Source organism: Lipophrys pholis, assembly GCF_963383615.2.
Source record: "Lipophrys pholis genome assembly, chromosome: 16".
NCBI classification, from domain to species: domain Eukaryota; kingdom Metazoa; phylum Chordata; class Actinopteri; order Blenniiformes; family Blenniidae; genus Lipophrys; species Lipophrys pholis.
In genome coordinates, this window is record NC_137634.1 from 13599562 (window position 1) to 13671382 (window position 71821).

At 41.6% G+C, this 71821-nt stretch overlaps 3 protein-coding genes across 6 annotated transcripts; 1 reads left to right on the forward strand and 2 right to left on the reverse strand.

The window, feature by feature from the left end:
• Nucleotides 1-1338: 1338 nt before the first annotated feature.
• On the reverse strand, nt 1339-8531 carry dnajc18 (DnaJ (Hsp40) homolog, subfamily C, member 18). The gene is made up of 8 exons (XM_080483672.1): nt 8027-8531; nt 6628-6796; nt 6208-6353; nt 4062-4271; nt 3835-3947; nt 3416-3525; nt 3004-3176; nt 1339-2707 (listed from the first exon to the last, which is right to left on the reverse strand). The coding sequence occupies exons 1-8, from the start codon at nt 8151-8153 to the stop codon at nt 2583-2585; spliced, it is 1173 nt and encodes a 390-aa protein (XP_080339798.1). The 5' UTR covers nt 8154-8531; the 3' UTR covers nt 1339-2582.
• A 3739-nt stretch (nt 8532-12270) lies between these two features.
• On the reverse strand, nt 12271-38979 carry ppp3ca (protein phosphatase 3, catalytic subunit, alpha isozyme). The gene is made up of 14 exons (XM_080483211.1): nt 38590-38979; nt 32603-32803; nt 27043-27167; nt 26836-26947; nt 26295-26440; nt 26072-26211; nt 18623-18700; nt 18411-18505; nt 16381-16506; nt 16207-16284; nt 15108-15192; nt 14863-14960; nt 14103-14153; nt 12271-13000 (listed from the first exon to the last, which is right to left on the reverse strand). Exons 1-14 carry the CDS (start codon nt 38642-38644, stop codon nt 12822-12824), a joined length of 1569 nt encoding a protein of 522 aa, XP_080339337.1. The 5' UTR covers nt 38645-38979; the 3' UTR covers nt 12271-12821.
• A 9481-nt stretch (nt 38980-48460) lies between these two features.
• On the forward strand, nt 48461-67378 carry cxxc5a (CXXC finger protein 5a). Of its 4 annotated transcripts, XM_080483885.1 has the most exons (4): nt 48461-48742; nt 56782-56884; nt 56980-57789; nt 67119-67378. In XM_080483885.1, the coding sequence occupies exons 3-4, from the start codon at nt 56998-57000 to the stop codon at nt 67158-67160; spliced, it is 834 nt and encodes a 277-aa protein (XP_080340011.1). In that variant the 5' UTR covers nt 48461-48742; nt 56782-56884; nt 56980-56997; the 3' UTR covers nt 67161-67378. The 4 variants fall into 4 exon arrangements, with proteins under 4 accessions (XP_080340011.1, XP_080340010.1, XP_080340008.1 ...); XM_080483884.1 differs by having other exon boundaries at nt 48463-48742; nt 56782-57789; XM_080483882.1 differs by having other exon boundaries at nt 48579-48742; nt 56782-57789; nt 67116-67378.
• Nucleotides 67379-71821: the final 4443 nt, after the last annotated feature.

Consider the following 71821-nt stretch of genomic DNA (forward strand, 5'->3'; position numbering starts at 1 on the left):
CAGAAACAAGAGGTGAAAATTATATTTTTCACTTTATTAATTTACAACACTTTTCTTGAAAGTTTTCTGGGAATTTTTGGAAATGTACACACAAGAGTTGTTAATGTAAATCATCTGCCAGCGCTCATACACAGCAGTGACACAGAAGAATCATTTCCTGCATTAAAAATGACTGCTTATGTAACGCATTATGAATTCGAGGTAAAGCTTTTCGGGAAGGACTTCTCTTTTCAAAACGGCAGTAAGGTGACGAGGCGTTTAGTCATTAACTTGATGTGAATTAAATTTGTCACTTTCAACAGCTTCAGTGTAATTAACGGTTACCATCAGCTACTCAGATCTTTTCACTGTAACTGAGGTTCAAACAAGTAACCAACCAGTTTGAAGGACGCAAGGAGGAGAAACTACAGATATTTGTGTTCAAATTGAGAGTCCAAGGGAAGTACCATACAGAGCGTGTAAAAACACGCCTTTACCGTTTGTGAAATGTGTCATATTCTGCTTTGAGAGACACAAAGTCCTGAGAACTGCCTGCTTCAGCAGAAAGACGCAGTTTTCTGACCCTCCTATCAGTCGGTAGATCTCAGTCTCACATACTGCAGAGTGGGAGTGTGACCCGGACCTTTCCCGTGAGCGCACCAAGCATTCAGTCGATCCAACAGAAAACACCACAGCTGAACGAACCACACAGACGAAGTACGTATTCTTGTTACGCCTTTAATTCTTTTGGATTATTTGGCTGAAAGCTTAATTTTGCAGGGTTACTCATGTGTGCTTCCACGCCGACTTGATACCAAAACCTGACTTCTGTGTGTCACAGTAGAGGATTTACACGTTTGTGACTTAACCAGTGTGGACCTGAATATTTTTCATCGATTAACATTTACAGTGTCAGTAGCCATGAAAATGCGAGGAAAAAAAAAGAACTAATAAAAATACTCACTAGGGCGCATGCAACAGTGACGACATGGAACACGGGAGTAAAAAGGAACTTAAAAGTGCTTGAGATGAACCTGAATATTTCACAAATAAAAGAGAACCGCTAAGGCAGTTTGGCAGTCTTAGTGCACGGCAACAGGTACTCATGTCAGTATGGGTTTGTCTTGACTTAACTTTTCTCCACGGAGCCACGACCGTGGCACCAAGCTGTGGGAGAACCACGTTTACACCCGGATGGTTACAGGCAAGTTCCCATTTTCAAAACATGTGCCTCTTTTTTTTTTTTTTTTTTTTACAAAAGACCGATAGAAATTAGGAGTCCCAAGATTTAGAAAGCAGGAGAGATCAGAAGTGGAAATCAACTTTGTTGGGGGAGGGGGGGGGGGGGGGGGGGAAGTAAGGTTGTGCATTAATATTCAATGAGTTAAATTATTAAATACAATATTGCATGCCACCACAACCAAAAACATACCCGCTCACTGCTGAGCTTCCCGTATTTGAGGGAACATTGTGGAAGGGGGTTTTAGATTGAATTGACCTTGTTTGTAATAAACAAAATTCTAGTAATAAAATAAAAAAAGTGACAACAACACTACAATATAGGGTTTAGGGTGTAGGAACTACTGACCTATGTCGGAGAGGTTGCATACCGACTCAAAATCAACTCAATGACAACTTGAAACTCCACCGAAACATGTGGGAAGTCCTCTAACAGTTGAACATGTTACTACATGGGTGGAGGTTTCATTCTAAGGTAACGAGAACCGTCCTTTCAGCTGACATTTGAGTTGTCTGATGACAAAAAAAAACAAAAAAACCAACAACTAAATAAAACATTTAGTTTGTGCCAATGAGTTCTTCTTTAAACTGTCACACCGTTCTGCAACTGAAACACTTGTCCCTGAATGGCAGAAGCTAAACGACTGAAGCGAGCAGCAGTGCAGCGAGCTGGAGGCTCGCCTGTGGGAGACAACTTGCTTAATTCTGGCAAATACAACCACTTATTTTGAGAGCAAAAATCAGACAATGGCGGTCACGTTGCAAGCTTACTCAAGTTTCCCTTCCGTAACCGGAGTGTCAGAGGGCAGATCGCCCGATTTGTCTATTTGAATCAATTCACAGTATTATTCTCTCAGATTTGTCCAACGACTACAGTATTAATCAGGTCACTGTACTTCATTACTTCCTAAAGAAAATTAATGATTATCAACTACTAAATAAATACACTTGAAATGTCAGCGGGGACTCTAGACAAAGATAGGTGAACTACAAACAGATAGAACATGTATGTGTGAACATACAACAGCCTTTGTAACCCCAAAGGGAGAACCTATATGTCGCGCCATTTCTATAAGAAAGTTTAAAGGCTCGGAGACATCATACGCACTGCCACAGTGAGTTTGCACCTTTGAGAAGCTGCCACCCCCAGCCAGCGTCGGCAGCCCACGTGCAACTCCCGCGTCTACCATCAAAGAGGAGAGAAGGCACATTGTTTCCAGTGGAACGATCTCCCACCGACTGCACTGTACCCCAAACACATTTCTTTACAAAGTGGCCGGATTGGATAAATTACACACTTCACTAAAATGCAGCACTGGAAAAGTCTGTAAAGAAACCCCTCTTCCTCCTCTTCACAACCGTCCTCACTTGACTCTCTGGCGCCCGACCAGTCGGTGCAGTTTCTCGCAGTTGTCCAGCCTCATCGACTCGGCCTTCTGCTTCAGCCGCTCGTCTCGGTACAGCTGGCCGAGGTTCGCCAAATCCGACTCTGCAAATGACGAAAGAACAGAAAAGAACGTTATAAAATAAAAGTTTTAACAATACAATCAAGAGAAAAAATTCTAAATGTAAAGTGGCTTACAACATCTTGTATTTACTGGGTAAAGATAACCTGCTGGGAATCACTCTGCCAGAGGGTGAATCAAGTTAATTCCTAAAAATGTTTCAAATTCTCTAACAGTGATCAAGTGAATGCAACGTGAAAGCTTTCACATAAATCCAATTTCAATCAAATTCACTATACTGAAACACTCGTCATCCATTTGAAACAAGCCGTCCTCTTACTTTGCTGCTTCTCCTTCCAGCAGCTGCCCTGCAGGTGTTCTATGTAGTCACTTTCGATGGTTTTCTCCAGCTCGTCCAGAGCAGCTCCGTGGTACTCCTTCTCAAAACCTTTATCTACATAGTACGGGACGCCCATGTGCTGCGTTTCCCTGGACACCACCAGCCCCATGGCCCTGAAACCGATGGAGAAAACTCCAATGCGATCAGAAGCATTGTGCATTGTGTGTGTGTGTGTGTGTGTGTGTGTGTGTGTGTGTGTGTGTGTGTGTGTGTGTGTGTGTGTGTGTGTGTGTGTGTGTGTGTGTGTGTGTGTGTGTGTGTGTGTGTGTGTGTGTGTGTGTGTGTAACATGATGGCGCTCTGGGATCTGTTCAAATGTCACGGAGGTGAAGTTGATGGTTTCGAGGACTCACGGCTTATAGAAGAGACTGTAGGGCGGGTTAGTGGCCATCATCTGAGTAAACACTGATATGAGGATTAGCACCAGCACTGGGAGAAGCTGCAGAAGCGCTGTGAAGGTGTTCTGTGGGAAGATGAAATCAGCACAGATTACAAAGAGCGCGGCACTGTGTGCAGGCTGCAGTCATCACGCAGCATCGTAACTGTAGCGTCTTTGATGTTAACCACCATCTTCAAAAGGAAGGGACAAGCAGTACATGAGCAGAAGCATCCAGCTGAGAGCTGCTGCGTCTATATTAAAACCACATGTCCACTCTTCAGTGTGGCTCTTCGCTTCATGTTAATGATGCAAGTGAAGATTTAGCTCGACAAGAAGAGGAACACCTATTTCTGGGATTGTTAACAGGGATTTTTCCTCCAGTGAGTCACTGACCTGACTCTGGTTTTCCTCCACCACCTCTTCACGCCTTTCATATGCACGTCGGCGGCGAGGCTGATAGAACTGAGAGTAGGAGGCTCCTTGGTTGGTGTACACGTGAATATTTCCTGTAGAGAATCACAATATCGCATCAGTCCAAACGAAGAGCGGACACTAAATCGACCACCACCACTCCTCTATCTAACACTAAATGGTAAGCGTGCAGCGGCGCTTCGTCCTACCTGTGGGAAACCTTCCTCCGAAGAAAATGTTAAAGAGTTCCTCGGGGGAAATGTCAGCCTCAAAGTCTCTATGGAAACTTCGGTAGTGTCCATGGTGGCGACTGTGGGCGGAGTGCTGTGGTGCATTAAGAGTCGCAGACTGATCTCCATATTGGTCGTACTGGTGTCTCTTCTCTGGGTTGCTCAGCACCGCGTATGCATTGCCTATTGCTGTTGGGAGAGAGGGAAGGGAATTCAGCCTCAAGAATATTTCTTTTGCAAATATCGCAAAGTGATTGAATCAGGCCAACTGGGCCACATCATATGTGTTGGAAGAGGTTTCACCTCTTATCTAACTGGCTTCGTCAGTACACGCTGTTCACTACAGCGGGCCGGCTCAGGTACTTCCCTTCTTTCTCTGTGGGGGTGTCAGCCAAGGTTTCACATGCTAATATCCGATCTGAGCTCCACACCATTTAGTTTACAAGAAAGAGAATATGCGTGGACATATTTTGGAAAATACCGATTTTAAAGAGGATCAGTTCTAGTTTTAGGTTCTCGTGGATTTCTTTCTCTGCATTCATTCCATCATATCCACAGTTAGCTTTAACGTCACGCACTGGGAGGACTCGGCTCACTCGGTTCAGTGGTCAAGGGTCCCACAGTGGTGATCTGTCAGCTGTGGGATACCAAGATGTGTACCAGTGTATTAATAAAACAATACAATAACATTGAAAAGGGATTTTTTTTTTGTTGTTGCCATTAATGTCTACACTCACAATTTATAATCCACAAAGCTTTTAGGTAATTACTAAACTTTGATGCTGATAGATATGGATACCAGTTAGTAAAACTATCTGATCTTTCTTATTTCCATGACTTACAAAATAAGATTATAAGGAAAAAGAAGAATAACACCGGAATTATTAGAGTTGACAACTAGAACGTTGTCTTATATGGTTACTTTAATACAACCAGAGGGCCAAAGTGCCATATACAAAATAAATAACAATATTAATTCAAATATGCAGCGCATATAAAGAATGAACATCTTAAACAGCGGTAAAACATGAGAAGAGGTGGTTTAAACATTAGTTGAGAAGATATTCACTTATATATTGCGTTGTTTTTTCTTTTACTTTACGCCACGCAGTACGAAGAGCTATGTGTCCTGTTCCTCTCAGTTTAGAACTGGACTGGACCGTCTCTTATGCGCTCGCCTTGAATCAACTGTAATAAATTTAATCTTTGACGAGTTTCCCATCCGAACATGTGGCATCATATTTGGTTTATCTGTTCAATGGAGACGGATAATTTTTGTAGTCTGTTGACTTCAGCTTAGTTAGAAACCAAAAGAAGACAGCAGTTGTGTCTCCAACGTTCAGATTACAGATTAGCTCAGAATACAACTGTAAGAATGGTCTTATTTGATTTCTACTTATTCTGTGTGGAGCATTGCTTCAAGGAATTTCCCTCTGGAATAAATAATGGATTTCTATTGTATTCTACTCTATAGCTGACCACAATACATTCAGTTCTGTAAACACAAGCTCTGATTTAGCCTGACAATCTACAGTGGATCATTGACTTCTTTGATCCGCAGATAAACACTTGAAACTGGGATGATTCCCTTGTAAAATGAGCAGCGTGAGAATCAGCATTATATTTTGTGTGTGTTCATACGTTTGCCTATAAGCAGGTGCTGAGTGTATTTAATCAGCCTTCTCTCAGTTACTGCAGCTGCTTGTATCTGCTGACTGTGTTGGTAAATGAGCCGGGTTACGTCGCTTGACTTTCCGCTGTTTTCATGCACCTCTCCTATTCGCCTCACAGGGTACGTTCGTCTGGAGTCGCTCGCTCGCTGCGCCCCTCCTGAGGGAGCTCAGTCTGCTAACCCCCGCCATAAATTAATACAAACAGCCCAACAGAATTTGCAAACTTGATTAAAACCGCATCAACTAGCTGACCAAGCTCAAAGCTGCAGAAGTTTGTTTACACGAGATAAAACCAGCAGGAGGTTGCTGTTCTTGAAGTGACTTTGACCTCTGGCTTTGCTGAGGGCAAAACGTTGCTTGCTTGTCATAATGTAAGAGTAAGAGATGTCAAATATACAAGATGTTATTGTTACAAATGTAACATCCCCCTCCCCCGCCTACAAATATCCTACCTTTGAAAGCATCTGTGGCTCCTGGAGCAAAGTTTTTATCAGGGTGAAACTTCAGGGCCAACTTCCTATACGCCTTCTTCAAATCTTCATCAGAGGCATTTTTCTGAACACCAAGGATTTCATAGAAGTCCTTGCAATTCTTTATCCTGCAAGAACAAAGAATGTTTTACCTACAAGCACACATTTCGGAGAGGTTTTTTCCAGTTCTCGTTTCTTTCAAAGCAAAAGGACACCACTGGTAAGGGAACTTGCTGTGGACAAATTCACTTTGAGCATCTCAGATATGACCGTGTATCAAATAACAAATTAACTTTCCACTGTAAAACTGCGGCAACTGTATGATAAAGAAAACTGAGAGTCGATGTTTTACTGCAACGTAGTGTCACAATGTGGTTTGGGATGACAGAATTGCTGTTGCACCTGAGGACACCCTGCCGCTGGTCCTCAGTGTAGCTCTTCTTCTCATCGCCACTTGCATTGCTTGTTTCTTGGTGTCTAATGTCCTCATCCCTCCATCCTGCTGGTGGTTGGACGTGGTTCGTTTCCGGAGCAGCGTTCCCTCCATTTCGTAGGATAGCATCTATCAGAACTACAAACAACAGCGTCCACTCAGCTGACAATAGCAGGTCCAAACAGACAAATCCATAGAATAAAATGTGACCAAAATATTGATAGTTTGTTTTTTGAATGTTTTTCATTAAGCAGCTTATGCTGAAACTATGACTGTTTTACATTACCTATACAGTATGTATGAGCAGTGACTTCAGGTGCTAAAGTCTGGTTTAAATCCTTTCGTCTCATCCTTCAAACCCACAACAAACATGTTTATGTTGAGATCGGGACTCTGTGGGAGCAACGTCATCTTCACGCTGGATGGAGTTCTTAATAAACACTGGCTGTATGTACGTGGACGTTTCCCCTGCATTTGAGATATTTTCGTTGTGTGTGTGTGTGTGTGTGTGTGTGTGTGCGTGCGTGCGTGTGACATTTTCCTCCCATAGTCGAAAAACATGCATTTGCAGTTAATAACGATGCTAAAACTACCGACGTGTGAATGTGGTTGTCTTTCCTTCCGTGTTTGCCTTGTTTTGGACGGGTGATATTTCCAGAAAGATAGATAGATGGACAGAACAACTGTAAGGACTGTTTATAGGTATATGATTAGTTTGTGGCAGGTTTGTAGATAAGTAACTTGGACAATCATTGTCCGAGTCATACATGAGCCCCGCTCTGTGTTCTGAAAAGTGCCATTTTTCTGGCTGTATGTTTGTGTTAATAAATATGGAGCCAATCGGGCACCTGCCTGCCTGCCTGTTAATACACGATTGATAAGAACTATTGCATTACACCTGCCTCAAACCTTTACACAGTACTGTATTTACTAATCTTTGCTACAGTGCAGAACATAATACAGACTAATATGCATTAAGATGGTCCGTGGTGCGTTCAGGTGCCTCATGCATGCCATACACAAGGAGGTAATAGAGCTAATAACCCTGGCGGGGGGAAAAAAAACCCACACAACGTACAAAAGAAGGAAAGAATGCAAGAGAAACAGTCAGATTTTTGCACAGCGCTGCCTGGCAGTCTGTGGCTCCGACAATGAACTGCAAGTGGAAATGGAGCCCCACATTTTAACAGTCAGACCAGACATGGGTAAAACGGCTAAATGGCTAATCCAGTATGCGAATATCAGAGCGATTCTCTGCATCTGCCCTGCGGTCTGCAAACACGTTTCCATAAGTTGGCACAAGTTGGCCAGTCGACCAGAGTTAGCTCGTCGTACTGTCACTGCAGAATGTGCGTCAGCTAATTTTACCTCTGGCCCGGGTGCTGGGGTAAATATTCTGCGCCTCATACAGCAGCTGCAGCGCCCGATCTTTCCGTCCTGACCGTAAACACAGCTTGGCCTTCTCTATCAGCCGGTCTGCCTCGTCTTTGTCCATTTCGGCGGTGTGGTGTCGGGGGCTCTGGAGGTCTGTCCCTGTGCACTGTGCGTCAAAATCATGTGTCAAAAAAAAAAAAAAAAAAAAAAGCGAGCTAACGTCAGGTAGCCACCGAGATTAGCGTCGGTTAGCGACAGCTGCGTGCGTAACGTTAGCTGGGCGCGAGCCCGCAGTTCACTCAGAGTCCGCGGCGCTGTCCGGTCAGCGGGCGATGGCGGCGGCTGTCACGCTGCAGACAGGCCCGGAACATTATTTAACGCTAAACAGTCTTTGCTGTCAGATAATTTGATTCAGAGTTTAAAGGGGCAACCGTGTTGAATTAAAGTGGTCTTTCTTTCATCCCTGCAATGGACAGGAGCTTGAGGCGAGTCCACTGACGTCACATCCGGTTTTATCATCGATTAAATCTGGTCGAGCAACAACAACGAAAACAAATCTGGAATAAAAGAGAAACGTCAGTTTATTTGGCTGTATATTTGTCAAATTAGGTATTTACCCTTTCAGCATGTGCATCTATTTGTGATGCAGTTAAAGCCTGTTTGGGGGGGGAAAAAAACTAAGTGCATAGACTGGTTTCCTTTACCACTGAAAGTTGGGTGACCAACGAAGTTTGCTGAGAAGGTTATGTTTTCCTATGCGTGTATTTATTTATTGGTATGTATGTATGTATGTATGTATGTATGTATGTATGTTACCAACGTTTCGCACAAAAATACTCACCCGAATTGCATGAAATTTTCAGGGATGATTTGTCATCATCCAAGGACCAATGGATTAGATTTTGGGATGTTAACGGCTAACCCTTTCTGAATAAATCCCCAAAAAACTGCGAAAAAATGTCCCATTCATCTCCTTTTATCGCACTAAATTTCCTTTGAAATTTTCTAGCAATAATAGCACTAATACTAATCTACTAAGACTAACACTAATACTAACTAATACTAATCTGCCAGAAAGCCTTGCAGCCTCTCCATGACCTGGTAGCTGAGTCGTTTGTCTGCGTGTATTTATTTAATTCTTGATTTGTATGTATGTCTTTTACCAACTTTTCACAAAAACTACTCTCCTAAATTGCATGAAATTTTCACGGATGATCTTTCGTCATCCAAGGACCAAATGATTAGATTTTGGGACGTCAACGGCCAACTGTTTCTGAAGAAATCCCAAAGACCTACGAAATTTTTTTAGATACAAAACGGATGAGAGAGGTACCTCATGGAGGTCAAAGGAGATTAGCATCTGTTGCCATGGAGATGCTCCCTGCTCAGTGTTTCACAGCGGGATGTAGCCACCTAACCTGACCAACCCAGTTACCATCGATATTAGCTAACGGCTATCATGCTCGGTAATTCATTGTGGCGAAGGTATTCGCTCTACCAAGTGCCCGTTCTTGTTCTTATATGTTTGATCAACTCGCTTGACTCACTTATATTCATGAACTAGTCCTATTAGATGATTATTTGACAAAGGTGGCATGATGGTTAGTGCTCTTGCCCTCACAGTGAGAAGGATTCAAAACCGGGCCAAACCTTTCGGTGTGTAGTTTGCATGTTCTCCGCGTGCGTGCATGGGTTTCCTCCGGGGTGCTTCGGTGTCCTCCCTCAGTCCAAATACATGCATGTGAAGTTTATTAGTGATGGTATGTGTGTTTTACCTGTGTTGGACAGATGATCTGTCCAGGATAAAATGTTCAAGCTGAGTTCATCATCCACACCTTTCTCTCCACAACTATTAATCCTGATGCTGAGAAACTCAAATATTTATTGAAACTGTTTACTTTTCTTTGCTTCAGCCTCAAGGGTTTCAGTCGGATGCAGCCAAGCAATGAGTTGTTTTAAAATCAACCAAGTTTCACAATGTATATGCTGGACATTTATTTGTTGTCCAGAAGTATCCCGTGCCCATGTGAAAGGGGAACAATTATTTTGTAACTGTGACTAACCACTCAGTTAGGAACTGTGCCTCACACATTTGTTCATGCATATTTTATTCAAGAGTAAAAAAATGTGATTTGTCCCATAGGGCATGCTTACAATGTGTGTATTATTCAGGAAGTCAAATGCCAAAAACATATTTCCATCGATAATAAAAAAAAGAAAATTGTTGCAAGATAGAATCCATTATAGTTGTTGAAATATGCATGTAGACCATACAAGAACCAGAAACAAAGGAAGGAAAATAACCGTAAGCTAAACTGTAACAATAATAATATCAGCAGTAAATATAACCAGAGTACAATGTTTCCTGTTAAATGCGTGACACATGATTTTCTTTGTGTCCAATTTCATTTACATCTGAAAACCATGCTATCATGCTTTGGCAGCCTGAAAGTTGCTTTTCACTGAGATTATATTCATTCACACTATTGAACATTTTTCTGTACATCAGTACAACAGAAAAAGAATTTAACACAAGGCTTCACACCTCAACGGGAGTCTCTGCATACAATAAATAAATATAAAATTAAAAGCAGTGGTAATAAATAACAGAATGAAAAAAAAAAAAGAACCGAAACAATCAAAGGAAGCCTATTTATAAAATTTAAAAAACAAGACAAATCAAACTACAAATTGAATTCAAAAATAAATTAATTCAAGTTTACTATTTTGAAACACAACTATCACAATTATAATCTCACATAACAATTAGGAACTTGACTGCATGCATTGATGCGTTCCATACCATAGATGCTGTGTTAAAAATCACTTTTTGTCCATTCTTAATTCACATACCTTTATCATTTATTAGAAAGATGGAGTATAAAGTAGAAAAAATATTCATGTATGAAAGAAAATTCTAGAAATTTATAGTATGTGTCACTTGTGGTTGGGCTTCACTGATAGCCACCATCCCAAATTATACGTTTTTGAAATAAAATAACGAATATGAATATTTTTTTTTTCCATTTATTTAGATTTTAAAAAGAGTCCTGAAATGCGACATGACAGTATACTATCCTGGTGAAGTGGGTGTTGTAACATTTTAACACAAAATTAGGACAAAGGAATTGATTTCATTTAGTTCACAGTGTGGGTGCACCTGTAGCGAAGGTTTTTCTCAGCTCGTCTCTGCACTCAAGTTCTTCTGGAAAATTGGATTTATGCTTTTTTAGAAGAAGGAATGATTGATTCACACTGCATTTTCGAAATACCTAAGGTATATCTGAGACAGATTAAAAAAAATAAATATTAAAATTTTATTCTGATAGGAAGCATGATTACTAGTTAGACGTTATTTCGAATACAATTCCAAGATGAATATCTGTTAAATTCTCTTTCAAATATATGAATTCACAAATATGTCAAATGTAACTCTCCTTTGGTTGTGGTTCATTGTTCATGTGGCATTTAACCTTTCATTATCTTAGCAGCATATATTATAAGAACTCAAAGGATGTTAATGGACACATCATGACTGGTTGTCATCAGCTATTCCAAGAATTTAAACCCACTTCCTCTCTTTTTTCTTTTGGGGTCCAGAAATGGTTGTTCATGCCGCTCTGTTGCCAGGCGGAGAGACGGAGGCGAGTTGAGAAAAGCCAGACGCCGAGCCTCACTCAGCAGAATCTGCTCAGGTGTGTATACCTTCAGGAAACGGCCATGTTTGCACGTGTGAGGTAAAACATGATCAAACACGCATATTTTCTTCCTACTGTGAAATGCTTCATGAAGAGAAAGTACATTTCTTTAAAGATGATCCGGTTACAAATGCAAAACCCGTTGAGATTTACTTGCGTCTTTGTCTGGGCTGGAGTGACGTTTTTCATTGTTAAATCTGGGTAGTTAAAATGTGTTGCTGAGGTATCTACAGTAAGCAGTGGAACCAGACTTTCCCTTTCTTCTCTCATCCCGTCCTCCTTTCAAGTCATGCTCGGGGATGACTGATAATGAGGGAGATGAGAAAAGAAGCGGTGGGAACCTGTGAGGTGGAGTTTGATGTCAGACGGCGGTGGTTTGGCCAGAGTTGTGAGCACCCTGTCCTCTCTCCCTTGCAGGATGACAGCATCTTACTACAAGGTAAATCAATAAATTTAAGTCCACTGGTAAGATTGCACTGCAAGTTTAAAGAGGTATGCATTTGTCTTCTTTTTTTTTTTTTTTTTGCTTTCTTCCTTTTTGCATTTCATTCCCACAAAGTGGAGTGACCTAATACTAGCAAAACATGTGGGTAAACAAGATTATTGTCCTTGTGAAGTGAACTGGTGAGTGATTCATCATAAACACTTTATAAAACAGTAAAATTATTTTTGTGGCATGGATACTGCAGTTATGTCTTCTGTCAGGCCCTGTAATAAAGGGGCAGACTGGCGTCGGCACCCAAAAACAACACAACTCCCAACAACCCAATTGATAATTGAATTGAGAGAGGGAAACAACAGGCAGACACAACCCTCAACCACACTCCTTCCAGTCAAGCTGCAGCCTGCTGGCCTCTCCTTATCCATGCCTTTTTTTTCCTGTAAACCCCTGCTCCCCCCCTCCCTCAACTGTGCGATGACATACTGTCATGAATTAAATGACCTTTTTCGCCCGTTTAAGATTTGCGGCAGATTTCATGTTCTATCTGTGGGCCAGTTTTATTTCTATGTTCAGAGGCCTGAATTCAGATTTAGCAAAGTCTTGCTGCACAGCGCAATGGCGGCATGATTTCTGAGGCTCAGACAACACATCACTGGATGTTGCTGCTGTCTTCTGTGCCGTTCGCCTCGGACATATTCATCTTTCCCATGGAGTGACCCACATGGTTCACCCCGTCCTTACGAGGGGGCATGCGCTCATTGATGCGATCCAGGCCCTTGGCCTCCGCAAAGCTGCTGATCTTGTGCTGTGGGGAGAAACCGCGGATAGCTGGAAAGAGAAAACACACGAAGAGATCAGCATCCTAATGTGATGGCGTGGACACAGAGCATTCCCTAATATCATCTCGTGCTGTGTTTAGCCTCAAGATATCGAATGCCACAGGCCAAATAATCATTCAAATAAAGATAAATAAGGAGGAAAGTTCACAAAATAGAAGTAAAATCTTACCAACTGGAACTCACCCTCTATGTGAAAAAGAAATGCGAACCCATTTCTTAACAATCTAGTTAACACGTTGTTACCTTGCCTCCTTTTTTGAACAAGATGTATGAATCAGTGGGAAATGTGCTTTCTGTTGTTTCAAACTGCAGCTTCATTGTTAGTGAGTAAAAATCAAGTCTGGATCCCTGGCTAAGGATGCATATTTCATGTCAATGTCCCAGGCTGTTCCTTGTTCATGAGCATGCAACACTTTTAGAAACCAGATGGAGGCCTTTTACAAGCCAAACTAAAAACAATGCGCTTCAGCCATGCATCTCTTTGCAGCACGTCTTTGCGGTGTATTAATTTATTATGAGCTGCACTTGATACTTTAAAAAGCTACTTATATTTCCTCTAACCTTTTCCGTCTTACTCAGTTTCCCTGAGCACAAATGCATACAACAGTCCATGTACGTGTGAAAAATCGGTATTTTGGTGGACTGTGAGACTCTTCTGTCAGTGTACATGGTGTTTTCTCAGCGTCCCTTACCTTCAGTGCATGTGTCAACACATGCGCACTATCCCTCGCCAGCTCCCCACCCTGCGAGTACTGCCAGTTGTGATATGTATTTTACTGTTCGCTACTCAAGACGCGTGCAAGAAAAATGAAAACGAAACTGAAAATGTCACCGTGTATGAGGTGACCTACATTACAAATAAAAGACGCGTCTAATGTCATCTTTATGAAATTTTAAATAAATTCACAGTTAAAGTTTTAAGATCCTGATCGCCACCAAAGTGAAGTGCCACTTTCTGCACCCAGCCAAGAGATGTGAGTGCGGTGAAGGATCCGTTTGTGAGCATGAACATGTCGGAGGTAGGTGATCTGCGGAGCAGGCGAACCTGCCAATGTACTGAGTGGAGGTGGGATGGGGGAGCACCGCTTTACCTTCTCCGTCCTCATCATGCGTCTCGACGGCTTCAATGGCTTCGATGGTGGCTGAAGGGGGGGAGGAGGGGAGCAGGTTACTCCTGATAAAGCCATGCAAATGTAAAATGCAGCCCCGGCGAGAAGGTGGCCCGTGTTAGGCCAAACAAGATTTACATGTCCGGTGGCGATGGCAGCTGAACTCAGAGGAGTGCCATGCGGTAATAATGAGAGAGTTAGTGTCAGATTGGGAGTGAGAAAATTCATATGGAAAAACAAACAAACATGTATGTATGCTGACATGAGGAACAGATTTCAGGTAAGATAACAGAGGTGACTTTTTCCAATTCTTCTTCTATCTTCGTCTATCACCAATAAATAAGTGCAAAGCAACCTAATTTCTAGCATTATCTGATCCCTATAGACAGTTTTTTTTTTAATTGCACAATGCCAACAAGTCTTAATAGCTACTGTGATGCAGAAACATCATGTGACTGCAGAAACCTGCTGCTGTAAACAGAAACCCTGAAAAGGATTTTGGTGTGTAACATCAGGGTTCTCCTGATATGATCCTGCTATGATCCTGATATGATGAGCACATTACCAGAAAGCTAAAACACTGCTCAGTGGCTAATCTTCTGTTGGAGTCGAGAAGCGAAACAGAGATACACAGAGCGAGAGAGAGAGAGAGAGAGAGAGAGAGAGAGAGAGAGGAGAGCAATGTTGGGACTGGGACTATGTATGAAGGAGGAGAGGCTTAGGCTGAGCCTCGTCTACTCACCGCTCTGCAGAGTCTGCCTGCCTCCGGAGAGAACCCCGCTTGGCAGCATACCAGTGGGCGTCAGGCCTTTAAGCGTCAACACATTTTCACTCTCCTCTCTGTCGGAAAAAATGAAGACACCCAAACAGGTCAGGAAATCTTTTGCCGAACCTTGATCAAACTTAACGTATAATCTCTGAGAGCAGCCGATATGCAGCAAGTGCATGCATATATGAACGCACACGCACGCACACAGCAACTCTAACCTGAGAACAGAGAACATCTTGGCCATTTTCCCAATGGCTCGGATCTTGTTTTTGATCACCTCCTTACGCGCTGCAGCTGCATTTGCTGCAAACAAATATGAGCCGTGTCATTGTCAGCTTCTCACATTGAACAGATGCAGTCATAACCCACTGAGTCACAGAACATATAGCAAATATGACAGTATTTATAGAGTACGTGCATATTAGTAATGCATAAGTAAGGTATTGTTTTATGATAGATTGGTATTAGAATAAAAAAATACTATTATTAAGTGTCCATACTATAGATCAAAATGTTTTGTTTTTCAGCTATTTTACTGGATTTCTTACCAGGTAGCACAGCTGGAAAAGGTGTTATGTTGATGTTGCACAGTTTTTCTTCAAATTCTTCAATTTGTTCAAGTTTTTGACAAACTTTTTCCAATTGTGCAAATGCAGTACAATTTGTAGCTGTCCAAAAAATTTGTAGTTAAAGTTTATTATCCTACCATTTCACTGGTCCAACTGACAACCCTGCTGTGGAGAGTTTTATGTCTGGTGTATTTAAAACAGATTTTTATAGAACTCTAATATGAAATACATGCTGTCTTACTCTACTTTATACTTGGAAAATGAAATATTAATAGAAATGTTGGACTCGGTTGCTGTCCTACTTACTATACTACTATACAGTTCTGGTTAACTTGAAGCCAGTGTTGAAACAATGAAAAGACGTGGAAATGATAATCATCAGAGGCAGTGTAGTTGTAAGAAATCCTGTCAGTGAGAGATTTTGTTAACTTTATGTTATGAGCCCGAGAAAAAGGTGCTGCCTCTGAATAAGTAACAGGTGAGATTTCAGCCAAGCCGCGAGCTCCCGATAAAGTACATAAAGACAGCTCACATAATGAAACTGATCCCTCTGAAAGCCCTTTGTCAAAAACTACTGATTAAATAAAATCTTTCAGGTTGTAAAATAGTGTTATTGAGTATTTGTTTCCAGAACACGGAATATGTGGGCAGATGGCCTGACAGATTCCATTGACTGGTCAAGTTAAGTGTATGAAGCGAGAAGCGGAACCTCCAATGGGCCAATGATACAAACAAAAATCATTTTTACCATCAAATATCTCGTCCTCGTCATTCATGAGCTCATCGTCAGAGCAGATGCTCAGCACATTCACCAGCATTTCTGTGACTGCAGAGAAAACAATGTGTAGGAAAGAGTCGTATTAGAAGCAACTGACGGACCACTTTGTTTTGGAGGGGGGTTAAAAAAAACACAACTTATTACCTTTTTCTCCAACAAATGGCAGAGACCAGGTGAAGACGTCCATGAAGTTGGGAAGCCAGTAGGGATGAGGTGAGCAGTTGAACTGTCGGATGTTCATGACATTATTTTCATATTTCAGTACTGCAGCTGTTGATGAAGCAGTTAAGAGACACATTAGAAAATAATGATTTGACTCTCACACTGACCATACTTTAAGAATTCAACACAATTCTAATATGTTGAGTGCAGTTGTAATATTAGATTTCTGAAGTCAGAGAAGTGCTCTCATTGCGGAATGAACGATAAGCCTGAGATGCATGGAAAATCTGTGCGATAAAGAGATTGCAACTGCCAAGAGCAATTGTCTGTCAAATACAGGTACCCTGCTTACTTGCTTCAGTACAGAAGGAAAACTAGAACCGCAAAATGCAAGTTCATCTATAGGCAAGTTATAAAGTGGTATACAGTGCAGCTAGAAAGTATTCACAGTGCTTCACTTTTTCCACATTCTGTTTTGTTACAGCCTTATACCACAACATTCTACACACAGTAACCCATAATGACAATGTGGAAAACATTTTCTTTCAATGTGTGCAAGTTTATCATTTCTTAATAATAAAAATTGAGCTCTGGTGCATCCTGTTTTCACTGGTCACCCTTGAGAGGTTTCTACAGCTTCATTGGAGTCCACTTGTTATAAATTCAGTTAATTGGACATGAACAGGAAAGGCGCATGCCTGTCTATATAAGGTCGCACATAGTGCATGTCAGAGCACAAAACAAGCATGACGTTAAAGGAACTGTGAAGACCTTCCAGACAGGGTGGTCTGAGTGCAGCTTTGGAGAAGGGCACAGAAACATTTTGGCTACTCTGAATGTCCCAAAGAGCTCAGTGGCCTCTATCGTCCATAAATAGACAGACAACCTTCTCTGCAGCAATCCACCAATCAGCCCCGTATTGGCCAGAAGGAAACCACGAGTTGCTCAAAGGCACATGGCAGTCCGTCTGGTGTTTATTAAAAAGCAGCAATGAACGATTTGGCCTGATTTGCCTGGCATCAGGTTTGGAGGAAATCAGGCACCGCTGATCACCAGGCCAATACCATCCCTACAGTGAAGCATGGTGGTGGCAGCATCATGCGGTGGTGGAGCTGGGAGACTAGTCAGGACAGAGGGAAAGATTGATGCAGCAATGTACAGAGAAACCTGATTCAACCTGATGATGCTTAGGAGGTGCTGCAAAGTGAAATGGTCCAAACTGCCCAAAGACAGGTGTGCCAAGCTTGTGGCATCGTATTTAATCATAGTGTAATTGCTGCCAAAAGTGCATCAACAAAGTATTAAGCAATGACTGTAAATACTAATGTACATGTGATTTCTTTTTTTTTTTTTTATAAAGCTTATAAGCTGCCAAAGGGCATTTTACGTTTGATGTACATAAATAATTGTTCATTATTTAAATAAAAACTTGGTATTTGTTACGACATAAACACTTCTGCTGATAAAACCTACTGGCCTATCAGCAGGCACTATGCATAGTTTCACGATGTGTACTGTTTTACCGAAACTCGTTACAAATCTGCTCATATCCAGTTGTGTTTTCAAAAGAAAAAAAGACATATTAAGCCACTAGATGGCCCGACTGAGGCCAGATATTGCTGACACTGTTACATCAAGAGGGATAAAGCCACATGGAGACAGTCAGCTATGTCGACAGTCCCTCCCACGCTCCCCATCTCCCATAGCCTGTAGCAACCGAGACACAGATCCAGGAGCACAAACAAAACGGGGGCTCCCAGATGCATTCTTACATCTGTTTGCCACTAAATACTGTTATATGAACTGATACACTCCCCTTAAAATCCTTCTAACTGAGTCAAAGTAGGTAATGGGAAGCATTTTGAGGGCTTGAGACACTTTTTAAGGTTTTTTTTTTTTTATCCTCTTATTGCAGCAAAATATACAGTATCCAAAAACCGTTCCACAAACCTAAAGCTACAGATTGAAAGAAAGACGTATTTAAAGTGGTGAAATGTGAAGATTTTCCTGACCTTTGTTGTTGTAAACGTCCAGGTAGTTTGGCGCTGAGAAGATGGTAATGAGGGATGGGAATCCAGTGGTTTGACTTTTACGGTACATCCGATAGCTTCCAGGCAATCAGGTAGGGGTGAAAGGAGGAAAAAAACATTTTTAAATATATATTTTACACCTGTAATTGTGTGTCTGTTTTTGTCAGAGTGGGTCGGTGTTTTGTAATACGTACCCTGCATCCTGTGCTTCATGCGCTCGGATAATTGATAATAGGTTATTGCTCTGTAGGAATTCACACACAGCAGGGTAGCTGAAAAAGAGTGAATAAAAAGTCATTTCAGACAAGATTTGTAAATGTTTTAATAATCTGCTAGTGGGAGACATGTAAAAGTCATCATAAATTCAGTTAATTATGAAATCAGCATGATTCAAACAAGATATTCAAACTGTTGTATAATTGCAAAACATAACTTTACTTAAGCTGCAAGTAACTAATTTAATCCACAGCTTCACTCGCAAGGAAATTAAAAGTAAAAATTAATCACTCGTGGATTTATTTATGAAAGTCTTGCTGAGGGTGATGCAAGTGAGTGAAAATCCAATCCAGCTGCTACCTGTTGCAGTAAAAAACAAGCGAAACCAGCAAGTGGTAGCCAGAGCTTCCTGCCCCGCAGCTGTAACCTGATGGGAAATGTGCCTGAAAAGGAAAGAAGCTGGCAAACTGGCTCAGGCAGACAACCAACCTCACAGCTACGGTCCCATGTGGAGTTAAAAAAAAAGCTGCTGCGCATGTAAAACTAATACACCAGTCTTTTTTTTTTATAGTCCTGTTTAATACGGCTGCGAGTTGTGCTGCTGCAAGATTAGGTTTTTACAGCACAAATGTTGAGCATCATTTTTATCATTTTTTTTTTTTGCTGATAAACTTAAATGACTCATTGTGGACGTGCACTTCTTCTGCTGACAGTGTACAAAACACCGCTCCTCCTCTGGAAGGGTTCACTACAACATTGTGGATGTGGCAACCTGTGATTCACTTAAACAAGATAAGTAGTTGCTTCTGGTGACTGATGTCCGCATCCATGAACCCATGATCAGCCACGGCATGTTCACCGCAGCAAATAGAGCCACAAACACAGATACAAAAATATGAAGTCATGTACTGACAGGTCACCGTAATAATTTAGGGAAAACTTCAATACACCATCTGCTGTGGTGCTCCTAACTGAAACATTTCCCCAAAGGTGGTTATAATGCGTTGTTGTCATTCCTGCACTGGCTGCACACCACAATGGTCCTCAATGCTCCTCTCACCAGATGGCTGCTGACTTGTCCCATGGACAATAATGATAAACACCCATTTATCTACGCGATGGCTCAATTCATCTCATGGTTGTAAACGACAAATTGAGCAGATTTAATATTTTGTGATTCAAATTTTTAAAAAGCTGCACGATTCCCACAAACATCGGATATTGACTGACGAGAATCAAAGCAGCTGGTTTGTCGATCAAAGAGGAGTGAGAAAGGGGTGAAATGCTGAGTAAATCCTGGACAGGTCATCCGGTTCATCACAGCCCAAACACAGAGAAATTGCCTCACGCGATCGCATTCACACGTACGTGCGAATTAGGGTCATCGGATCAGCTTAAAATGCATGCTTTCAGTTTGTGGAACGAAACCACCGTGCATACAGGAAACCACACCTGTATACAGAGGTTGCGTCATACAGAAGAGCCCCCTCAGCACAACCAGTCTCGATCAGGTGGCATTTCGCCAATGAGGCCAGAGCGTTAGCCACTAAATGACAAGGTATAAGAGGTATGCACATATGAAATACCAGAGATAATAAAAGCAAGTTGGTTGGGTTGGTGTTGGTATGAATGTTGATTTAAGGGTAATTTTAAGGTCAATGGTAAGTTATTCATATTCAAAAAAAAAGTGGAATTTAACTTGATTCTTAACTTCATCTTTGTAATAAAATTTTTAACTGATATGTGAATAAAACAATGACTGCTGGGGGAATAAATAGGGGGACATGTGAGGGGTGACGAGGTGTCCTCAAGCTCCAAGAGCTGTTTTTATAGGTATGGCACATTTTTGCTCAAGTCCTCAATTGAGATGTTTCCATTTTAGATGCTTCATTGAGTGATTATCCTTCTGAATTTAACCCATCGTATTCATAATTAACCTTCACTAGTAACAGATGAGTTGGCACTATCAAATAAACAATAAATAGCAAATATCTTTCATCCGATTTTAGATATTGTACGTTCAATAACTGACTTTATAACTTTCCTGTAATATTCCTCTAAGTATAATATGGGTTCATGACATTTGCAAGTAACAATTTAAACATTGCCCCAACATTTTGTGGAATTAGTACCATTACACTTCCGTGATAAAATGATCCTTGCTTGGGTTTCTGAGCAGAAAGTTTAATGGTAGAAAAGTTGTTTTTAGTTTCAATCTGTTGAAACACTTATTTTTAATGGTGATTGGCACTGCCGGTCATAGTTCACTGTATTTCTGTTCAATTACAAAGACATTTTTTTGTTGTTGTTGTTTTTTTTTTTGTTTTTTTTTTCATTCCAGGCATTTGATATTTCACAGATATACACTGATAGTTTGAAGAAAACTACACAAAAAACACAGTGAACGTTGGTTAAGGTGTGGGCTTTAACGTGCTCGTGAGGTCTGACTGACAGGTTAAATGGAGATCTAAGTGGTAAACATGAGAAAAAACATCAACTCTCTGCAGCACAAAGCCACGTTCTTCTCTCTAAATGACTGGAGTTATTGACCAGTTAATCATAATTGCTTCATCACTCTGATTTCTGTCCAGACTCGCACAACAATATACTGTACATCCTCCCCAGCAACAATCCCCTGCTCCTGCACTTCCTCACATTCACAGCTATCCTTGGGCCCATTAAACATTCAAAAGTTTGTAAAATATTAAAGCGTGCTCAAAGGTTTGTGCCTGGAGGAAAACAAGGAGAACTGCTGTGCCCTGAGCACCTGGCGAAAATGTGCCATCCTCCCAGCTTATATAGGTCATATGGCTAACATTCCCGGGTTGACCAATACTGCATATAAATTGCAGGAAAAGCTGTAGTACACACCAGCCTGAATATGCTGTAAACACGCTCCACTATGGCTGACAGTGCACCCTAATAGAACTGCAAAATGTTATATAACAGCTTCTATTAAAAACACAGCGATCGTGCAGTTCTACCACAGAAATAAGGGCAATTTCTGCACAACTCTTACATGCCATTATGTTTGACGGCTGCAAAGAGTAGTTGTTTCATCTATGTCAATAACATAGGAATAACATTCCAACATACAATCATGCACTCATTTAAGTCTTCTCCACTCGCATGGTACCTATTGATTATCGTAAGAGAACACAGTACATACACAATGCCGCCTGCGGCTCACATCACAATCCAACCCCCCTCTCTCACACACACACACACACACACACACACACACACACACACACACACACACACACACACACACACACACACACACACACACACACACACACACACACACACACACACACACACACACACACACACACAATGTGTCGGTGAGCCTGTGAGTGAGAGTGAGCGAGGAATTGGACAAGTGAGTATGAGTGAAAGAGACACAGAGATGGAAGTGCTGTGTTGAGAGTGTGTGAAACTGAGTTGTTTTTTTTCTTTCTACTGTTAAACAAAAAAAAAAAAATCCATCTGGTGGTCATCACATTGATTTCCCCCATCGGATTCTATACAACGACATAACAGATACATAACTGAGCTATGCTTTGATGCAGATATGACAATGATATGTGAAGGTTTTGGAAGAACTACTTGGTTCGATCTTTATTCGTGTGTAGAAACATCCTTGGGCAGGACACTGGACTCCATGGTTGCTCACAATGGTATACAAGCACCTTGCATGGCCATTAGTGTGTGAGCGTGCGCATAAACAGTGTAAAGCGCTTTGAGACTGAAAATGTGTTATATAAGTAATTCAATTTGTCACGCAAGAGGTAAAGGTATAAGACAGAACAGATGCATTGCATTTTATGTGGCAATTCAGTTGAACAGTGACGGAGAAGTTACTAAAATGAGTACTTGAATACAGATAGCATTTAACTGGTTAGTTGAAGTATTTCTTGTATTACTCTTTCTTTATTTTTTGTGATGTCTTAATAATGCGCAAGTAACAGGAAGCTGTGTGAGTCAGTCTATTTAGTGATTAACTTCTGCTGTCGTTGCATCGCTTAGCTGGACATCTAAAGGTGTGTTTTGAATTGATCATTCAGAAATAAAGTCCAATATTAAACATGGATTCACCTCTGTGAGAGGGATCAGATTTTCAGCAGTCATGCAGAAATGAGCATAAAACCAGTTCTTCATGTTACAAATGACTGAATGAATGACGACAACAAACGTGTGTGAACAGCAAAAGAAAGCTTTCTTAAGTTTGTTTAAGAGCAGCAAATACTGTGTGCACACGGGATAATTTAGGCTAAAGCTGAAGCTCACAGCATAAATCTAGCAGACAATGTATTATTAACTCTATAATATTAATCGGTTTTGTTTAAAGTAATGCCATTACGGTAACCTGTCCCTTTGCAGGGAGCACAGGCCCGTGTGTGGTAAAAGTAGTACAACATTATCACATTACATTATTGAAAAGGATAACCCTGGAGTTACACTGGGCCTCCACATAAATAATACATGTAATGCATAAAAGCCATGTGCAAAATCTTCTTTCCTGGAGAATTTGCTTTTTAATTTTTTAAGGGTAGTAATTACACCATTCCACCAAAAGAAGGGCAGAGAAATGTTACATTTTTCATACAAGCAATTTGCCGTTCTACAAAGCATCAATTTGGCCATTATTCCATAAAAACCGTCTACAATCACAGGAGAGCTGAGAGCATAAACACGTTGCATTTACTGCCTGTTTCCACTCAAACATTTTTATTTATTTATTTTTTATCTTAAATGAGCTCCACACTTCTGAGAAACAAGCAATTTTCAGCCACTTTTAAAAAAATGCTCAGTATTGATTTTAAGAAACACACATGGGGAGCTAAATAACACGTCGGGCTGCTTTTGCATGAACAGTTCATGAATTATTGTCAGCGTGTTGCTCAACGTCAAATAACTACCATATGCTTGATTGAACTGTTAATAAAAACGACGGCGTTCTCTGCCCGGCTGCATCCACTTCTATTTCAGATATGGATTTTCTTGCATTTCAAGAGGATTCCCAGGAGAATGTGGCGCTCCATACTGTACATCCCCGTATGGTTGGCAAGAGTCATAATGATGGAGAGGTAAGTTTGAGAGTGAAGGAAGAACAAAGCCGCGGAGAGATAGATGACTATTTTAGCAGCATCCTCCACACATCTACAGAATAATCCTCACAGAGCTCCTACCTCACTGTAAACAGATAACGGAGACCATTTTGCAGCAGAGAACGGAGAAGTTATTACCCCGAAGCATGCGAGGCACCACGCGTACATGCTGTATACCGTAGATCTCATTTCTAATCCACCGGGGAGTTATTGACATACTTGGAAAATGGAAAATCTCAATTCTTGGGTGGTGTTGAGAGATATTTAAGGCCTTTTTCAGGGTTGAGTGGCACGAGAGAGAAGACAAACAACCACACGTTCGCACTCGTACGTACTTAAGAGTCACAGCTTAAACTCAAAATGTTTTTTGGACTCGGCTCGAAGAGGAAACCCATGAACGCACAGGGAGAGCATGCAAACTCAGCACCCAGGAGCCGCCAAGACCGAGTCAGAGTCAAACCAGGGACTTCTCACTCTGAGGCACGACAAACTGACATACTATACATCTTGTACTGTGTTTATGTACAAAGTGCATGTAATCCAATTCTTTGTGGCCATATATAATATTTTCCTATACCTTAAAGTATGTTAAAATAAAAAAAGCTGTTTCAAAGAAAATGGGCAGAAACTAATAGCATGTGTGTAATTTTTTTTCCCCTACATCTAAAAAATGGCAATCTCAATGTACATAATGTTCATAATTATGTTTGTTAGTTTGGGAAATAATGTGGCACATCTATTTGGCCATAACATAAACATATATGACGCATTTATTGCTGCAGAGATGTGTGAAATAAATGTATAACTGGCCTTTAAAAAGGAGTTTTCCAATGAGCCGACAGTGTTTGGTTGTCTTAATAACAAAGATTAAATAAAACTGCGAGCTGATTCATGAACGTCGATTGATACCTTAAAATACGAAACAAAATTCAAACCAAATGAGTATCCCTGCATGCTGTGTTCAGGATGTCATCTCCTCCTCAGTGCAGGGATAAGCCTCCCCATGATTCGAACCGGACGACGGCTCCCACGCAGGCCTGTAGCTGTGTTGGTCGTTCATTAAGAGAAACTCTCGCCATAACTGCCAACTAATCTCTTCTCCTCACCTCCACCTACTTCCCCGCAGCTCCCTCCCGTCCCACAGCGACATGAGTACGGCGTTCACTCCCTCTGCTTTTTTGCGCGCTTTTGTCGCAGGGGTTGAATAAAATGTGAAACAAGCTCATTCCCCATTCGCTTTGCTATTATGATTTAAATGTGACTCCATCCTCTCTCTGCCTCGGCTTTTGTTCGACTCCACAATCATCCAGCCATCTCTCTCTCTCCGTAACAATCTGTTCTGCAAATCAAAAAGACAACCGCTTATCAATCATGTTAACCACCAGGCGATATGACCTAAATAGTCGCAAACACTGTATTTCAGCTTCAAAACCATGCTGATCATTTCATGAAGGCCTCTTGGTGATGACGCCCTTCTTCGGATGGCCTGTCTCTTCTCAGATTTGCCCAGTTATCCGTATTATCCGTGTTATTCATAACCATGTTATCTATTTTAGATTCATCTACATATCTTCAGTTTAACGTTGATTTCCAGCCTATAGTTAAGAACAATGTCTTGAAAGAAGAGATCTAAATACTTCTTGAAAGATGAAATTAGATCTCATCACCACTGATTATTCAGTATCTTGATTTTGTGTCGGTCTTACTTACAATCTCTTTTTTCTTCTCGCTCTTTATTGCACAAAGTTGAAAAATGTGTGATGCAGAGAACAAAGTATTTCAGTTCACAGTCAACCAACTTGTGTCTCCCCTTTTAGTTTACTCTATTTTTACTACACAGGATTTATTGTAGAGACATTCACAGTTTGAGCTGATGTCCTCCGTTCTCTTCAAACTGAAGTGCAATTAGCACAATAGTAAAGTCCCTGTCCTTTTCAGGTTTCTGTACATTTCTTGAGAGTGTTTTGCTTTTTACATTGACTCTCGTTCTTTTTGCTTCTTACAGTCCTGAAACTAGATCCTTACTTTTGTCAACCTCTGAGGACGACTTACAGCCCAAATGAACGGATCAAACCAGCTGAAGTTCATGAAATTAAGAGTGAAAGTCCAGTCCCACTCGTGATGCTTTAAGACCCTGATTCATGTGATATGTATGTTGTTGAACAACTCATTTCAAAGCTCACAGGCACAAAGTTGCAGGCGACCAATGCTATAGACAAACATCCTTTCGAAAACCTGTGAGAATCATAATGTGAGAATCTTAGAACAGATAGCTGGAATGGACCGGTCCACAGAGGAATAGAAGTAACTCACCTGTAGAAGTAGGAGCAGCCTCGCACCGTGTTGTGGCTGAAATATTCCTGGGTTTTTTCGTTGCCAAAGTCTTCCAGAGGATCGGACCACAGCAGATCACACATGGGCCCGAATGCTGGTGGTTCCTTAAACCGATCCAACTTCCAACATGCAAGACGTTTGTGTCAGGTTCAACGTACAAACAAGGCAGCTTGGAGTTGTGCGCGAAGCGGGCGGCTCTTACCTTTTTAATGTCATCTAAAGTGTGTATTTCAGGTGAGAGTCCGCCGTGAACACACAGAAACTGTTGATTCATGAGTGCAGCCAGGGGAAGGCAGTCGAATGCATCCATACATGAGTCATACACCTGCTCCGAGTACTTGATTTTACCTAACACGAGAGAGACGTGAGATAAGCTGAGTCAGGCTGAGAATTCATTTCACTGGAAGAACAACATTTACACGCGAGCATCTGATTTTTGTCTTTCTGAGGACTTATGCAAGCTGTAATAAGCATGCATAAAAAGGGAATGGAAATTGAATTATTCAGAAAGCTTACATAAATACAGGTTTGTATGAGTGTTATTATGCTTAAATTATTAATTTAGTTGGCACAGTTTCATGTCTGTGGTTAAATCTACTTTTTTTTTGGGGGGGGGGGTTACATATAATTTGCCCAGAGTTTGGGCACCATGCGCACGTTAATGCATTAGTGTGCAGGTACTGTATGCATGTGCTTTGCCATCAACTCTGCATTTTCAGTGCTCAACACGGCGAGGTACTCACATTCTTGTTTGAAGGTGAAATATTCTGTCAAATGTCTACATTCATGATTTCCACGAAGTAAAAATAGCGTCTTTGGATAGAGGATTTTCAGCGACCAAAGATATAAAACACACTGCGAGAACAAACACAAAGTGTTAGTTTGAATGCTCTTTGTACTGTTTGTGTCTTCCACACGATAAACTTAATAATTTTCTGGCGGGTTTTCACCTCAATACTGAAGTAGCCACGGTCAACGTAGTCCCCGAGGAACAGGTACCGCGTCGTGGCTGGTGATCCTCCCACTTCAAACAGCTTCATGAGATCAAAGAATTGCCCATGGATGTCTCCACAGACTGCAAAACAACCAAAGGACAGCAGATGTTACAGAATCAGAAAGTCTCATTGAATATATTTATGTGCGTCTTTGTACTTTGTGTGCGTGTTTGCACACCACGGTCACTTTCTTACATAAAACCTCAGTCCTGCTGCAGCCTGAAAAAAAGCACAAAAAAATGTTGCGTGTGTGTGTGTGTGTGTGTGTGTGTGTGTGTGTGTGTGTGTGTGTGTGTGTGTGTGTGTGTGTGTGTGTGTGTGTGTGTGTGTGTGTGTGTGTGTGTGTGTGTGTGTGTTTGTTTCTTTTTTCTTTTAATCCGTCTGTAGGTATTGCCTTTTTCACACGCCTATGATGATGTGTGAGTTTATGTAAATTCGGAGCATTTGGGAGAGGAGCAGGAAATTCACATCAGCTTTTTTTATTGGCTCTGAACGCTTGAAGACAAAAGAGGAGAAAGTGAAGGACCATACTCTGTCAGGATCTCATGGCAGCGTCAAGTAGTACACTTTGTACCAGAGGTGTGTGTGTCTCTTCTTTTTCCGTGCCATTTTCTTTTCTTTTTTTTTTGGGTGTTTGCATCGTAAACAGACGAGCCAGGCGGCGCGACTGCACGGAGTTTGTGTTAGCTTGACAGACCTCATGATTGGTATTTGATGAGGATGTTTTGTTGTGATGATATCTGTTGGTGCAATTAGGATGAAGAAGCAGTAAACGGGATGTCATAAATAACGGCGTATCGAGAACGAAGGAATGTAGATGTTATGTAAGCAATGGTGGAAGTAGCTGCAGCGGAAAACTGCTGAGCAGACTTCACCTATTTGCTTTGAAATATCTTCCTGTCATAATAATGTATTGATGAGAGTTTTCTCCTGCTAAGCGTCAACAGAAAAGCACAAACAAGCCAGTAAGTTTTTAATCGTATCAACATTTACATTTGAATAATGTCTATTTTGTGACTACTTGATATAAAACTGCCAACAGATCAGTGATGTTTTTAATACTCCTGCACATACATGTTCTTCTCAGAGATTGTAATTACATTCACACAGTCAGAACACATTCATTAAATTGGAAGTACTTCAAGCACTGGGATGATGGGTCACTGCATTAAGTTATTTCTCTTTTTTTTTTTTTGGGTTGAAAGGACCCTCAGAAGCGAAGATGCAGAAAAATCTGAAGGCCTCGGGGAGGTATACACTTCTTCATAGCGGACGCCACAGCTCTTTAGTGCAACCCTACATCTCATTTCCTCTCTGCCTTCAATTTTTCATTATCATCTTTCTCTGTCTCCTTCTCTTCTGCTCATCCTCCATCTCCTCTCGCTTTTCCGTCTCCCCTATCATCTCCACAGTGGCCTTCGCCCACTCAAAGCTTAGAGCAACGCGAGTGGGAGACTGCTTGTGTGACTAAAGCAATCAAACGCACACATGCGCACAAGCGTGCATGCAAGTCCATGAAACACACGCATGTAAGTAACCCACACACACACACACACACACACACACACACACACACACACACACACACACACACACACACACACACACACACACACACGCGCAGCAGCGGGTACATCCGAACACAGCTGGACCTCACAGCGACTTAAAACAAATGTACCAACACCCGTGCACAATTCTCACTTCATCATAAATATTTCATAGGTAATACATAAAGCCTCCGTTTTCATGATGTCAGTCAAGATGAGAAGCCTGGGACTTCTCGTCAAGCCAAACGTGCATTTCATCCATTTGTCATCTCTGGTTTGGCTCAACACACCAGACTTGCACTCCATTATGACAGTTGATCTGATAGGGTCCTAAATGCATCTGTATTTAATAGAACACAGTTTCTGTTTCAAAATATATCCAAAATATATCCCTTAAGTACTTTTTAATTGTACTGCCAAAATAATCCGACAAATTTTTGAATAAAAAACATGCATTATTTTTTTTTTTAAACAATTACTTTGTGCCATTGGTTATAGAGGTTAGCACATGAATAGAAACCTTTAAAGCAGAGTAAGAATTCGTATTAAGTATGTTTTAAGTTACAGGTGCCACAGAGTAATGCCTCCATAATTTCAACAAAACGAGAAAAGGTCCATTTTAAATATTATTGAAAGCGCTAAGTGCTGTTGATAACATTGACAGCACAAGCTTGACTTCTTTCATTTGTTGGTTTTTGTTGGATGATGAAAATGTCATTTGTTGCTCATCTACAGATGTCCATGGCTCTGTTAGTGGCTATATCTTATTGTGACGCGAATGCTCCCAAATTGGAAGTGGGGATTTCTTAACTGGTAACGTTTCAAGTTCCAAGCACCATAAAAACACGGCTAAAAAGTAATTACAGTATTCGAGTTCAAACAGCTAATAGCACTTAAAAGTTTATGATACTGATGACCATCTGATTCAGTCTAAACCTAGAGGTCAATTTATTTTTCAAACATTGATTTATTTACGCTGATTGGTTTATGTAACTACTTTTGAACAAAATAAGAAGTTTGCATGATTTCCACCAAGTCAGGGATTTAGTTTAGATTACATAACTCAAACCTGTTCACCAGTAGAAAGTTATCAAAGAGAGAAAAAATGCTTCTGAAGTACCGACGAGCTAATTTACATGGACCTCTCTGACAAGATAATGAGGACTTTGCCTGAAAGTGACAGGTCCCTGCTACCTTTAAATAAATTGTTTTTTAAAAAAAAAATTTTTTAAATCTATGTCTATTCGTGACTTGGGCTCCCGTCGGATGCCTTGTTCATTTTTGTACACGTTCAAACGGCCGTAATACAAACCCAGTGCCTCACTTTCCTTCAGTTTAATTATCAACTTTCAAGTTTTTACCATGAAAAGCTAAATTTGGTCCAAGCATATTCCTCCTGTATAGAAGGTAACCACTCTTTTTAACAGCTGGCTTTTTTTTTAATGAAATCTCATTTTTGTGGTCCAAACCTTCAACTTATGACTGGTTACATGCAGAAGATGTGTGTACTATGAGATTAAAACTATGAGGTAGTAAATCTGTCCAAATGTCCAAACATCTAAATATGGACAATCTCTGTAAATTGTGACGGTCCAGAAAGTGAATAATCTGTTTATTCTGGACAAATGACATGTAAAGTGTGTTGAGAAGATATATTTTATTATGACAAACATCTCTGAATATTAGAACAAGTCATATCATATCATAAATACTATGAAATTCCAAATCCAGGTCAGTGCAAATAACTGCAGTCAGGGGAAGGCTGCTGACTTGCCAGTGGTCCAGCGGCAGTCGTTGACATACAGAATATTTTCTCTGGAAAGGCTGACGAAAGGTTCACTTGAGGGCCACAGTGTAGGAAGGAAATGGTGCACAAGCAACAGCCACAAGCTGATTGAAGAACTTAGAGTAGGTTCACAGTCAGATTTCGTAGGAGAAAAAAACTAATTGGTACTCAGTGGCTCATTCGTATTTCTCCACCGAGGTCACAATCTTGTATTCCATCCGAAGTTAAGGTCCCAGAGTGAGGACGAAGAGTCGTGTCAAATGGCCTGAATGGACGCCTTCAGAGATGGATCTGTGGGGGATTGGTGAGTTATGTATTGCTGATAGAGGAGGAGTGCCTGATGCACACTGCAGATGAGCTGAAGGCCTATTAAATCAACCACCTGAGTGCCACGCTGCACTGATTTTATAAGTTATGCAGTCAGATGGGCAATCAAATTTGAGCGTTTTGATGGAAATACAGTGGAGAAGTTTCAGGTTGTAATAATGTAAATTCTATTTTTGATTGAGCTCGGTAGGCTCAAACCAGGATTTTAGATTTAAATACACCCTCAGTCCAGTCCGTCCATCCATCCATCCATCCATCCATACATACATACATACATACATACATACATACATACATACATACATACATACATACATACATACATACATTTACACAACTCTGGCCAATTGAGAAATAACAGTTTACCAAATATTCATGTCTTTGGACTGTAGGAGAGAGCCACAGAGTAAGTAAGTAAGTAAGTAAATAAGTAAGAAAGTAAGTAAAGTTTATTTATAAAGCGCTTTTCACAGATAAAAAAAATCTAAAAGTGCTGCACATAAACTGAACAATAAACAATAAAACAGAACACACAAATTTGATAAATTAAAGTAAAAGTGCGAAAAGCATTTAGCCAAAAGCTTTCTGAAATGAAAAACGTCTTCAAGTGCGTTTTAAAAGAACTTGTGGAATCAAGCGTGCGGAGGGACAGGGGCAAGTCATTCCGTGGCCTGGGGGCGACAGCCTGAAAGTAAGACTCCAAGCCATTCCTGACATTGGACTGTGAGAACGCAGTGCCAAACAAAACACCACTGTGCCAACAACACACATGATTAGACCATGATTAGGCCATGATTAGACCATAATTAGATCATGGTTTTAATACAGCCACCAATAGTTTCTACATTTGTTCCAATATGATGAAGGCTGCCTCTGCACTAGAATGCTTGTCACACTGCTTACAGGTTGCCAATGTGTCACTGTGCTTTTTAATGTTCATCTAGCCGTTGCATTTCTTATACCACAACACAATTTCTAATGCCACTTTATATAATTTTATAATAACTTATCTTTAAATATTAAGTCACATATAGGTAGACAGGTAACTTGCTTAAAAATGAAGCATGTCACTAAGAATCTGAACAAAAGTGTTGAACATCAGAGAATCACTTCAACTCCGGAAAGAGACCAAACCAGCCAATGAAGCTTCTGTTTCTCTCAGATACGAACTGTCACATAAATGCTTTATTTTTGTATTTTTATTTTAAAGCTCAACACAAACAAACTGTCACAGTTCAACAGTCCTGACTATGAAATCTCTTTCATTTAGGCCAGTCATGAATGAATTCCAATAAACTCCCCAAGTGAAGAGGAGGCGAAAGCACATTCAGAAAGCGTTCACATTTATCACACGTTTTACAAAAGTTATCATGAATAAGATGAGATTTCTTTTGATATTTAAAAAAAAAAAAAAAAAAAAGTAGGGATCTGAAATCTTATTTTTTATCTTATTCCAAAGATATGTTGGCAACTTAGGAAAATCAGCTTTCACTGCTGCAATCAGTCGCATAATTTCAGGTGTCTGTGTTGTGGAAAACTTTGAAAAAGAACATGCTTTTATTAAAAATAAGCAAACAATCTTCACTACTTGCGATATGGCCCAGTGAGCTGGATTGAACACTCTGGTGGCGGTTTTGGCTCCTGAACCATGTTTGACTCCCCTGATTTAGACAAATATCAGCCACATGTCATGAGCCCGCTCTTTGGCCCTTGTATTAATCTTTAAATTGCTGTAGCGATTTCATTTGGTTTACTGGGACGCCCAATGCACATAACTTGTGTTGTTCCTGCTGAATCATTTCAAGTACCCGGCGTTCACAGTTTAAAGTCAAACATCAGGTCCAAGATTTCATACCTGTGACCGGTGCCTCGATGTCGAGTATGGTTTTCTCCTGACGCAGGATCGCCGCCCCCTCATTGACGATCCGAAGAGCCACGGCTTCCTCCACGCGTCCCTCCTTGGTGAGGTGGGCCTTCAGGAGGTCCACGCGAGGTTTCCCTTCACTGTCAAACACTTCCTTCATCGTAAGGCGGTGGCTCAGGGGGAAGGGGACAGCTGAGGACAGAGAAGAGGCACTTACTGACATTTAAAGACAGGGGATATCACAGTTACTATGGTTACTGTTAACGGCAACAAGAATCTTTTTACTCTTTTTTTTTTCTTTTTTTTCTATGTTTTGCTACTGTGGCGATATGGCAAATAGCACGCAGAGATGTTGCAGATGATAAATCATCAAGGAAGTCATGCAGAAATATGATCTGCAATAACTCCATCTATGTTTTGCCTGAAGGCTATATTATGAAGCCGCTGCATCCATCTGTTGTGACAGTCTCTGTGCATGTTTGGCATGCAACACATTCTTATAAACATGGTCTTCTTCCCCATGCAGAAATAATGAACCGCAAAGAGTTATTTATTTAAGCGAGAATTACAATTACATTAAAATATTCAAAAATATGCGTCGGATATTATTATTTGATGCAGAAGTTTACATTTACATTTAGTTGTTTAATTTGTATGCATATCACTGCTTGTATTTCTGCAGTGTGCCATTAATGATAGGCTTGTAGGAAAATATTTAAATGTAACATGGTGTTGCTTGCATGAACAGAATGTCACCGTTCTCACATGCTGGAAAAAGCACAGCAGACAAAGCATAGATGTAATTTAGAACATTAATGGTGGCCTAGTTTCATTTATACACAACTGAAAGGAACAACGCCACTGTCAATGCTGGTTAGACCTGTTCTTCTTTTTTTATTTTGATAATATATAACTTATTCAAAGCAGTCACTAAAACATGTGTAAATTTCATATTTTACCCCGAAGGTGTTGGTGGAGGATATTCCTATACTTCAGGAATTTTAAGTCAGTATGAGAATTATTTGATATGTTTTACTATGTGGCGTGAAACTGATCACAATCACACATATTTCTCCATTTGTAGTTGTCTTTAAAAGAGCTATAAATGGAATTCTAAATTATTGAATACTATAACCCTACAATGCAACGTGTTGTTGTACAATGTGTAAAAAAAAAAGAAAAAAAAGTACACTATAACTTACTAGGCTTTTTGGGTATTCGTTTAAAATATATACTGCCACTCGCAGTAGTTTTGTTCAAGCACAGCCATGCGAAATAACTGGGAACAAGAGATGCACCGTTGAAGCAAAAGTGCCAAACACTATGGTGTTTACATTAATATAATACATTCTACAAAAATAGAACTTGCCTCGAAAAGTCGCAAAACTTTTTTTTCTTTCTACATTGTAATATTTCCTTCAATTTACCACTGCTAGTTTAGAAGAAAACATACAGACACGCACAAGTAATCAATAGTGGTTACTTGCCAGATAAAAGGTTAAAGTGATACAAAAAGTAAATGTCCACATTCCCGTTGATCTTATCTGTAGTTTGAGAATGTGTAAAGCTGGAAGAAATTGGCGCGCGCACACACACACACACACATACACACACACACACACACACACACACACACACACACACACACACACACACACACACACACACACACACACACACACACACACACACACACACACATAAAACACAGTCACTTAACATTTCTTCAAGGACAGATATATGGTTTCTTGCAGTATTTTCAGAGAGCTGGATAAAATATCTGTGCACGCTGTTCATCCAGCACTCTCCCTGGACTGCTAAAGTCTTTGGCCATTAAAATGCACCAGTCACCTACCCAACAGACAGCCTGCGAGAGTGTGAAAGCCAACCGCGGATCATTCCTTCGGCAGCAGAGAAAGGTTATTTATTAGATCTGGTGCTGATCGCTGTGCGTTGCACCCGACGAGCTTTTCAGCGCCCGTGTATTGATGTTAATCTACAGATCATCTGGCTTAACATCGAAACCTCTTCCTAAGTGTCTTGGCTGTAAATAATTTATATGGGAAGAAGGATAAAAAAATAAAAAAAAGTCTGATGAAGTCCAGTCAGAGAATTTGTGAAATAAAAACTCAACTCAAATGCACGCTCGCATATGTACACATGGTACAAGCCGTGAGCAGTGCTATATTCAGGAGTAAGGGTCTGCTTGCCAGATTTGTGCAGTGCATAGCAAACAGAGGCCGCTCGGCACAGCCAAATGAAGAGAAGACAAAGGAAGAGTCTCGACGCTGAAGCTTGAACATGAACATGATCAACATGCTCTTTAATAATGAATGCTCGACTAGAGAAGTCTCAAAGTCAGTGTTCCTGGGATAATGAGGCGAGCCTCGGCAAGTGCCTTTATTGGGACAAAAAGATTTTCACAGCGTGCAGTGTGTATCTGTGATGGCGATGTGTGCTTTGACACTTTAGCAGCAAGTACAAACTCCACACAGTCAGAAAGAGGAGGAAATGATTGAGCCCGTGAGGTACTGAGAAGTGTTCGGGATCTTCCAATTACCGAATGTAGCGTAACGACACAAAAGGGCATTAACCCATGTGCTTGAATAACGTTACATGGGTTACGTCGATTATATTCGGTAAATTTAAAGATAAAGTACGACGCAGGAGCTCATATCCCTCCTTCAGACGAGGTTCAAAATGCCAGCATGATAACCAAAATTTGGACTAAATTGGACGAAAATGAGGCACGTGTGGGCCGGCAGAACTATATTTCCGCTCCATATTGGTTTATGCTGTTCTGTTGTTGATCTCCACCTGCATCGTCTCAGCGCTGATCAACACCAGCATCCCAGCAGCGGTACACATCATACGCTGGTACAACCATCGTTATGTTGTCTGTGTGCGATGGTTGTTTCAGCAGCATGATGCTCTTATAAAGGATATTAATCTTAGCAATTGTCTCTTGCAAAACGAAGAAAGATAAATTTGCTAAAAACACGGCTCCTCAGCCGATGTTCTCCAGCAACACGCGGAAACATCCATATGTTGACACAGATACAGAGGCACGCCGATAAAGACGTGTGGTGGCGAGATGAAACGCTGACTTCTGCTCGGCAGCCGAGCTGACTTGAACTATGAAATACTGTATGTTGCCGGGCAACAGCAGCCGCAGCAGCAGCTGACTGTTGAAGTACAGCCAGTACCACCACGGAAAACTGCAATTTGCATTGAAGCCTCACATGGAACCACGGGGGGGAGCACTCAGAGGGTAAACACCTCAAATTTTAAGATCACGGAAGGAGACTGAGTGTGAGCTTCAGACCCTTTACCTTTTTATCATTATTACAAAAGGCATTTTGTGAAGAGAAGTTTCCACCTTGTAGAATAAAAAAAAAAGAGGTGTCTTTCTCTTGCTAATGAGGAATCATGGGGTCATTCACAAAGTGCTGGACGGGTTCACCTAAATGGATTAACTAGACAGCGTGCATTTATAAGAGGCCCAATTAACATACATGGACCTGAGTGTTAGGCTTTCAACATAGTGCCATGTGAGCCTTTTTGTTTCACCCTAAAATTTCCACCATCTCCGACCTGCTTCGGATGAAATTCGAAGTGGAAATGAGTGTTCCCTCTCTGGCAACATAAATGATTAAAGCAGATATGTTCTGCAAAACCTAACTACTGCTGCATCACGAGTATTAATGAATTAATAATGTCGATATAAGTGTTATTTGTCGGCAGTTTCATGTTTACTACTGACAGACCTGCTGGCTTTTACACTGACCTATATCACGTTTAAAGGGCATATTTAGAAAGTTTCCAGGTGGATTAATGCATTTCCCTCCGACACGAGTCACCTGATTTTGCCTCTGGTTGCCTCACAGGAGTAGTAGTGTCAGTGCAGTGGAAAAAACAAACTGCAAAGGCCAGCAGTTACTGTATCTCTTTAGATATGCTCTGTCAGGTTAAAACATGTAAGAGAAAAGAGAACCGGCGAGGAACTTGCTGTAGTTTGAGTTGGCACTATGTGCACAGGGATAAAAATAACTTGGAGTAGATTGTAGTGTCACTGTTGGGTACTTTGCTACACGCACCACACACAATAACTGTAGGAAATATCCGTCCCGGCATCTTGATGGCTCTCTTTGATCACCTGCTGGATGTGTGATTTCGCTTCTTTCTTTCAGTCTTTAGGGATTGTAAAAACGAAAACTTGGTGTCGACTATGTCATCAAAGTCAGCTCCAGGAATAGGAGAGCAGATGAAACCAACAAGAGGAATATTCATACATCTGCCGAGCAACAACATTCTGTTCGGCATAAGCAAGAGCATTAAACAAACACAATAAATTGGAATTGTAGCAGATGATAACTCAAAAAGGCCCCAACTATTGGCTATTTGAAGTCAAAAGGTTTGTTATCTCGCAGTTCTTTAGCAGAACGAAGCACAAAAATGAAACAAACACATGATAGTTTAAGCGTTTGAAACTCCTAAATCCAGAGTGTTACATGACCATGTTACAAAAGCAGAAAAACTGAGTCAGAATTCTTGGCTGCATCACATCTGCTAATATAAACCTTCTGTTTGACATATTTTTGAATCCCTGGATGTGTGTAAAGCTTTGGCAATAAACAACCACAATAGTTTTGCCTTTCTTATTGATTTAAATAATGAAATTAATGAAAATTTAGTGGGGCACTTGGATGCACTGTCAAAAACTAACTATTGTACTCATCAGTAGAAACAAGATCATGAAATGGTTATACAATTGGTAAAATTTTGAATATTTATGTAAAGGCACAGATTAGGAAGCCTTTCACATGTCCTGGGATGTTTCATCACACTCGTCGCACAGTGCAGTTCAATTATGAATGGATGATTTTGTGACCAGTCCATCTAATGATTAAGCGAAGCCTATTCAGTTGCAACAGCTCACATATATAAATACAGTACATATATATCTGCAGTCACTGTCACATAACTGTATCTCACTGTGCAGAATACTTTGTGTTTCTGCAACTCCAGAGCCTAAAGGACAGAATTGTTCATGCTGACTGAGCTGCTTGGCCATTATGGTAATATACCGAATGTGTGTGTTTGTGTGTGTGTGTGTGTGTGTGTGTGTGTGTGTGTGTGTGTGTGTGTGTGTGTGTGTGTGTGTGTGTGTGTGTGTGTGTGTGTGTGTGTGTGTGTGTGTGTGTGTGTGTGTGTGTGTGTGTGTGTGTGTGTGTGTGTGTGTGTGTGTTCGGGCACAGTGCTGACTGCGAACTGATCCACAGTCACAATGAAGCGGGGCTGTAAGTGAGTTATGGCAACTGTGAGCACTTCATCATCCTCCATCGATCCATCCATTGATTGAGCTTTTGGGATTCCTTATAGTTCTTTTCTAATCAAATGAAAACATGACTCACCCCCGGTAAAATATACCCCATTAAATGTCAATTTCATGCCCTCTTCCTCTTCTGCTGGCCCTGTCAGAGCCCATGAAATCCTGCTGCATCACTGCCCCAGCTCCCACCACAAAGCCCGGTTTCCCCCATCTCTCTCTCTCTCTCTCTCTCTCTCTCTCTCTCTCTCTCTCTCTCTCTCTCTCTCTCTCTCATGCCCACCAGAGTCGTGACGGGCACCACCAAAACATTAATAAATTGGTACAATTACAGCCATATACTGTGTATAAATATATTCTGGGTGCTCTCCTGTGTGCTGCTGCAGCTGCAGCTGCTTCATCGTGGGGGCTGTGCAGCAAAGAAAAACCGGATTGTTTATCAACATCAAAGCCTCCGTGAACGCAACTTGACAACCACGAATGCACCACGAACGCACGACAAATAAAATAGAATACGGATAATAATAATAATGACAATAATAACAGGCCACTGCGACGACACGGAGCAAAAAAAAAAAAAAAAAAAAAAAAACCACAACATTTTGTTATGTAATACATCCAAACGGGGGGGAAATGTAGGCTAACTTACATTTCACCATCCGGTCGGTGGCGTTTAAGACGATGTCAGCGTTAGACATCTTCATGGGCAGTTTGCAGTCTCCGAGCCTGAAGCGTTTTCTCTCCCTCCTTCAGGATCTCTGCTCTCAGTGTTTCTGCTCCGAACGCGTCTGGTGCTGTGGCATCACTCAGATGGAGCGCCCCCTCCGTGCGTCGCTGCTGCGCCGGGCGGGTCGGACTGCTGCTCCCCAGGCAGGCGGGCGGGCGGGCAGAGGCAGAGGAAGAGGCAGAGGAAGAGGAAGAGGCAGGGGTGGATGGGTGGATGGATGGATGCTGCTGCTGCTGCTGGATGCTGGATGCTGGAGGAGCTGCTTCTGCTGTGCTAAGCTGTTCATGTGGGGGAGGATGCGCGCAGAGAGAGGGAGAGAGAGAGAGAGAGAGAGAGAGAGAGAGAGAGAGAGAGAGAGAGAGAGAGAGAGAGAGAGAGAGAGAGAGAGAGATGTGCGCTACACCGACATGGCGGTGGAGGGAACTCCCACGCAAATGTTCCACGGGAGGGACTGCCTGCCTGATGCTGCTATCAGATGGAGGCTGGGACGGGGTTGCCCCCCCATCCCACCCCCCTCCCGACGCACGCACGGTGTGATGCACGCCATGATGCGCTTTCTTTTCAACAGAATGTGGCCGCGGCATAAATATGATTCCTCACATGTGGGGTTTGTTTGAGACCTCGTCCCAGCCTCCATCAGACAGCAGCGTCTCTGCAACCAAGCTTTCAGCTCCGACCGGTGCCTACGTGCGCGCCAATATTGAAGGCGGCCGGGCCGCTTATGGCCACGTTGGCTGGGAAATTTCACTTGGTGGCGACAAATCTTTTTTTTTCCGTTCTTTCTTTCTGCACATTGCTGAAACAATTTTCATTTTCTAAGAAGCAACGTTTTAATTGGGCTATTTGAAAATAAAAATTGCGAAAACAATAGACAGTTGAAACCAGAAGTTCCAACTGCATAATAAAAAGTAATAAAACATTCTCTAAGAAATTCTCTCCCTGATTATCGCGGCGTTTAACAAATAGAAATCCTTTTGGGAATACAGTGTAGTTTCAAATGTACTACGTTTGTACAGTTTCTCTCTCTCTCGCTCTCTTTTTACATACATACATACAGTACATACAGTACATACATACAGTACATACATACATACAAAATGTATAACGTTTCCCTTCACAATTAAAGATTATAGGTCCTATGTTAAGCCACTTTCTAACAGTTTTCTATGTGTCCCTATAGCCTGTGTATGAGGCCGAGAAGTGAAGAAAGCATCATCAGAGATTTCCCCTACATTTCATCAACTGGGGAAATAACCCCTCCCTCTGGGATCCTGACTTTGGCCCTCCTACAGGTAGATGATCTCTCCCCTCTAAGACCCTGTTTACACGAAAACAAGTGTTAGTGTAACCCCCCCATATTTTGTTGGATTTGGGGGGATCCATTTACACGACTGTGGTGCTCAGAGTTTCTGCAACCTTCACTTTTTCATGCTGGCTCCAAGGTGGAACTTTGCTTTCACGCCTGCGATCCGCCCCCACAAAGACAGCCAGAATACCGAGCGCTGTTACTGCGCATGCACACCACCACAGTGGTAAATAGTTCTTCTCTCATGCACGATAAAGGTACGAATGCTAGTTTTATAGTTCATATTTGTAGTTTTATAGTTTAGATTCACCCCTAATAGCATCTAATTCATCATCTGTCCATACGAATGTCGGGTACTCTCGATTTTGTCAATGTTATGGCCGTTTTGTTCTCTGTGCACATGTATGTGTGGTTTACATCTCAAAAACAAGCAGCAGCGCCCACTCGTGGCCCGACACACTAACTACATTGCTGCCAGCGTGTCTGCCGCTGTCGCGTAAATGCAACATTTTTCCATAACAGACAAAGGGTTGTCACTTGGAATGTTGTTGTGTAAATGGGGCCAAAAATTACAAGCAGATGCTATTTTTTTTTCCTCTTTGCAAATATTACCAGAAAACAGACATGGAGTACACAGCTCATTCGCATTTAAAGGTACAGGACACAGAAACTGACGATTTTCAGTAGAGCTCACTCGAGGGATTTTTTTAGACAGTGATGTTGGACCTCTGACACCTATGTGAAACTGTTGCCTTGTCAAGATTAGTCAGGAAAAACATATCGACATATGTCTTTTACACCACTTTAACTAACCTCACATGCAGGAGAACATGCTAAACTCCAGTATTTGAATACGCAACCTTCTCATTGTGAGGCAAGAGCGCAAACCATTGCTCCCCTGTGCCGCCATCATGTCTCGGCATATCGATAATGGGAAATGGACATGTTCAAGAGTTTGTTAATATTGCAGGACGGATCAAAGGAGGTTCATCAAATCCATCCATCCCAATAAATCACAATTTGATTGAAATAAGAAGTTTTTGGAAAGGTTCATTGCGTATCCTCTTCTTCAGCTACTTTAGCCCACCTAATCAATATTGTTTCCTTTCCTTTCCTGATTTAGCCATCCATCCTTTCATCTGCTCTAACCTGCAATCCTATCCACCCCTGGGTCATGGTTAAAGTAGGGGTAAAAGTAGAATACACGCTGGGGAGGTCATCAGTCCATCACAATGCACAATGAGAACATGAAAAGTCCAAACAGAAAGGCCCAGAAGTCCAGAATCAAACCTGAACTTTCTCGCTGTGAGTAAGAAAGTGAAACCATTTCGCAGTGACTTAAAAAAAATAAATAAAAATTCACCTTAACAATTCTATTATTTAACTAGTACTTTAATGGTATTTCCAATATTGCATTCATGTCACAGCCATCTGCTTGTATTTATAATCATCTATGAAAAATGGAGTGTTTATAATCATAAATGTGTTTTTGGGAAAAAAAATATATAACTCAGGTTTAGTTTTTTATTTCTGGAAACAAAATATATATATCGATTGATATTTCAACAGTGAAATATATAAGTCCCTGTAATAGGAGAATTATAATGGAACCACTTTATTCTAAACATAGTAACAAAGCAAGTGGAAAACAATCAATAAATTCCACTTTTATTAGCTTGGATTATATTATGTGAACATACATATCAAATAGTTACAAGCCAAACACCAAGTGTGTGGTCTCATTTATGTCGGTATTGTTTCATTTTCATTATCATCTTATTCCACTATATAAACATCCAATAGTGTCCTACTAGATTCTTTCTATAAGTGGATCAAAGGTATGTCTTCCATTGTGTTCACTGAGTCTTAGTGAGGAGCCTTATCTGCCCCGTCATTACTATCAGCAACATGACATGACAATGATGCATTTCAGAGCTTGTGATGCTCCGTGGCTTTTTTCTTCTTCAGCTGCTCCCGGCAACAACAACAAAATACTCTCAATGACACTGCTGCTCTTGTTTGGAAGCCTTGAAAAAAGAAAAAAGTTGCTCACACTGATTGCTTGTTCTTCTTATGCGGCGTCTTCTCTTTGGCTTTTTAAGAAATTTTAACATTTATGCAACTTTTTGTCATCATTTAATTGTCTTGTTAAAGGGTTTTAAACCTTGCTGAAGGGGCATTCACAAATGTCTTTTGCAAAACAATTCAGAGATGAAATATTAATTGGGACAAATCCTCATATTGCGGTGTTCAGGTACTGCCGGCCGAAATCACTGCTGAGTTTTGGATTTCATCATGTATTTGCAGGCGCCCATCCAACATAGATAGATCTCATGGACTCTAAACAAAACAGTGGCTAATATACTCACTCCACTCTCAGTAACGGCCAGAAGATGTTTGGGTATACATTGGATTTGCTAGAACAACAAAAGTACAGACTTTAAGTTTGGGTTTAAAAGGTATGTCTGATTTCAGTGAAATACCTCTGAGAGGTTGTTCACTTTATTCAACACATCACTTTACTTTCAGGGGGAAGCCGTTACAGTGGGTAACTAACTGTCTCATAGTAGGAAGGTCTTGGTTTGAGTCACAGTTCGGTGGAATTTGCATGTTCTCCCTCTGTGTAGTTTCCTCCTACAGTACAAAAAGTGCATTATGCAAAGGCGTGCATTTTTATAAAAAATCCGTAAATAAGCAGTAAAGGCGGGAAATAATTCATTTTAAGGTAGTTTTTATTCATCGATCTGTAATGTTAGGATGTAAAATTGCTCTAAACTACTGTATTACAAAGTCTATATCAAAGTAAAAAAAAAAACCAAATACCTGCATGTTGCTTAATATCAGAGACATACAATTAGTCAGTGGCATTAAATTAAACGTGACAATTATCTTTAATCCTCGTAGTATTTCCGTACAGTCACATACAAATTTGTTTTGCAACCCTCTCAGTGATCAAACTTTTCCGTCCCTGTCCTGGAGGGTAAAATCATTCCAGGCGCCCTCTGTTGAGTTCTGCCACTAGATGGAGCCCGAACCTCGATTTTTAGCTGCACCAGCCGCAACAGCTGGCCTGCTGCACGAGGAGCTCTGTTTGCCTCTTTCCATCATGAGACATGATGATCTGAGAAAGCAGTGACACCACCTATTTAGCAACACAAACTAATGAGTTGTTGATTGTGTAATGTTTTGTTTTTTTTGTCTTCAAACTGTCAAGTTTTACTTTCTCCCCAACATCGAGGCTGAGCATGTGATTAAAAAGCAGGGTGAGCGATGAATCTCCTGAAATATAGCAGTGTTGCTCGCCGGGCGGCAAGGTCTGCCACTGAAAGGCAAGATGTGACTTGGGCTTGTTCAGCTGGACAAGACAAAACACACACAAAATCCATAACACTTCTCACAGTCAATTGATAACAGAAAGTCCAATACCGGTGCTGCGTGCGTGTGTCCTTGGAGTTGCCAATATTCCTCGGACAGATAGAGAATTGTGATTAAGGTCAAGGGAAACTACGGAGGTGCTTTCGCTGATGCTTTTGTCCTTTGTTCAGTGAGGAGGGCAAAAATCAAGGCTACTTAAAAAACCATATTCTCCCCCTGTATTAAACACAAAAAGTGCCCGCTGTGATTTAGTGCATGGAAAACATAGCAGTACCCTAAAATCACATGTTCTTGGAGGTGCTTGAAGTCACAGGTTCATTAAAAAAAAATGTGCAAAAGAAATATGAAAGAACGTTAGTTTCTTAAACGGAGCGCAATGACCTGTTGGCAGTCACATGTGCCGACCCCTCCTGTAAATGCTGTTTTTGCTGGCATGCCGTCCTGGCACAAGCGTTGGAGAAAATGGCACCACTAAATGACCGACTTCCAGCGTTATATAGCTTATCCAGGCGTAAGTTCCCACATTAGAGGCCCAAAGATTTTTTTTAGGTTTCAGCACCTCACAAGAATAGACAGTTAATTAAGTAAAAAAAAAAAAAAGGCCCATTTCATGAGATCAGTTTGCACCACAAACAATATGTCTTGCCTCACAAGTACACAGTCCTCAATATGTGGTTACAAAAGAAACCTTATAAAAAGAAGTAGATGTTGTTATCTAAAGCAGCTTCGGTAGTTTCCATGTGCTTTAAGTGATCCGTCGCATGATTCACCCATTTGCAGACACAATGATTCACACATTCACACACTGTTTTGTTGATTGAAGACGCTCGGACTGTATATCCTTCATAAGAAGCTTCACACTATATGTAAGTCTCAGGAAAAATTTAAAGTGAATTTTACGTTAGAGTGGATTCACCACAAAATTCTATATATTTACCAGAGGGAGCCTGTCTGGCTGTCTGGCTAACGGCTCATGGTGAAAATGGAGGCACCGCTTGAATGAAAGCTGATGTGTTCCAGAAGATCAGGCAGTAACAGCTGCAGACTCATCACATCCTCCCACCCACAACACTTCCTGGTATGTATCATGACTCCTTACCAGTTTCGTGACTTGAATTGTGCGACAAAACGCGACGCACTAAAATAATATTTGGTAAGCTGACTGAAGGGGGGAGACTTTGCCATGTTTTCTATCTAATGAGGGATTTCTTTTTTTTTTTATCTTTATTTATAGGCATTAAGAAATGTAGAAAAAAAAACCCATATCTCTTAAGACTTTATTTGAATGTCATTAATTAAATTAAATGTAAAGTATTTTAGAAAGCGAACAAAATCCAGTTGACTTTCATTAAGAACTAGAATTAAAAAAAAAAAAAAAATGCATCCAGAGCCCGGAAACATGAGACATGGCAAGTCACCAGCATGACTTACTCCGAAGCACAAAACTAAGCCGAGTAAAAACCAAATACGACTGCCTAATTAAAACTGCTAACTCGAAAGGGAAAAGGTGAAAACATTGTGTTTTTATATAACGGTTTAGCTCATTCTCGCTGGCTGTGGTGGCTTCCCTATTGCTCAGGCCTAGCACCGTCAGCCAGTAGATTGGAGTTTAGGAAACGGTTTAACATTATAGATCCTACAGAATAAGAGATTACGGAAGAAAAAAATAACCGTTCTAATCCAAGATTTTCACTCAGTGACTTTGTTTAATGATGGCTTGCTCATGTCAAGGGAACATTTGCAGTTCCTGGAAAAGCTGCGCGGCGAAATTGTTGCCGAAACACTCCAGCAGCTTCTTAGTTCTGGTGAGAGATGATCTTTAGTAATTCACAGAGAGAAACCTCAACGGGCAACAAACGTGAGGTATCGTTTTATTCCCATGTGTTTGAGATACCATGAAGTCCATATAGAAACTACGATTGCAGGAACCGTTGAGGCGGTCTGATTGACCATCTCGTTGAGTTCTGTAGATGTGGATGAGATTCCGACATTAGAAAATGACCATCGTGGTTGTTGTTGTTGCGCAATGAGAAAGAAGGAGAAATGGTAAAGAAAAACCTGAGAGAGACTCTTGAAATAAGGCCAGCCCCTGAGAACCAGGCGGTGGAAATGTGTCGCAGGGATTATTTGGAGAATTTGAAGGGTTTTCTGTAACATCCCTTCGTTAGAGAAGCAAGCTGATGTTCACGCCTCTCCCCGGACATTTCCTCCCTTACGTACCTCTTTTTGGGCCATCTTCAGGGGCTTTCCTACGATGCTGGTCATGTGTGCAGCTGGGGATGGAGACCATGCAACGCTAATCCTCCTCCCCAGCTCAGGAAAGTACCCTGCCGCCCTGTGCAGAACGAAAACAACAAAGAGCTGAGTGTGGCTGCAGCCTCCGGGGTTCAGTGCACCCACTAGAACGTGTCCAAGAGTCACAGCTTGCTGCTCCCTCCTACCCATCTATCCATGCATGAATCTCCTTCTCTCTCATGCTTTCCCTCTTTGACCTTCTTTTCAACCGATGAAAGGCACGTATGATTGCAGATTGCCATGTAATATTCCTGCTTTAGCAGAAAGGGATAGAGGACTTTAGAAGGTTAAATGGGGGGGGGGCACACACACACATACATTACTTGTTACTGAGAGCTGTGAGCGTGGTCAGTTTAATTCGCACCATATGAAATTCTAATCACAGCCACATCTAAACATTGACATGAAACATATGGAACACGTAGAAAAGAAAGTGAGATTACTCAAGTTTACAAATGAGAATGATTATGCATCAAAGACATCCAAACACACAGAAATTCAAGATCTTTGGGGGTGATTGTGTCAACCCCTTTTAAATATTATCCTTTCAATATATGTTTGTGAAACACAAGTGTCATTTTTATCAGATGCACACTTGTATCATATCTTAATAGTGAGAATTGAAATTACGATTTTCTCTTTTTTTTTTTTTTTAAATGGCTTTGATGAAATGGAAAAAAATGCACCTTTTTTAGAAAATGTGATGCTGTTACCTTGTTGTCGTCTTTTTGCCGCTCAAGGTGTCGCTACATAATATCTACTGCTTTTGTTTGCAAGGTCGCAGTCCATCTGATCACCTTGAAAAGTTCTCTTTACTGAAAAGCCTATTTCTTATGAGAAACTGGTGACCATCACATCCTAACCAGGTGTAATATCCAGGTGTACATGTGATGAATTGGATGAAATGTTTGGATATTGCTGTATCACCACCAGTAATATACTTGTGGTTTCTAATTATTATCAGGCAAAAAAATTATATTTCTTTCTTTCAAGTGTGTCTACTGACAACTCATCAGTAATACTTCACTACAGTATGATGGATATTTTGGCCCTGGCCTTTAAGTCAGTACAATTTGACCTTCACTGACATCTATGTGTGTGTTTTTTGTTTAAATATATATATTTCCTCTTGCAACCACTCTGCCGAGCATCTTGTTGCTGGTAACTTGTGCCAGTCACTTCCTGACTGTGATGATGTCACCATAGCTGGGTGGTGATTTCAGCCACCACAACATGTGTTTTACAGCTCGAGCAGAAAAGGCTAATCGAGGAGGATTAAACCCTTGGCGAATATAATGGTTGTCTTTGCTCAAGTGGAGGACCCTTTCATGTCAAAGTACCCCACAGCCATGCATGTTTCACTTAACACATCATGGCGAGGCTTTAATTACTATCTTAAACAATAACAACAAAACAATGGAGCTTCGAAGCTCAATGGCATCGAGGTTTCAAGTGGCTATATAGTGACAATTGGCCTTGGAAGTTTGCACTGCTTGAAATGTTAAATGAATTTCACAAGAACACATTTTTGTAGCATTAGATGACTGAACTGATTGTGTTTTGGTGTTTTTCTGAGAACTTGACTGTTTTTTTCACACATTTTAAAACAGTGTACAATGCCTTCAGTTAAAAACAACAACAAGCAAAAACGACAAAAAAAAAATTCTATTTGGGCCAATATAGAAAAAAACATGAAATATTATCTTGAAAATATTCCTATTTGTGAGACATACTTAGCTTTTCTTTTTTAACTGTGTCATTATAACAAACACAAAAACGTTAAACAGGTTGTATCAACCTTTAAATACAATTTAAGTTGTTATTTGTGAAAGCTTTTGCACACATAAAATATGGCCCAACTTGTCTGACTGGACACCTTTTTGACAGAGCATTTGGAAAACATATCCCGTGCGCAATTACGCATTGGGTGGCTTTTTGATTTCCACATTTACGAAGTGAGTGTCATGTTTATGGGAGCCAGAGCGTATTTGTTTGCAGGGAGGTTGGTTGGCTACGGGCAGAGTTAGTCGAACACCCCCTCCTCTCTCTATTCCTCTCTCTCCACTCTGTTTCTCTCTCTCTCTCTCTCTTCGGCTGCCGCGATATTTTCCAGCACTGGAGCCTCAACCGCACAGCTCGATCGATTCGCATTGATTGTCCCTGACGAGCTGCTCCACTTTCTAGCCAATGTCAGCCAGTCTGCGATCGGGAAGGAGAGAAATGAAGGAAAATCTCTGCCGCCCTGGCGGTGTCATTTCCACACACTTGGGTTGGCCGCCTGCCAGCAGACAGGGCAGTCGAAAGAGGTGGAGTGGACTCCAGTGCTGAGCGAGAGGAGGAGCGACCACGGATGGGGCTGATTTCTGTGTCAGCATGGTATACAACTTGTGCCCCCCTCATACACTGATGGGTGAGCTGAGTTCACCCGTGTTCACTTCCCACCTAAAGCAACAAACCCAATAATGGTCAACTACACTTTTTTTTTTTAAATTGTAGTATAAAACCTTCAGTTTCAAAACTAAAAGTACAATCTATTGAGGTACGTTAAAATAGTTATTTAAAAAAAAAAAAAAGATCCAATGTAATTAAAAAGTAGATCAAATATTTCTTCTTTTTTGTGACCACATGTTTATGTTGAAGCAGCAGCTCTCCCCTCCGCTGTCCTGGAAGCAGACTGATCCCTGCTGGCTGGCTGGACGGCTTGTCGTTGCCTCGGCTGGAGCGCGCCCCGCCGCACAAAAAGTCCACTTCGGTTTTTCCGCGAAGCTCCAAAAATCTATGAAATGTGTTTGCATGTTCCTCTCTGCAAGCGGGGATGTAGAGGTGGGATTGCAAGGACCGAGAAAGCTCGGGGAACCCACGCGTTCAAGCCTCTGAGAAAGTACGCTTTACCAAAACAACTGACGGCGAATATTTTTTTTTTCTTTTCACATTTGTCATTAACAGACGGGCACTCTGTGGGATTGTGCTCTCGGGAAAGAAGCTTCCCCCCCCCCCCCCCCCCCTGCCCTTTTCTTTTTTGTCACCATTCTGCACGGCAGGCTGAGAGACGGACCGCTCGGACTGTGGGAGCCCTCCCCTCCACTCCGATCTGCTTTGGTAGGTGCGAATAAAAAATGGGTCCGCGTTTGCAAATATGCAGATACATGGACGAGGACGGAGGAGGGGTTGGATGTGTTTGTGTGTATGTGTGTGTGTGGGGGGGGGGATCATACTTTGTTGAAGTCTGCTGAAAGTTGGGCTGTCATCTTCATATAGGATCAAGTTATAGCAGGGTGAAGCGAGGTGCCTCTGAAATGTGCGACTGCAGACCAGACGCTGGTACCGCAGATAGGCTCCTGTGCGCTGAGATAGTCCAGACAAAAGACAGCTTTTTTTGATTCTACTAATTTCTTTTTTTGCTAATGACCCGACAGGTGTTGATGATTCAGCGTTGTGAGGTGAAAACGGTGTTTTTTTCCAGTATTTAAAGAAGCGTCATTTGTCTTCATTTGATAAGTCGTCGCCAGCTCAGATTCGGATCAGCAAGCCGGTGGACCAAAACGTCCGCTGGTTATTATGAATCAGCTCTTAATAATGCGCGCTAAACTAATGAGGGCAATAATCAACGCGTGTCGGTGTTGGGACATGCTTTCTTTTGACAACAGCCTCTTTCTTCTCCCTTTATTGTTGAAACTTTTATCTACCTGTCATCCTCGAGCATTAACGCGCGCGTAAAGGTAAGGATTGCATTCTCTATTATTCAACATCGGTTATTATTGCCATTTGTCTTTGCTTTTTTTCTTTGAGCATCATTAGAAAGTTCCCGGGTAGGTTTCGTCTGCGCTACCCGCAGATTTACAGTCATCTCTCCCCCCCCTCCTCCCTGTGCAAATCCGCCACCGGTAACACCGCTCCAAGCGCTCCCTCCATATGTTCGCGGATAATTTGAAGTCACGGTGTGCGCGGTGTGGTTGTTTTTCTCCCCCTCAACTTCTTGTGTGCATAGCCTAATTAGGGAGAATAAGACGCAGCAGGTTCTGGACAATGGATGAAGCCTTGAGTCTAATTATTGTCACCAGGCTCTCTTAACTTCCTCTGCGTTTTGTGCGTGTCCGTCCGTGTGCGCGCCTCAGTCGATAGGAGGTGGGAGGAATAGGGAATGTGTAGCTCACCGTAGACAAGCACACAGTCCGCAGACAGCGCGTCTGAAGGAGGAGGAAGAGGAGGAAAGGGGGGGGGGGGGGGGGGGGGGGTGCATTTGCATGGTGCATCGCCTGAACTAATGCATTAAGTATTCTCGCGTCTCCAGAGGTGTAGTCAGCTGCTCCGGACCAAGTGATTCATAACCATGCAGGAAATCAGACAATCTTCTCCCCCCCACCCCCCCACCTCCTCAGTTATAGCACTGCATGAGATTACCTGGCACCTGCGCATGCAGTGACGTCAGTGATTGAAACTTATTCAGGAGTTACTTGAGTGCGCTCTTGTGATTCACTCATGGACACAAGCACGTGACAGTTGCGTGCAGGCCCATTGAAAAAAAAAAAAAAAAAAAAAAGAAGCTTTTGATGATTATGACACTTTTACACCCAGCGACTTGTGAAATTTTTTTTTAATAAATATTACCTTGTCACTTAAAGTCACATGTGGGAGCAAAGTCCACACAAAATGATTCACGTTTTTTTTTTGTCAATCATTCATGTGTCGGGTTGATTATAACTTAGAAATATAGTCTTAAAAACAGAAGCGTTGATGGACACACATATCCTAAATGTCTTCCTCTTTCCCCACATCACCAGTGATCAAAATAGTCAATGGCTGGACTAAGCAGCCATTCATCCATCAGTCAGTTGTCACTCCATGGCGGGGTCCTCTTTATTTGTACACACTGATCTCTTTATGTTGTTTTAATCACTCACCCAGAAGAAAAAGTACACTTCAATGTTTGTATTAAATTTGCCAAGTCAATCAAGGTTCAAGATTTGATACCCCAAGGGAAGGATTTTAATATTTAATGATGCAGTTATTCAACTGTAGTAGTGTCTGTGAGGAAATGTTCTCACTTTTTTGTTGTTTGATTGTTCACTCTTGGCTATAGTAACACGTGATAGAATATATTGTATTAATGTTTTAACCAATCTGAGGACTTGGAGGTTTGTAGCCATAAGAACACACCTTGAACCGGACTTTAATTCACCTTTTTATTGATGATTCTTTCAATGCTTTGCCTCAGGTTCCAGAAAACCTCTAATATACTGAACATATCTGTAGCCCACTTAAAAAAAGAAGAAAAAAAAAAGAAGCCATTTCTCGAAATGTCCTCATTTTTTCTTCCCAGGAGATTAATATGACTCACAGGACCGTGAACTGTATATGAAGCTAGCATGAGTGTCTGGATAAAAAGTTAAGTCGCCCATAACTTTCTCGTGTTGCTGCCTGGCAACTGGTCGTTACCAAAAAGTAGTTGTTTCATATTTTCCCACAGCTTGTTGTTTTGCACTTGTCATATTTGATGTAATGTTTTTTTTGTGTGTGTTTTTTTTCTAAATTAACTGATGACTGTATTATTTTAATTAGTCATTTTGAAAACGCCAGTAGGTAAATTATGTTATTTTGTATGCAGAGACCAGCTAGCAGTTTCCTACAGTTGCAGCTCATTGTGCAGAAAAAACAGTGATATCGATATTCTAATCTAACCTTAAGCCAGACAATATACTTTCCTCATTTCGGATAGAATTTTCCTGTCTCTCCAAGTTCACTGATTTTGGCATGTGAGTTTTATGCAAATTATCAGATACAAACAAATCTACATCAGCACTGTCTGAAAAAAAATGTGGAGTTGCAAATCGCAAAAACAGCAAAATCAGAAAAATCTGAGTTCACCTTCAGGACTCTATGGAGCAGGAATATCTGGAAGAAAACACCACATTTCATGCTCATTTGACACAAATCCTCTCTTTTCCCGAGGCTGTGAGCAAAGAAATTGGGATACATCCTCAGTGAAAGTAGCGCCTGTTCTCGTAAACACAGCCATTGATTAATCAAAAATTAAATTTCCCACACAGATTTTTCCCACTTATGTGACATCATGTCATCTTCTTCACAATACGAAATTCTCTGGATCAGATTTCACATCAGCGCCCGCTGTTGTCAAAGTGGCAAGGTTTCTGAGCTGACATCAGTCCACCGATTCAACAAAACAGGCTCCAATTAATGTCATGACTTTCTCCAGGTGTCTTTCCAGAGTGAACAGAAGCATTAATAATTACCATGGAAGAGTTGTCGATATGTTTTTGTATAATATTCCAAAATAACATAACGAGGGCTGAAAAGTACCTGTGGAAGTGTCCGATTTTTAATGATTGTATTAATAAGCTCATTATGTGAAACAGTTTTACTCACGAAACTACTTGACCATAAGAAAATGTTGTCGTTTGTGCGACATCATGTTCCCTAACATCAGTTAAAATACATTATTATGCCTGACATAATTTGCTGTGGTTATTCGAGGTCACACAGAACTTTAATGTGCTATTTAACTTGCTGGCAGAAATGACTTGTTTCACCAGTTTTTTTTTTGCAATTATTTGTTTTTCACACCAAATCATTAATTGAAAGTTATTAATGACTATAACATTGAATGTCACAGCCCGTCACTCAGATTCCCTTTATTTGAAAAGCCTCAAAGCTATTAATGACCAGGATTCCAAGATACGTATGTAGTGAACTAGTTTTCCCGCCACGGTTAAAAGTAATTTAGATAATAGGCAATAAATACAATTAGATGGACTGTAGGTTCCCAAGATGCATTGGCGCTCTGCAATCTCCAGGGGAAGCTCTTTCGTCAATCAGGAATAAACATCACAGATATGCTTGTTGGTTCATGTTGACCATTTGGACCATTTAGTTCCAGATCTTTATCTTTGATTACCAATCCTTCAGTGTGCACAGAGATTAACAGAAACCCAGAAAAACTCTGGAAGACATAATGGACAGCTGATATTTGCGCCTGTGCTCATGCTGAAACAGATTGAGGTGCAAGAAATGCCGCCTCTCGTCGGCTTTAATATGAGTCTACTAATTGCAGCGCTTCTGTCAGCTGAATTCACAGAAGCCTATGGCGAGTTGCTTTAATATGAACCACAGCATTAAGCCTATAACGTCCCAGGAAATTGAATGAACATGCTTAAAGGACAAAACAATGCCAATTAACTGGTTTCAGTGGCAGTTGCGGTTTAGGAGACAGTTCACATGAGGCCATAAACGTTTTCTGTAAATGATGTGGTGAAGGGATCTGAGGAGCCCTTGCGCTGAAAGTGGAGGAGGGTGATTAGCCTGAGACTATATGCCATATTCAGGGTTTATGATGATGGAAAGCGGGTGACTGACAGAGCGGCGAGATTGAAGGCAGATGTACACAAAGAGCAGGAGGGATGAGCGGGAGGCGACAATGAGGGGTCCATGCTTCCATTTCTAACACAATGTGGTGCAGGACAACACAACAGAGCGGGTGTAGAGCAGCAGTTTAAACACAACCAGTAAACACGTGCAACTACTGCGACATGGAGTGGATTGTACTCCCAAAAAGTAATGTTTGTTTAAAAAAAGTTATACGTATCTTTCGTGAACAGTGTTCTCAGTATTTGCTGTGTTTTATTTATTAAAAGTCAATTGCAGGTATCTGATTAAATTTACCTATGAATTATTGTATTGAGCTTTATCTAGTTCAAAGTACATTTCCCAGAAAAACAGTAACGTTTATAGAAAGTATACACTCATAAACACAAGTACATGCAAATCAAACCTCTTCTCTGTAAAAACAACAACTTCTTATTGGCTACAAAAATGCAAAATAAAAGGTTTAAAGAGTAATTCAAATATTGGACATATACAATAAAAACGTATTCATAAAAATAGTGAATTACATGGGGTAACTTGTACATAAGTATTAGGGGAATCAGTCACTTTCCATTGTTTAAAATACTACTAAATCAGAGTAACCTGTTGTTGTTGTTAGTTTTGTTTCCGGGAAGAATATTCTTTGTTGAGCATCACTAAGGACACACTGCTCAGCACTAATCAATTAAATTAGTTGATTGTTTCATTTTGGTATTGAAACTCTTAAGAATAGCTGATGTCAACTGTGCCATTAGGTTTTCCATTATTTTCTTATAAGACTGCAAAGTGTACTTTAAAAATAAGAAAGTTCTCCACATAAGATGTTTGTCACATAGAATGCAGATTCAAAAGTCCCAATCAGTTGTCGAGTCATCAGTACAGTATTTTGCTGAGGAAGCAGAGTGTGATTGAATTACTGTTTCTGGAGGTTTGGTGGGACAGAGGTATTCATGAAAAGTCTAACATCTGTCATGGAGATCATCTTTGAAGCACACATCATATTTTTTTTTTTGTTTTATCCGAAACATATTTCCTTTTTTTAGAAACCACTGGTGTCATCATCAGCTGTTGGAGGCGGGTGGGTGGGATAATAGTGTTCTGGCTGAATTGTCATGTCGCAGCTGATCAGTCATATTTTTGAAACAGTTTTCATGAGCTGTGATTGCCAACTTTGTCACTTTGTAGCTGACTCGAGACCTCATTTATTCAAACTATTGAAAATGAGCCAGTTCATTAATTGTGTGGGATACTCGACTCTTTCAGCGTATTTACTGCATTCAGAGCATTGAGGAACAGTTGGATCAGCTGGATATTCTCACTGGCCGTGATTAACCGAGAAATGATTTAGTTGCACAAGCAGCCACTCGGATTTCGTTTTATGCGCGCCGGAGAGTTCATCTGAGATCATGTCGAAACATAAAATGTTCACAGAAAAATCAGTTTTCCTAATGTGCCACTAAACAGACAATTTTTGGGGGGTTCAATACTCTATAAAAACCACAAACCTCCCTCCATGTATCACTCTGATGATTTTCAGTGCCTTTCAGCCACAACTGAGCCGAGACGCCGTTAGAGTCGAGATGCTTTCGGGAAACCGGACCCTGGTCAGTGCTGTAGTGGGAGAAACTGAAACTATGGGGCTCAGGGGCTGCGGAGCTGGCTCTGGTTCGCTGGCGCCACATCCCCCTGAGCTGGTGAGAATGTGGGGGCTGTGCTCTTGCCTTTGAAGCTTTACCTCCCACTAATTCTGGCCTTCCAATTTCCACACACTGCACAGACACCCCCCCCCCCCCCCCCTCCATCCTCTTCCCCTCCCTTTCCCTTTGTTTCCCTTATAAGGACTTGCCCGGCCATTTCCTCGGCATTTCTGGGGAAGGTAGTGTCCTTGTTTGTGAGCGTGGACAGGTCAGGAGAATAGAAGCCTAGTTTTGTTTTGTTTTGTTTCGTTTAGTCAGCAGTCACACAAATCGTACGCTAGAAACATGAAAATGCATGTTCTCTCAGGAGTCTCCCACTATTAGCCCAGTGAGAACCCTTTCTCAGAGCCCCTGCCAAATTAGCATTACAGGACTTTTTCTGTGAAACCTGAATAAAGACAGATAACGACTGATTGATGTAGTCAAACGTGAAGAATTAAAATAAATCTGAAGTCCAATCTTTAGTGGAGATTGCCATTTATTTTACAGATTGCTTCACGGGCCACTCTTAACAATAGACCATCACATAGTTATAAGATTTAACACACGGTTATTATTATGATCTGTAAATGTGATACATTTTGTTTAATGAAGTCAGTGAGGGGCAATTTAGGGCAATTCAGCTCCATGAACACGGCTGTTAGTTCTCCACAAACTGCACACAAAACTGTCCTTGAGTTCCCCTAAGTTTATAGACGTCGCTATCTTTGTACAAACGTCACATAAATCTTTAAACTTTTTTTCCGTAAGCCTACTTTCCCGCGGGTTCACCTTTGTTAGCTCTGCAAGCTGACACAGTAAAGACAACAGGTGACAACAAAGACCACAACAGCAAACACTGAGGGAAAATAAAGCCGCCTCATTCAGAATAAAAGCAAGGCGGTGTGATATTCCATGCTTCATGGATACGGAATTTCATTTGATTCATAATTTCTCACTCACCTCTCGCGGGCCAGTCAGGAGGAGCTGTTTAATATCCAGGTCTGTTTTTAGTGTAGAATCAACTTTTATCTTTACACTACTGCGTTAACAGCAAAATTGCATTATTGTTAATTTTTTTTTATGTTAATTTTGCGAGTGAAAGCGCTCAGTGGGTTATCCTGAAGTGGGGAAATAAACCTCTGTAGCTGCACTCTGACAAAAGTCATAATATTAATTCTAAAGTGAATATCAACACTGTATATTCTGTAAACTATTTTGTTGACCAAAGGAGTTTTCCTTTCTTTTCAGTACAACTCTAATTAAGTGGTTTGCATCAGGTCTGAGGTGAAAGACTTGATTTATGGACCTTGTGATTCTTTTTCTTTTCAGATTTTCCACTTTCAAAAATGATGTGTTAAAGAATTAGAGGCAGAATTGAAGCAGCTCTTCTGAAGCTCAACGTCAATGAGTGTTGCTTATCTTGTGTTTGCAGTGTGATGAACCTTATAAGTCATTCGAGTCATTCAGACAAGCATTATCACCATTTTTTATTTAGAGAGCGTCTGTAACCCTGGTTGTATCAAAATGCTAGTTAGATAACTTTAAATACTTAAATATATTTCAGTTCGGACATCATATAAAACGATGTGACAATGTGAAGAGGTTTAAAAGATTTGAGAATGATGAATAGATTTTACAGCTTCTTACAGTTTTTGTAGTCCATCAATTCACTGCCTGGTGGACAAGGAAGCATTCATCTGCTGAAGTTCAACAAATAATAGAAACAACAACAAAAAAAGGCTAAAATGTTATTAATGGTCAGCAGGCAGCGAGAAACATCATGCAATTCACACTTTGTGCAACAAGTTTACCGCATCAAATTTAAAATATGATGCTATGACATTATTTGTGTTCAAAAGAGGCCAGAAAATTCTAAGATGCAATAGTAGTAGTAGTAGTAGTAGTAGTAGTAGTAGTAATAGTTTATTCGGTCAACCAAATCCAAAATGCAGCAACAAAAAAATCCAACAACGTAGAGAATGTAGTTGTTGCCGTTGTTGGATGAAGTGATCATTATAGTCTGTATATGTATTGATAAATAACGTAAACACTTCTCTTTCTGTCTCTCCCCGTGTGAAGTTTCCAGATGGCCCGAGGAAGAACGTGGATGAGGGCTGACCTGTAGTGGGGGCAGAAGGCTCCGGGGCCTGCCTGTCGTCGGCTGTCTGATCGGTTCATCGAGGTGAGGTGCCACTCTCACTGGGGCCCAGAACGGACCGAGAAAAGGTCCCACCTCGCTCACCCCTGCCCCCTTTCCACCCTCACCCCCCAACCCAGGCACGAACGCTCTGGACCATGTCTAGCGGGCTGTCGGAGGGGAGCCAGACAGAGGACCTGGAGCGGAGTAGCTGCAAGCAGGACTCTCCCGTTATAGAGCGCAGGAACCGCAGTGGCATCATCAGTGAGCCCCTCAGTAAGAGCCTTAAGAACTCCCGCACCCTCTCTCAATATACAGCCGTCTCATCTGCCACCAATGGACACAAGGACAAAAATGAGACAAAGAGCCACACGGCCAAGCCTCAGCCGCCCCCTCAGCCCCAGCCCACCGTCTCTGCACTGACAGCCGCCAAGTTGGACCGGACCCTAGAACAGGTTCTGGAGGGACAGAATGGCCTGCTGCACTTTGCCCAGGCAGCCGCACTGTTAAAGCGAGCCGGTATGGAGCACATGCTCCTGCCCGGGGGCATGGGAGTTGGAGTTGGCGGAGGCGACGCGGGCTCGGGGGCTAGCGACTTGGAGGGTACGTCTGTCACGGACGCCGTAGGTGGTCCTGTTGACTTCCCATATGGAGTAGGGGGTGGCTTCCCCTTCAACCCGGGGCTTTTCATCATGACGCCGGCTGGAGTGTTTCTGGCGGACAGCGCGCTACACATGGCCGGCCTGGCCGAGTACCCGGCGCAGAGCGAGCTGGCCTCCGCTATCAACTCCGGTAAAAAGAAGCGAAAACGTTGCGGCATGTGCCCACCTTGCCGACGGCGGATTAACTGCGAGCAGTGCAGCAGCTGCCGAAATCGGAAAACGGGCCACCAGATCTGCAAGTTTCGCAAATGTGAGGAACTGAAGAAGAAGCCCTCTGCTGCTTTGGAGGTAAGAGGGTGCGGGGTACGATGTGTCACTGCTTCATGGGCAATTCATTGAAGTTTCTTAAGAGCGAGCTTTGGTTTTGGATGCATTCGCCAATACCACAGAGTGAGAAACCAGTCAAGGGAGCCATGCAGTTGCAATCATGGAATCTGATATTTGGAGGCGATCCACACGAAAGGACTAGAAAGATGTTTTTAGAATTAGAGACCACTGGAAGATCAGATTGTCTTTTGGTCAATACCCGAATGTTCTTCCCCTTTAATTGGAACGGGGGTAGTGGTGGTGGTGGTGATGGGGGGGGGGGGTGACAGGTGGTGAGAAGTGTGGCAGCTATGTGACGAGTAAGCTTACGCCATGGGGTCTCTTTAATCTGTCCACCATAACCGCATCAGTACTATACCCACATCTTTCAACCTGAGGGTAAATTCTTTAGGAAAAAAACACGAGATTGCTTTTTCTTTTTTTTTTTTTTTTTTTTCCCCTTTCCTCAAAATGAGCTGCTCCACAATACACTGCTCTGTTTCCATTTGAGTAAATTTGACGAATTTTTGCAATTTGCTTTTGTAAAGGAATCACATGTAGGGAAATATGAATGTGTATGTGTGTGTGTGTGTGTGTGTGTGTGTGTGTGTGTGGGTAGAGTGGCAGTAATTGTGAATATGTGTACAGTATGTGTTTGTGTGCAACTTACACATGTGTGGGTATGTCTGTATGTGTGTGCATGTAACAAGGTCCATCTGGCTCCGGAGCTGTCATCTGGAGCACCAGGTGTCAGTGTGGCACATGCGCCCCCCCCCCCCCCCCCCTTTTTTATTTTTTTCCTGCCGCTGTCCTTCTCTCCCGTGACACTCCAGCTCATCTAAATAGCCCTCCAAACTTCCTGTCTGTTACCTCAGTCACACTCGCTGGCCTAACTAACCCGGCTGTGGCGACAGAACGACCAATCATGAAATCAATCTCGGCAGATGTTCCATCTCAAAGGAAATAATCTTTTGCGATCAATGGATAATAGTGTCCCTGTGCCATTACATAATAAACAGATAGATATGCAGCGCAGTGTGAACGCGAACCAGTGCTGAGGCTGCCGGTCTAATTGACACAAACTGGATCTGCGCTTCAAACTGCTAATGGCTTTACTTCTTTCTCTTTCTGATACTGATTGGGGGTGACAGCTTGGCCTCTTGTTTGCAGGCTGAAAGGTTGGTTGTTCAACCCCCATGTGCTGACTTTGGCCATCCGCGGCGAGGAACTCATCAGCTGCATAGACTAAATAATTTTGAGCGTTGCTTTCATTTTCAGGCCTTTCTGTGCGCTGAGAAGACGTGAAATGCATCATAGTTTTAATAGGATGACGCGTTTGCCTTCGGGTTAAACAGGATGAACTTTTGTTTTTGTAGTTGGTTAAATAACCAACCTGATAAAACGTCATGATAACACAGAATATGATCCACATGACTGTGTGTATGTATACTAGCAAAATTAGTTGTTTTATTTTTTTGTTTTTTTTACTCATCTAGGATAAGTCAATGACTTTTTTGATAATTTCTTATTCATCAAGTGGTTGGCCTCTAATTTCGCAGCAGGTTTTTTTTCTAAACCTCCTCTTAGATTTGAGTTTTATTTGTTTCCTTGTGTGAGGAATTTACTTGTTGAGGCAGCAGTGTCGATATAAATGACATTTGAGTTCACTTCAGCCGTTGCCGTAAAAGAAAGTGACAAAGCACATCAGTGGTGAGAATATCAACTCGTCTAAGTCTAAAGCCAAGGAAAGGCACTTTTTCACTTTGGTTTTTATTTTTAATATAACTATGATGAAGAAGCTGCCCGGGCCTTTTTGAACCATTTTGAAAGCCGGACTGTGATACCTTCATAAAACTGCTCACTTTTCCAAACCTGAGGCTGTGTTGTCATGATATATTGTATTAATAGTTTCCAGGCAATAGATGCTGCTTCATTGTGTTGTTTTCACGGACGATAATAAGTTAAGTTTTGTTCAATTTGTTTGGTTCAGTCGTTTTAAGTAAACATTTTGTCCTGTTGGATTGTTGTCGGATACATTTTTTTTTTTTTATTAATTTTCCTTTCGTGCTGTCTATTGTAGTGCAACTGTCTAGATTCCTGATGTGAATACTTTGAATTCGTTTTTAAACGACGAGCATTTCTAATTCCACAGCAAACAGTATTCACACCAAATGTAAAGCTGGTGGGGTCAGTCTGTAAAGCAGGGGTGTGTTTTGATTTACACAGACTTCACTGAGATGAATCAGGATTTCAAGGAGTCAAAGGTTGAAAAATAAATGTGTGAAACCGGAGGATTCATAAAGAGGCCATCTTTGGGCAATTTGACGGGAAAAAGCTGAAATTTCTCACATGCGGAGAATCAGACAAATCCGCACGAACGTTTTTTTTTTTTTTTTGGTTTTTCAGTGTCGCATTGTTCCGCTGCAAATTGATGAGACGATTCATTTGTCTCTGTTGATGAATCACCAAAATGGTGAAATGTGTCAGCTTGCTATGTAGGTGGTACGACTCAACGTCTGCAACAGAAAAGGGATTTCATTTTAATTTATGATTTGCAATTGATGTTGTCATGGCAGTTAGCTTAATACCAGTCGTTCGCACAGACCCATGGGGTCTTAAATATTCATGACAGTCTTATGTTGATGCAGGTCATCAGGCTGCTTGCGGGGTCGACGTTACAAGTAGCCAGAAAACTAATGGAGAAACTTGACAGTTGTCCAAGTATAATAGCGGTGTGATTATTGAATTGAGTTACCTGACATAGCTTTTTGTCTTGCCATCTAAGAATATGGACTCCTTGCTAATTTATTTAATGGATCTGTCAAGTAATTTCCTCTTTTTCGGAGCAGCCGCTGGAACGCTCGTTTTACATGAGAAGTAAACTATATAAATATTAGAGTAGTGGGTTTTTTGCTTAAGGGGACCGGCATTTTTCAGTCCTAATACTACTTCCCATGATATGTTCTGCACAAAAGGCTGCGGTGTAAACAAACATATTTCAGTGTTAAATATTGGATTAGTGCTGCGTTTAATGTTTCCCAGGCCTCTATATGTGCTCTGTTTTGCAACTGATGAATTGTACGAGGTGTGAATGCTTCTGCGGCGCAATACAGATACGCTGAAGGATTTGGCCACGAGCTCGCCACAGGAAAGGTGAGAAGCATATTCATACCAAAGTGTGCAACTACTGCACATCTACCCACACCGGCAACATGAACCACACTCGCCCTCCGTCACCTGACAGCCCACAGCTAAAAATGAAATCTTCCTGATCGGGGAGTCCCTGTACTTTTCCTCTGATGTTGCTTTATAACTTAATGGTCTTATTCATGTTCCCTGCCGTGTATTTTTGGTGCCTTTTTGCCATCTGATACTCCTAATCCCAACATTACAAAGTGGGTATTTTAAGGACTTGAAGCACCTCTTCATGAATCAAGTGTGACATGAATCAGAGAATATAAAGTCTCCCATGTATAGTAACGCAAACCGAGACAAGTGTTCGCCTTCAAGCAGAACTCTATTAAAGAGGTCTGCAACCTGTTACTTTTTTTTTTTTCCACCTCAAATATTCAATACGAGGCGGCTGTATCAACTATTTATTCTCTCAAAGAGCTCTGACAGAAGACCAACACTTTCAATATTGGCTGTTTTTTATTCCATTGTCCTCGTGCACTCATACATTATCCATTAGCAGTCTAGTAGCCGTCTCAAAAGGCTTTGTTATTAAGTCAACAGCTCTTGTTCAGCAGGTGATTAGATCAGAGGATACAGCCTGGGCCGCACTGTCAGTGTGCGTGATGTCATCAGTACAAGCTAAATGTCAGAGGGGGAGATTCATGGAAAAACGCGCTGTGTCAGAAGAGAAACCGGAGCGCATCGAGTCAGCAGTATATTGGAAATGTCGATACCGACGAGATGCTGCACGATGGTCAGTTATACCATGTATGTGTATTTTCTAATGTCGTTACACAAGACTTCACTGGAGGGAAATCTCTGCTATCTGTCAATGACCTTAATGCATATTCAGGGCGACTTGAGCAGCACCTGTGCCAGAACAGAAGATCCTCCTGGCTTTCAGAGTCCTCCCTCAGTGATCTGCAGTGAGCCTCAGCTGGAGCTCAGACAGCCCTTGAGTGTCACATTCCCCTCCAATCAAAGAAAGTGCGGCACATCCCCGTCTGCCGTGGCGATTATGCCCGGCGTGCGGTTTCCGAGGGGGCACAATGTCTCATTTAACATTTGTCTCGTTGGTCAGTTTGGCAGACATTTCCGACGGGTTTTCGGTGCATCTGCGTGCGTCCCAAGTGAATAAAGACTGAGCGCAATAGCCGGCCTTTGTTTTTACTGCATTTGCATTGCGAGGTTTTCCTCGTGTGTTTGTACGAGCCTGTGAGCGTGTACACAAGTGCAGTCCAGCAGCACTGTGCTTATTTTAAGGGTGTTGACGGTTTCCATTGAAAGCTCATGGCAGCTCAAAGAGGAGCGTAAAATTGGCAAGTGAGGGGGAGTTAGCATGCTGAGGCCTTTGCCACCTCATAGCTCACTGGCTGAAGATGTCTGGATTTATTCTGGGAATGCTACATTTGAGAGAAATAAGTGGGAAGGCAGTTTCTTTCTGCTGTATGTCTGAATACCCTCCAGTGGTGTCAGTCTCAGCGATGCTGTTCGGCACTGAAGACGACGGAAAGTCAGGGTTAGGAAGTTGTGGCGTACCTTGTTTTGCGTGAATGTCACTGTACATTCGGAATGTACAGCGCCGGTGGGCGGGCAACATTCGGAAAATTTTATAAAAACAAAAACAAAAAGCGAGTTTTTGTCTTCGCCTGCTCGCAGCATTGGGTGATAAAAAAATGAATTTTGTGTGCGGATAAAGCGCTCTGGAGTTATCAAACACAGCTAACACCTGAGCATACTAGCCCTTCCCAGCGGGTCCTACTTTGTTGGTGTCAGACGCCGATACGGGAGCAGCGTATTCCCTCACGGCCTTTCCTGCCTTCCAGACGCCGTACACCAGACTGTCAGGACAGAGGAAACTCATACAAACTGACAGGCATGCAGACTGACACCGAGACGCATGGCTGTGTGGGCAAGTTGCTGGGCAGACAGAGGGACAAGTTGGAGTGGACAGAGGAGGCAGAGAGAGAGAGAGAGAGAGAGAGAGCGAGAGAGAGAGCGAGAGAGAGAGAGAGAGAGAGAGAGAGAGAGAGAGAGAGAGAGAGAGAGAGAGAGAGAGAAAACTGAGGCGGTCGAGGTGTCATACTGTAGCCTGACATCTGCATTAAGCCAACAGTCCATAACTTCTAAAGAGAGACGGGGGTATTATTCACACAGGCAAAAAAAAAAAAAAGTTGCTGTTGGAGTTGCTGCTCAAAGGTGAATTAGATATATTAAGATGTGATTTTTAGGGCCTTCGCTTCTCCGTCTAACAGCTTGTCCAACACAACTTTAATGATTTAATTTTGACCGCTGTCCACATTCTTTTCCTGTGCTTACTGCGAGTGAATTTCCAGGGTTAAAGGGCCTGAGCTAAAATAGTAAGTGCTGTCATCATCATCATCATCATCATCATCATCATCATCATCATCATCATCATCATCATCAGACGTTTGTTTGGACAAGATCTTTGAGTATTTCTTTTTTGTTTTGTTTTTGAGTGTTTATTGTGACCAGAGGTGGAAAGAGTATTGGAACGGTTGTTCAAAATAATCAAATGTAAAAATTGCTCTCCTCAAAAATTTGTTAAAAAAAAAAAAAGTATTTTTGGTCAATGACAGGCATTTGATTTATTTTCACCTGTATGAAATACCAATATGTATAAAGCACATTTCCGAGTTAAACAATAGAATATCCAAAAATGTCAGTTTATTTCGAAAACAAATGTAAACAATGTTCAGAAATCCAGATACGGATCTGACAGTTTGAACGTTATTTTGAATTGCTTCGATGGAAGTGGAAAGTGGATTGCATGGATATTGTAGTATTTGTATGCGTGTGTACGTGCAAAATTCTGTACTTTTGAAAGTACTCAAGTACCCCCAACAACGTAACTGAAACAATTTGAGTATTTGAAATGTGTTGCTTCCGCCTGTTTTGGACATTGAGGGCATTGTCCACGGTGCCCGTTAAGAAATCAGCCATTTTTAAAACTTTCTAGCTTAAATGTGCAATCAGCAAAGTAATCAAAATGAGAAACCAAAAGTAGTGGCATGCGGAGTGATTTTTCTGACCCGAACGTGTTCGTTTAACTGACCGCAGAAAGTGTGTGTTAAACTAATGACTCGGGTGTTGAGTGTTGCTGCCCCTGCCCTGGCTTCAAGATGTGTTTACTGGTCAAATGAGATCAAATCCTATCAGCGTATTTACATATCCACGACAACTGACTGTTGGAAAGGAGAGCAAGTGAAGGAAAACGCGTCACCCCCTCAGCCAGACAAAACCGTGATCGTGCCAGCTGGAGGTCACTGGTGTTTTCATTCACTTGTTTTAAAGGTTTCTTCTCTGCTCTTCTCCTTTGTGAAAAGCAGACGGTGTTGCATCTCCACATACACTACTGTATGTGGAGATGCTTCGAGTTCATGGTGTCAGTTTGTGTGTGTGTGTGTGTGTTTTGGGTTGGGTTTTTTTTTTTTTTTTCTTTCTTTATTATTGTGGGATTCCATAAGAGAATACTGACAATTGTTGATGATAAAGCAATGACAACAATAGGCAGAACGCTCAGTGGTGCCCTGGGGGCAACAACTGAATGCATGATGGCTTAAACTGGCTTACAGGAATTTGCATCAGCCACACCAAACAACATGCACTGTGCTCTGAAAGGCCATTATATTAAGTTGTGGTGGATTGAGCCCATTTAAGAAGCAGTTAGCCTTAAAAAAAAAAAAAAAAAAAAAAAAAAAAAAAAAAAATTGTGTTTGACTTTTGTGGTCTGTTCCGCAGAAATTGTTTGTGCTATGCTTAGACAAATGTGCACCCCTTAAAAAAAAAAAAAAAAAAAAAAAAAAGCCCCACATCCATCGATTTTAGTGATTGGCCACTTCACACCCACAGATCCCATCTGTTTGAACCCTTGCAATCAGTGTTGTGAAGGGAAAAGGGTTTTTCTATTCCTGAAATGCTGCCTTTTTTTCTTTTTTTCTTCTTCCATTGATTGCACATGTTTGATAATGAGGAAAAGTAGCATTTACAGATCCGTGGAGGGATGTGTTGTTTTTCTTCCCTGCACACATTACGTCATGGTCAGCACAGCTTTTACCAGGTTTTTTGACATCTGTGGCAGCGCCAGATGTTGCTGTCCTCTGACCGTCTTCTTAGTAGCTGAGCACTGCTGCAGAAAGGTCATTTCGGAGATGGGTGAGAGGCTACTGATACTTAACACATGGACCATCAAATCGTCTTGGCAATATGTTGGCTTTAGCCTCTGGCTTTGTGGATTTTATCAACATTTTCTTTTGCCTAAAAGCGGTTTTCTGAATATGTGCATTAGGGCAAATGCTATAGCAGTGTATACATGTATAATCCAGATTTAGGTGAATTAGATAAATTAGTATTAATCGACATTTCAGGCTGACCTCGCATCCATCAAACAACCTTGGTGAAATTATCATCGTTGATTTGAACATACACTACAATATGTATGTGAGTAGTCAATGCCTCAGCTGTCAGATTATTCCCGATTAAGTCAATTTGACAAATACAGCACAGTGTGGGCTATATTTAGTTGAAATCAGGGAGTAATTACCGTGTTTGAAGTCTTTTTACCCAAGCAAAAATGTTTTATTTTTGTCAGCGGGAGTTAACTTTCAGGATGAAAGTAAATGAAACCTGTGGAGCACGAACCCTGCTGTCACTCAGTTTCATGTCCCGATATGAACAATAGCAGTCAAAAGAACACTGCACCGCTGATTCAAAGGAAGAGGAATGGTTTAAGTGGGCCCTAAAAAGCAATTAGGACTTGTATTGTTTTTGGTTTTGAACAAACTTCTCTGAACTAATGGGCCATTTACCTCCGAGCTGCCTTTGTTGAAAAAACTCATAATTCCGCTGCAGCTGTGCAAGAGAGCTGTTCAACAACATGCGGGGAAAAAAAAAATGCGATTATGTCCAGGGTACACAAAAGTTATCAGAATTTTATTATAGTAAAAATAGAATTAAAATGTTTTGTGTTTTCGGGAGCAAATATGTGAATCTTGCCTTGACTAATACATCACCTGTTCCTGTTTCGGTGTCGTTGTATTGGTGTGTGTTTGCAGGCTTGTGTGTCTGGTTCCTTTTTAAATTCTCAGTCGTTGAGCACTGAGGGGAAAAGTGAATCTGAATGCAGCGTGCATGAGATTTTTTAGTTTAACTGTCTCACTGTTTGGTGCGATTTCGGGGGTGTACTGCGAGTGTCGGTTAACGTGCCACTGTGTGTGGAGGTGTGTGACTGTACTTGAATACATATTGGTTCGGTGCGAGAGTGTGTGTGGGTGCATAAATGTTTGCCGAGCTCCTCCTGCCTCGCTCCAGGCAGAGCTGGCTGACGGAAGAATCCGTTGCTGCAGAATCGAGTTGCACTTTGCAGGACGCCAACCGTGCTGCGGCTCCAGGGACCCCGAGCCGCTCTCTATCTCCTGACTGGCAGGCTGCTGCTGAGCCCTGCAGCTGCATGCATGTGTGGCACTCCTGCCCAGTGCAATCAGACACACAGATAACCACAGTGGGGGTGGGGTGTGTGTGTGTGTGTGTGTGTATGTGGACAGGGGGGGGGGGGGGGGGGGGGGTCACACGCGTTGCTCTCCCACACCATCATCATCATTGATGATGATGGTGTGGGAGAGCAACGCGTGTGGTGGCTAAATAATAAATGTGGCATATTGGGTTTGGTGTGACTGAAGCCTGATCCTGTGGTGGTGCTTTGTACAGATTTCACACGTGCTCCTCAGCTGGGGACAGAGTGGAGCAGAAGTAGCGTTGGACTGATCAGCTGTTTAAACCATTCATCGATAAAAACACTTCACTATAGGACCTCGGTCAAATTTACATTTAACTTTGAGCTCTTATAGTTTTCTTTTTTTTTTCTCTCTTTAATATTTAATACATGAAGCAATCACTTCATGTCATTACCTCGTGTCAGTAATCATTTGTTGTACCTTCAAAATGAGCAGCGGAGAATAGGACAGGTTGAACATTATGCATGCCCCCATGTCAACTTGTGAACAATTTGTAGCTTCACTAAAAATGTGCTGCATTTCATTAACAACTCCATCCTCCTCCCCTCCCTCTCCTCCTCCTCGTCCCCCCCCCCCCCTCCTGTCTTCTGTTTCTCCAAGAAGGTGATGCTTCCTACAGGAGCGGCGTTCCGGTGGTTCCAGTAGGACTCCTCCTCCTCCTCCTCCACATCCCTACCCAAAGCTCTGCCATCAAGTGCAATGCCAACTCCTGGATTGTCTCCGGAATAGACACTGGCTTATAAACAAACTAGCAACAAATAAAATTATAGAAAAAAAAAAAAAAAAAAAAAAAAAAAGGAACGACAAAAAAAAACCCAACACAAAATGACAAAAAAAAAAAAAAAAGGCGGGAAAAAAAATAATCAATCGGATAATGGATGCACCTACTTATTCCTTGAACCAAAAATGAAGCGTAAAGAAAAGCATCTATGGCAACTTTCATTCCCTTTTCTATGTTTCCATTTTGGTACCTTTTGTCCTTTTTCCCAGCAGGTTTTTTCTGTCGCTTAAACATGGAACTGTTCATTGCCAGAAACAGAAATGACGGACTGAGTGTGGACAATCAACTAATTTCTGTGTTTGGTGTTAATGTTGTTCATGTGTGGAAAGATACAGTACTCGTGTAGAGAATGTAAATTTACAGCTATATTTTAAAACTAGTGGCTAATGGCAAACATTATTGTAATTCTTCACCATTATGTTACTTAAACCCTTGTCTATTTTCTGATTCATTTCGCGGAAGACGAGAGTTTCCAGGCGGTTTTTCTTTTGAAAGACAAGAAAAATGTTCCAAATTGTGTTGCTGTCAATTTTGGATTGAATTGAAACTGAAAAAGTCTCGCTATCGGGCAGATCTCCAGAGACTCTTCACCGGGTTGTGGATGCTGTTCGCCAGAGCCGTCACTACTGTAATTTCCTCAATCAGCCCTCCTCTGCATTTCCAAACTTTTCTTTTAGCGAAACTGGCAGCCTTATGTTACTGTGGCCCTACTGAGCATGTGCCAATACTGCTCAGGGCAATAGCACTAAGAGACAGCACTTGCTCTGAGTCTACCCTACTGAACGCACTGAGACAAGATTGCATTTTGTTTTGTTTTTTTTAAGAAAGTGTTTGTTTATTTGTTATATTTTCATGTTTTTGTTATGTTGCTGGGTAGCTACCGCTTTTAAAAATAACCAATCTTTGTATTTGTTTAGAAAATTGGACTGGTTTTGTGAATAAAAAGGAATGCATGTATTTGTGTCAAACTTTACGATCCGATGTTTGTCTACTTGTCTATTTGCATGTGGGGTTTTTTTCTTTGTTTTTTTTTTTTTTCCCAAAACAGCTGGTTTGACTGACAAACACAAATATTAAGAATGGGTTTTCCAAGAAATTATGAAAATTGTTCCCCTTTGTTTTTACAATTGGATGGTATGAGACAATTCTGACTCTCACAGAGCTCATTAAAAGTAAACCAGGTGGCGGTATGGATCACCGCGATGTCTTTTGGTTTGTCTGAGATCTCTCCCTCACTGCCTATGTTATATCTCCCTACAGTGGAATGATGGAGCTTTGTTATGCTAAAATGTAACCAAAATGATTTAAAAATGTTTGAATATGAACAATTGTAATTGCAGTGTTTCTTCAAAGTGCATGACACCCCGTGGAATAACAACAACAAAAAAAACCCTAAATGTCATTTGTTGTCAAAAACTATTTGCTCTCTAAGATCTTTGTGACAGCTGCCCCACTTGCTGACATTTATAGTCAGAAAACCCAGGCAGAAAGGCACAAAATCACCAGTAGTCATGGATTACTGATGGAAAGATCTGTCTCCAGAGCAATAAAGGCTATCCTGAGGAAGCCAGGATAAAGTGTTTAGGGCTGAATGTGTAATACTGAATAGGAGGAAGAAAAGTTTGGATAAAGACACGGATAAGTGGTAGCAGTGCATATTTAAAAACCTTCTCCAAACTGTGGTCAATTTCACATGGGTCTTAGTGTAATTACCGATTCTAATGCCTCAGGTCTGTGACACTAGAGTGAATTTCCATTTCCTGCTAAGTGATGATTCTCGGTGATTTTCTTTTTTCACAGCTCCATAGTCACTTTTTTCATATCCAGGTGGGGAAGGAGATGTAGATTTCTGCCACAGCCAAAGTGTGGGGTGTTTTTAATTAGCGAATATCCACAGTGGAAGGCCCAGTATGGTGGGCTTGTGTACGAGCTTGTGATCAGCTTGGTGAGCGGAGAGTTGGAGAGCGGAGCTATATTCCCGGCACCCCCCCTCGGAGACAGTGCTGGGCTAGTGCCATCGCCATGGCGATGGGGGGAGTGTGTGTGTATGTGTGTGTCTGGGGGTGGTGGCTGAGGCCTTTCATTATTAATGTGCACCGCGGCGTCCTTACCTCCTCTGAGCCCGCACAGCTCACTGCCTGACCTGCCATCCAAGGGAGAGGGAGTGGGGAGGGAGTGGGGAGGGGGGGACTGAGGAGGCAAAGATAAAGAAAGAGAAGTGAGCCAGAGAAAAAGAAAGAGACAGCACGACTCGCGCGTCGTGTCGAAGCATGTGACTTTAATGTGGAAATTCATTAACGCTACGGCTCCCCTGCATGTGCAATTTCTCCGATTAAGATCTCCGGTTGGAGTGTAGGGTTTTTTTTGTTGGGTGTGGTTGCAGGTGACTGTGGCTCCTGCCTGCTGAGGCGTAGCAGCCCAGGGGTTGGGGAGGGAGGGTCATGTGGTGGTGGTGGTGGTTGTGGTTGTCTCCATGCAGAGGAGTATACGGCTGGTGAGCAGGCCTGTCACACTGGGAAAATCCTGGAATCTTATCACCGCCTCACAGACACTGAGCTGCACTGATCTACTCACCCTTGTTGCCAGCAGACATGCCCTTCCCCCCATCCAAATGCCCCTGCACAGGCTGGCCCCTTCTCAGCTCAGCCGCCACCTTCTTCGAACGGGGAGATAGCAGGAACTGATGCAGTCCAATTGTCGAGGAGAGGGAGGAATGTTGCTTGTAAAATGCGACTCACAGGAAGAAAAACAAGCTCTGAAACTGAGTACGTCGCAGAGACCTGAGGAGTCAGGAGTAACCCTGAATCCACTGGGTAATGTGAGCCAAGTCCAGTACATTGTGTATCATGTGTGAACATCAAAGTGACACATATTGACAAAAAAAAAAAAAAGAAAAAGAAAAAAGGTGTTTTTGGTGAAATACTCCATCACAATATGATAGTAGAAGTTGCAGGTAGATCCTGTGAAAATATCGGCTCACTTACTTGTCTGCCTTATGCAAACTGCTTGCCCAAAGATCAGAAAGACTGTATGGATTAGTCTTTATAGTACTCAGTGTTATATTGATATGAATTTTCAATTCAATTCTAGATTGCATCATATCAAAACCTTGTTCGGATGTTATGCAATTGAATCAATAGATTTATTTATTATAGGACGTGTTAACATGCTTTCATTATCACTCACAATTTCAAAGAGATTTTTCATTTGCTTACACCAACTGTTTGACGCTATAAGGAAAACATAGAGTGTAATGGTCACTATACTGATGATTATGAAAGAAAGGATGGAAAAACAAATTCTGTGTGAGTTCTTGGTTTATTATGGACTTGTCTATTAATACATATTGTACTCCCTTTCCTGCATTATGAATCACCTCCTAATTCACAGTAGTTGTGAAAAGCCTATCTGTATGGTGCAATTTAAAAAGGTATCACACTATACTTATGTTTAATGATTTTGGCCAGGGGCCATGCCTCGGGGTTCGTACCGTACTGTCACCTAACACTGAGAAGGTCATATGTTTAAATACTGACTGGGGCTTTCCGTGTGGAGTTTGCATAGTCTCCCCACCAAGTGCACTCCGGTTTCCTTCCACAGTCCAAAAACAAGCATGTGTGTAAGGAGTGTGTGTGTGGTTGTGTGTGTCTATGTGTTTGCTCTCTGTCTCTCTGTTTGTTTGCTCTGTGATGGACTGGCAACCTGTCCAGGGTGTAGTCTGCCCTCGTCCATAGTCAGTTGGGATTGGCTCCAGCAACCCGTGACCCTGAACAGGTTTATACTGTATAGAAGATCACAAAAAGTATAGCTCTAAAGATTCATGTGTAGTTTTGTATTACTTTGAGACCACTAAGTAATGTGGTTTCTTCCTTTTCAACTAAACAATTGAACAGAGCAAAACCAAGCGGCCAGATTGTCTCTTAAGTACTGAGATGACTTTTTGAAATTTTCATTCTTGATTTGACGAGCAAAACTGACCCAAAACACATTCAAATACTAAAAGACGGGAGAATTTTGAATACGATTGACTTTTAATTTGTAGTGCGAGCTTTTATTAAGGAAGACACCGGAAGTACTTAGTAACGTCAGCTCGCTGACTTGACCTTGGTTGTGACTCTGCTAGCTGGTGAGTGTGTCGTGTTTTCAGGTGAAAATGTTGCGAAAACAAGAGGCTTGTGCTGGTTTCTGTTTATAAATGACGTTTTGAAGGATTCTATAATTTCCAAAATAGGAAAAAGTCTTCAAAACAAACTTACTTCAGTCATGTTTCAGTGTGAAGGCCTGCATTAAAACTGCCGCCGCCTTGCCTTGCACATGTTTATTCACGTTGTTTGATAACATGATATGAAAACACGGTTTGGATTTCAGCTTAAGAAACCTTAAATATTTGCGTGCCAGATGTGGAAAACACACCACCCAGTCCTCAGATATCACCGTGAGGTGATGCTGCAGCTCCTTCCAGACACCAAACCAAGTGTTCGCCCTTTCACCTGAACTGTCTCCATCACGTGATCATACTCAGCCC

What these genes read in the sequence shown, in the direction of transcription:
- dnajc18 (XM_080483672.1), bottom strand. Translation starts at nt 8,153, where the DNA reads ATGGACAAAGACGAGGCAGACCGGCTGATAGAGAAGGCCAAGCTGTGT. An exon ending in AGCCACAGATGCTTTCAAAG is followed by an intron (nt 4,272 to 6,207) that starts GTAGGATATTTG and finishes CTCTCCCAACAG; the next exon opens with CAATAGGCAATGCATACGCG. An exon ending in TGGAGGAAAACCAGAGTCAG is followed by an intron (nt 3,526 to 3,834) that starts GTCAGTGACTCA and finishes ATCTTCCCACAG; the next exon opens with AACACCTTCACAGCGCTTCT.
- ppp3ca (XM_080483211.1), bottom strand. Translation starts at nt 38,644, where the DNA reads ATGAAGATGTCTAACGCTGACATCGTCTTAAACGCCACCGACCGGATG. An exon ending in CATCGAGGCACCGGTCACAG is followed by an intron (nt 27,168 to 32,602) that starts GTATGAAATCTT and finishes GTTGTTTTGCAG; the next exon opens with TCTGTGGAGACATCCATGGG. An exon ending in CAGGCAGACTCTGCAGAGCG is followed by an intron (nt 14,154 to 14,862) that starts GTGAGTAGACGA and finishes CCCCCCCTTCAG; the next exon opens with CCACCATCGAAGCCATTGAA.
- cxxc5a (XM_080483882.1), top strand. Translation starts at nt 56,998, where the DNA reads ATGTCTAGCGGGCTGTCGGAGGGGAGCCAGACAGAGGACCTGGAGCGG. An exon ending in AGCCCTCTGCTGCTTTGGAG is followed by an intron (nt 57,790 to 67,115) that starts GTAAGAGGGTGC and finishes TGTTTCTCCAAG; the next exon opens with AAGGTGATGCTTCCTACAGG.